The sequence below is a fragment of the Zingiber officinale genome, chromosome 5A, assembly GCF_018446385.1.
Source record: "Zingiber officinale cultivar Zhangliang chromosome 5A, Zo_v1.1, whole genome shotgun sequence".
In the NCBI taxonomy this organism is placed as follows: domain Eukaryota; kingdom Viridiplantae; phylum Streptophyta; class Magnoliopsida; order Zingiberales; family Zingiberaceae; genus Zingiber; species Zingiber officinale.
Genome location: NC_055994.1, coordinates 151,185,903 through 151,256,719, shown reverse-complemented (window position 1 = coordinate 151,256,719; position 70,817 = coordinate 151,185,903). Strand labels below are relative to the sequence as shown.

The window sequence follows — 70,817 nt, the reverse complement described above, 5'->3', positions numbered from 1 at the left end:
CAGGAATTTGTGGCGCTTGTGATTGCACGCCGCAAATGTCACTCCTTCCTTCTGCTAGTTCATGTCCATCGGACTTCGGTTCTGTTGAGACGAACAATTGATTAGTTATTCATGATTTATTTTTTTAATTGTTAAAAAAATACATGATTAAACTAATGATAATATCTTAAATTTATCTATATTTTAATTGTTAATTTTGAAAGTTTACTAAAAACTGTTTAAAAAATTTAAAATACATTAAAAAAAGTTAATAAAAATTAAAACATCTCTATTTTTTATTTATTATTTAATATTTAACTACAAACAAATAAGTAAAAAATTAAATTAAATTAAAAATTATGAGTTTTAAAATTAAAAATATAAATAAATTTAGAAGATTCTCATAAATTTAATGATCCTTTTTTTAAAAAAAATAAATAAATTTACTAACATTAATATTTTATATAAATTATTTAATAAAATAATTATTATTTTTATTTAGTTTGATTCTCGATTTGGTTTGACTTAAATATGAAAATTTATTTTATTTGTATTTTAATTTAAGGTTGAAATAGATTGCTGGGAAGATATTAGGGGAATAAGTGTGGGACGTTAAAAACGAAAATCAAAATGTATACGAAAAATACAAAATGACATCTTTCGGAGGAACAGCGCCGGCTTAAAGTTCTACAGGGTTCTAGGCGAAGAAAGAAAAAAAAGTCTTTAATAATATTTTTTTATCCTATTTTTATTTAGACTTGGATTGACAATGAGGTATTTAAATTTTTTAAATAATTAGATTTAAAAATTCATACCATGTAATTATAATTTGATAATATTTCAAACTCTGACACAAATATATAAAAAATTCTCATACAATTATTAATAATCTAAATTTAGGTTCATAGATCATTCATTCCATAATTTATTTATGTAGAATAATAAAGAACATTTTGAGGAAAAGAAAGTGAAAAAAATATTATCGAGTGAGATAGGAACTAATGATAAGAGAGGAAAAAATATATGGACATTAATGAGATAATGAATAGATGATGAACTAATTATAAAATGAGATGAAAGAAAAAGAAATTAGATGTAAGGTTTTAAATAGTTATATTGTAGCTTTAGATATAATTTTTGTATCAGAATATAATAATTATAATTAATATGTAATTAAATGTAGTTGTCATTGGAATTAATTGAAGTGTAATATAAAAATAGAAATAACAAAATCTGAAATAAAATTGATTGCATTGGAAGTTAGCAAAATCTAAAAAATACTAGAACGGAATTCGAAGCAAGCCAATCTAGAACAAAATCTCCATGCATGCATAATGCAACCTTTGAACTAGACAATATAACTATTAAATGTAAATATTAAATAATAAATCTATTCTTTAATTAATAATGGGCCCCAATAAAATTAAGGCCCTAGATATAGACTTTAATGACTTATGCCTTGAACCGGGCCTGCGAAGAAAAATCAGAAGCTCAAATTTATGAGTGAAAACCTGTATTAAACAAAGTCACATAGAGTTGATCCATCGGTTTGGATTTTGGATAATTTGACAATAATAAACTGTTTTTAGGTGTGGGTATTAGATTAAATTCAATCAAATTGAATTAACTAAATCAAATCAAATTATTTTTTTTTCAGAACTAACTTAAACATCGATTTTTTTTAATAAAACCAAACAAATGAACTCCATAAAATATAGTTAATTTACTTAAAAATTTAATTAACTGAATTAACCTAACTTTTCTAATTAAGTCTAAAAATTCAATTCGATTTAATAAAATTCAGTTTTAATTTAAAAATTAAAATCTAAAAATTCAATTTAGTCCAAAAGTTTAATTTATTCGGTGTCTTTGATTTAATCGAATAAAAATTTTAAAATCAAATCTGAAAAAAATTGAATTAATCAAATAAAAAAAATTAAAATTTCAAATAAATCAAACTAAATTTTAAATTTAGTTGATTCGATTAATTTATTTAGTTTAACGACTTTTGCTTGTTATCAAGATTGGCAAACAAAAAGAAAAGGTAAAAGAGAATCGTCTTGTTTTGTGATCTGTGAAAGGGAGAGACTACTAATATTGTAAATATAGATATTGATGAACTAGCCACGGAATCTATTTTATTTGAGTTTTCTCAAATTTTAAAAGGGCTTATTTGATTTTTTACACTTAGTTTTTAAAATATCTTTATTAAAAAATTCAATTAAAAAAATATTTTATTAAACTATGATAATATCTTAAATTTATCTATAATTTTATTTTTAATTTTGAAACTTTATTAAAAACTGTTTAAAATTTTTTTAAAAAAAAATATATAAATACAATAAAAAATTAAAAGATCTCTAAATTTGTTATTTTTGTTTATTATTTAATATCTAACTACAAACAAATAAGTAAACATAGAATAAAATTAAAAAATCATGAATTTTAAAAATAAAAATATAAATAAATTTAGAAGATGTTCATGAATGGAATGACGTTTTTGTTTTTATAAAATTTAAAAAATTATGGCGGTGATATCAAAAACATTTATACAATATATATATTTTTAAAATAGTAGTATTAAATTTAATTAAACAAAATTGTGTGAAAGCCCTAAATGTCAACTTAGCGTTAAATTGATTTATGTAGATTTAATGCATACCATATCAATTAAATAATTGACTATTTTAAGATGATCCATAAATATATTATAGTTGGAGTTCACGAATATTTAAATGATAGTCTAGATATTCTAGAATGACATTATAATCTCGAAATAATAATAATAATAATAATAACAATAACAATAACGACATTTCATTAATAATTTTTTTATCAATATGTTATTAGAAAAGATTTTCAAAATGAACATACTAATTTATATTATCAAATTTAATACTAACCAAATAAATTTAAAATATAAAAATTTAAACAATAATATATTATTTGAATTTAGAAGTAAATAATACTAACTAAATTCTAGCCTTGCAAATTTATAAAAATAAATAAATAAAATAAAACTTAAATAATCATTTCAAAGAATTAATTAATTTAAAAATCAATTCGACTTGACCGGATCACCTATCAAAATAACACAAAAACCCTAATTTACAACTAGCCCTACCAATTGCATGATTGAGGCTTGTTTCATGCTCGCTCAGATGCTATGATTTAGCACCTATGATTTAGCACCTTTGTGATGACCTTGGGTCGAGTACGACGAGAACGCGGGACAAATGTTTCACCTTTCTTTTTTGCCACAATGATTGAGGCTTGTTCTCTGATGCTCCGTGACTTGAGGCCGGTCATGGAGTCGTCGTGGAGGTGCTCATGATCATCTGCTTCAACTCTTCTTCCTCCATGGTGTCGCACATGCTCCTCCCTCTCGTCTCCGGCAGGCACGCCGTGAACAGCCCGCAGCAACCCACCACCGTGCCGAACACGCCGAACGACAGGAAGCTCCTCTTCCTCCCCTCCGCCACCAGCACAGGGGCGAACACGCCGCCCAGCACGATCGTCTGCCTCACCATCGTGATCGCCGAGTTCCTCACGCACGTCGGGAACAGCTCGATGCAGTAGATGAGCAGGAGGTCGAAGGCCGTGCAGGCGGCGAAGAAGGACGACACCTCGGCCGCTGTCCGCCACGGCTCCGTCGTCACCGCCACGCACAGGAGGCTGAGCGCCCCGCTTGCGGTGGTGAACGCAACCGTGGAGCTCCGCCGGTTCACCCTGCCGACGAGGAAGAGGGTGGCCAGCGACGAGGGCAGCTCGGCCAGCGCGTTAAGCGTCACGCTGAGGTAGAGATCGGAGCCGAGGTTGCCCAAGTTGAGCGGCATCCCGTAGTAGACCAGCCCGAGGCCGAAGCCGACGGTCATGGCGGCGAGTAGCCGGCGAAGTGCCCATCTTTTAACCCATAGCACTTTCAAGGCGGAGAAGACGTTGTCGAAGTCGCCGGCGTCCTCTGCGACGATCAATTTCGAGAAGCTGGAGGTGATGGCGTTGCGATTGTTCGCCGTCATGCTCTTAATCGTTTGAATGGCCTCGTCGCGGCGGCCGCGCACCAGAAGCCACCGCGGCGATTCTTTGATCCAGAAATATATCAGAACAGAGTAGAAGAAACAGGGGACGGAGGTCCAGAGATAGAGCCTTCTCCACGACGCCCCGCGGTTGAGGTAAGCCATGGCCGGCAAAGATAGGAAGCCGAGAGTGAAGAAGAAGAAGCCGGCGATGCTGACCTTCTCCCGCCACCGCTTCCCAACCATCTCCGTCGAGAGCACCAGCGCGGAGGTGCCGACGGTGGCGCGCGCGCACCCGCAGAGGAGCCTCATCGCCGCGTAGGCCCAGAGATTGGGCGACACCAACGTGAGAGCGGCGGAGAGGGACATGGTGAAGCAGGAGAGGAAGAGCATGTTCTTCCGGCCGAGAACAGAGTCCGCCAGCGTCGATAGGAGGAAGCCGCCGAATAGGCAGCCTAAGAAGTAGGCGGAGGCTGGGAGACCGACGAGGGCGGAGCCCGCGCACTGGAGGCTCCACTCCGACACCACCGAAGCGTGGGCGGGGGAGTCCCAGACCCAGGAGCCTGGAGGAAGGCCACAAGGGGTGGAGGCGGAGCAGGCGGCGGAGTCGGAGTCGCCAGCTGAAGTGCAGTGCCACGTAGGCTCGGCGTCGGTGAAGACGTTGATGAAGGTCTGCTGGGCGTCGAAAGCCCACGCGAAGGCGACGAAAATGGCTTGGAGGAGTTGGCAGACGCCCATATAGCTCTCGAGAGTCTCATCTACGGTTGACATCGACGGCGGCGGCGGCCTCTTTCCGCCGAGTTCATTTTGGTTCTCGGCGGAGTCGTAGCGAAGAAGAAGAGGAGCTTCGTCGGCCATTGCAGAGAACTGAGAAGTGCGACGCGCTCTGGAATGATAAAGTTTTACAATAATTTCATTTCACACCTTGTAGTTTATTTTATTTTCAAATCTAACAAAGCTTACTGTATGGAACAAAATGAAATATTTATTCAAATCTATAGAGGTAAAGTGAAAAAAAGCAAAAAAAATCCTCTAGCTATAATATGAACAGTGATATCCTGCGCGACGCGCACAGTGCGCGACTGTGCGCGTCGCGCAGGATATCAACAGTTTTGTTTCTTTTGTTTTGTTTTTTTTTTTCATTTTTTTTATTTTTTTAATATTTAAAATTAAAAAAATCAATTAAAAAAATTAACATTTCTTTATATAAATTTTTAATACATTAATATATCCCCTCAACATATTATAATACTCAATAAATACTTAAATTAATTTTATTTTATATTTTTAAAATCAAATATTATAACTTAATTGAGAAGTCAGAACCCAGAGATAAAATTTAAAAAAAAATAACTTTGATACTATAATCTAAAGCCTGAACTCTAAAGATAAAATCTAAAAAAAATATAGTTTTGATATTATAACCCAAAATCTGAATCCTAGAAGTAAAATCTAAAAAAAATAGTTTTGATACTATAACCGAAAGCCTGAATCCTAAATAACTTTGATACTATAACCCAAAATCTAAATTTTAGAGGTAAAATCTAAAAAAAAAAACTTATACTATAATTCAAAACAGGAATCCTAAAAATAAAATTAAAAAAAAATAATTTAATTATTTATTTTAATTCAAAAATTTAAAAAAAAAAAAAAAAAACTAAAACCTGATATCCTTCGCGCGCACAGTGCGGGCGCGCAGGATATCAGAATCGGCTATAATATACCTGTGATAATTATAAATCTACTATGTACTATATACTTATAAATGGATAAAAAATTAAAATGACACGAATCCTTCCTAGTTCCTACAGATGCTATTTATATTTTAAAAAATATCTTTATCTTTGACATTATTATAACAACTTAACAATTACAATATAAATATTTTTATCCCTAATCAACATTGATTAATATTGTATTATAAAAATTATAAATCTTAATTACTACAATATAAATATTTCATTTCTATTACTTACTATATCTATCTATAATTATAACAGCTGTAAACAGTTTAGTTGCTCTAACTATATGTACATCAATATTTATATTATAATTACGTCCAAATTAAAAATATTAAAAGAAACAAAATAAGACTTGATAAAATACCATTTTGACGATAAATAAATAAAAATATTGACGATTCAAAAATTAAAAAAAAAAACCCTACTTTTATATAAATTTATGTTAAATTATCCGTCTTATATAATCAAGTGATATATTAGGAGTCTGTTACTCGCTTTAGATAGACGATGTGCAAATGGATTTGCAGTACGCCACTTCAATATAACACATCAAAAAAAAACTTATCAATAATTAATTTGATCCAGTAATAAAAATTGATCCGGTTTAAAATTCGGAAAGGTAGTATGCTGGACAGATGGTTTTGAGTTTGATCATGAGAAGACTCTGAGCAGAAGAAGCCTGGCGTTGCAAATAAGCCTGGGTATCGAAGAAGAATGACGATGGAAAAAAACATCAAAGACCGAGCTAGGGAGGGCTCTTCGGTGTAAACATTCCGACGCTCATCATATAGGAAACCGAGGAAATGAGTGAAGAATAGTGGAGGTGAACAATGAATTTTGATAGCCTAACATACCTGTGCTCATAGGTAGAGACCTTTTATATAGTTATATTTTCTTTCTGCAAAAATATCAATACATTTTTAAAATATGTCCAACCAATCTTACACCACGGTCTTTCTTGAATTATGTTCCCTACCTTTGCATCTGAAAGGTGGAAACTTCCATTGTATGAAGAAAGATAAAAGAGAATATCAGGTCTATGAGCTAAGGGGCTATTAATTGTAACACTTCAATGATAAGTTGGATGAGTCATATTTGCTGTTCAATCGGACATCGCTCTTGAACGCGTCAGCTCGGCTACCGAGGGTTAGATATCTTGAGGACTCGATCTTCAGTCAAATAAAGAATCTGGTCAAGTAGTATGTCTCGAAGATTTGATCGGACCAAGAGAACTCAAGTTCCAATTAAGCCTGAAGGAATTGGGAGTCGCTCAGACAAAAGATCTGATAGGCAAAAAGACTCGACTTTCGATAGGACAAGGAATCCGGCCGGGATCCAATCTAATAGGTCTAGAGGGTCCGATCAAATAAGGGAGACTCGGGCTCCCATCAAACCAAGAGGACTCGGGATCCGATTGAATGAGGTGTACGATCGGATAAAAATGTTCATCCACTTGGAGTCAATTGGTCGGCTTGTCCCGCTTTCTTGACTTCGACGCCAACTCCCAAGGCCCTACATTATTCGCCATATCAAAAATCATAACAAGGTATCATAAAATTTATATTATTTTATTTATCGAAACAAATTTAACACACAACTTGCAAATGAAATTGCCATGTGCAATTTCAACACACATTGAATTCTTTCTAATTTTAAAATAAACGCTCGGAATCCCTGAAGGAAAGTGCTACTAGCTCATTGTGGCGAAGGAAAAAAGTAATGAGGTGGGGTAGGCAAATTAATTACGTCGATCAAACAAGAAAAAATTTTGACAGAAAAATCAAATGCGGTGATGATAATTTCAAAAGATGAAAAGAACAAATCAGATGCAGTAGCATACGCGAATAACCATCTTTCGAAAAGGACGATTCACTTGTGGCCAATATATCTTTGTATATATGCTGAGATGGTCGAAAGGCAATTAAATCTATGTGCCAATGAGTCTACGATTGGCATCGCTCGACTAAGAGATGACAGATGGGATCGATAAAGAAATCAATTCAGAGGCGAACAATGACAATATGGAAATCAAGAAGATAAGCATATGCTTGCCTGTAAATTTAAATATAATGAAGACCGGAGACGTATCTACAGTAAACTACTAAATTCCAAGCTACATGTGAATTTTGCATGATATTGGAGCAGGTATCAGTGTCAGTATATTTATAATTATACCGATCGATCTCAAACAAAAAGCTTTGCTGGATCCAAATCCAAGAACACGACTGAAGAGAGCAAAAAATATTGAGAGTTCAGTGTAAATTATGAACACTAATTCAGCACGCCACGCAGGCGGCTTCACTTTGTAAGTTTTTATGGATGTCACACTCCATAAAACTAGCTATTCGTGGCGTCAACCAGTGCGCCCACCGATGCTATAAAATTATACAAATTAAACGACAACAACAATAAACAAATAAACTTTTTATTTATGCCACCAACTAAAATTGACTAGATAACTGCTCCCATGTTATTAAACTCGATCCTAGCTAATGTATCATTATTTGGCTAATTATTAAGTTTTTTTTTATCAATTAATGTTTGTCTTTACCACAGTCTACAAAAGTATTGATTGTCTAAGCACATATCTATATCATCTTAAATATGTTTCAAAATTTTCTCTCAATAAGTATAATCTTAACTTTTTTTTTATGCCAGCAAACTATAGTTGAGCATCATTAAAATTTTGATATTTTGATGTAGCAATGGATTTCATCATGATAGAATTAAATACTTGGTTCAATAAATCATCAATGGAATTTTCTCTTAGTACAACTTTAGATCCTAAAAATTCATTTGACTCAATTAATAGTGATTATATTTACAAACTTATATTGAAATTTTATCTTGAAGATTTCACAAGTTAAGACATCATTGATATGGAGTATGAATTGGTACATTATAAACTTAATGTGATATAAAATCTGAAGATTCCAACACTTGTTGAGTTGTGTCAATAATTGACTGAGAATAGGCACTCAAAGGTTTATATCATGACTAGATTAATTTATCTTGTCTTGACATTACCTGTTTCTATCACCACTATTGAACGAGCATTTTTAACAATAAAACATGTGAAGACGACACTTCCCAATAAAATAAAAAATAATTTTCTTAAAGATTATTTGACATTCTATATTAAAAGCGTATATATATACACACACAACAATTTTAAACAATATAATGTAATAATTTATTTTTTTTATATACCTATATTATTTATTATATTAAATTCAAGTCACTTCCAATTCGAATTTCTGGAGTCATCCCTCTTAACAACTATCATCCTACTCCTTTTCTTATTTTATTATTATTGCAAGTTTGATCTGTGTAATAAAATTGCAAGGGAATTAAATAGAACAAGGATGGAAAAGGTATATATATATAATCTTTGGATGGTCAAGAATGGTTAAATCCCGGTAGCCCACTCGCTAAACCCAAAGCCCTAAAACCCCCTTGGTGCACCAACCCACATTGATAGTTGGTCTCACAACCTGCCTAGACGAGTCTTATCAACTCAGCTCACTCAACATGCCCAACTCACCTCATTTGGCTCACTCCACTCAGAGCCAATCTACTTAAATATATCAAATTATCAACCCACTCAATTTGACTCGCTAAGCATGTTAAATCCTATAAAACCTTTTTGAAGTATATATTCCTTAGAGGTTGTCGTTGCAATGCTGTTAAAAAAGAACACTGAAGGATAACAATTTCATATAAATTGGCATTTCTAAATTCAATTTCATAATCAAATGCTTTTCCACCTTGCCTTTGTGCCTTACAACCCTGAAATCAAATAATAATAATAATAATAATTTTAATCATACTGAGTACCGACTCCAAATGATGGTACATTGTTAATGCCTATCCACTGCACAACCAATGGTTGACTATACCAATCTAGTCTTGTTGAATAGGGTCAAAACTTAGCCATGACAGCATTAAAAAGAAGAATATGAAATAATGTTTATCCAAATGCAAGTTGTGTACAGATGAAATGTTGTCTTAGCACAAAACTTCATATGATGTTGTTTGGCTTGTGATTGACTGCATGAGCGTAACATGATGGTCAGCAGAACATCCACCATATACAGCTATTACATATTTGACCACATGATGCACAATCAATTGATTCCTTTCAGGAACATGCCGACAAAGTTAGTGCAACATGCAGAAGCGGAGACAACAGGAAAAATTAACAATCTAACATACTAGACGATAGGTGTACATTCAATGGTTAAGTTTCTGAGCTCATTTGTGAAGAACACCTTTCTTTGGCAGCTTTGGTTTCTTTTGAATGTGATTCTAGATATGACAAATGAAAGTTGGTTAAAATGAGGAAAGGCTGAAAGATAAATAACATACAATACCTTTTGCCTTCCAAGAGCTCCAACATCTGTCCTCTCCTTCCATGTACTCTTACGCAGCTTGATAGGGCGGTTTCCGACATATTTACCTGTGAGAGGAAGAGAAGACACTACAGATGAACCAAACTTGATTTCGCACAAAATGCCAATTGAAGTAGTAGAGAGAATACATACCATTCATTTCCTTGAGTGCTGCCGCAAGGTCTGATGGGTTGGAAAAGCTCACAAATCCATAGCCCTTGGTTTTACCAGTCCTCTTGTCCCTGATTACCTGAAGAAAACTTCCAATCAATCTCGGCCATACAATATGAATCCATATTAATTTGAATCAGGCTACTGTGGTTCATTAATTGAATCTATTTTTTGATTAAGCGTTGACTACGTTTTGAAGTAAAATTGAAATGGGTACTAAAACCTACAACTAAAAAAAATATATTGGACGTCTAGGAAACAGCAAACAGAACAGTTTCAAAAAGGAAAAAAAAATATGGAAAAAAGAGATAGTACTAGTATAAGCAAAAAAAAAAAAACACTAATTATTAGAAGTTAATATAACTATTCCAACTTAATAGTGTCATTTTGTCTTTTATAAAATTATACATATTATTTAGCTAAGTATTTTATACAATCAATGCACTAAACAAGCACATAATATACTTCACTGAGTAAAAACTCACTCTCGCCATGTTGAAGGTGGGAAATCGTGAAAATGCTTTTGAAAGAACATCATCGTTGACTTCGTTACCAAGATCTCCACAAAATAAACGAAAATCATCTGCATGCAATAAGCATTAGAGAAGTTCAGTTCTTTCATAAAATGGGTGATAGAGGCCACAGTATTTCTAATGAATATGAGGATATATGATAGCAATATTTTAAAGAACAGCATCAATTGCAAAAGTGGTAATGATGACCCCATCAATTTTTTTTTTTCTGACAAGTCTATGGGGTGTATAACATTGCTGTAGCTTTTAAAGATTTGCATACGGTAACTTGTAAATGTTACATCTACGTAAACAAACTACAAATGCACAACAGTTAACTTAAGTTCACCTACTTTCAAACATATTCAGTAAATTATCTTCCAGTAAGCTTACCATCAAATGAATTTGATAGAGTGATCAAGATAATGCACTTCTGTGAATTTGTAAGAGATGCTATAACCCAAAAAAATGTACTCCTCCGAAATTTGAATATATCTTTGTAATTAACCTTAAAGTACAACACAGAAAAAAAATCATGTCTCTCAACCTCATTGTCTTCTAATTAAATCTGTTTGTCAAAACAAAAAACTTAATGCATTTTGAAAATTAGATGGTTCAAATACTTCCCATTTCAAGGAATTAGAGACATTATTTCATGGCACAGCAGCACTCTAACGTCAAAAATAAAGTACACCAAAATCTGTATAGCCATGAATTAGGTGCAGACAGCCAATAACCAAAAAGTTGAATTTAACGACACCTATTTATTACTTGTTCTAGTCCCTTTGCAGTTTATGAGTTTCTGTGATATTTTTTTCCTCAGATGATTATCTACCTCACACGCGCGCGCGCGCGCACACAGACACACAGACAGAGAGAGACAACACATGCATGTGCATGCGCGCGCACGCACGCACACACACACAACATATCTACATTCACGCACATGCAAACACAACACATACCCACATCATACACGCACGCATAGAAACACTCGACTAATGACACTAAAATTTTTGGTTCAAGATAATTAGAGGGTCAGGTAGTTAAAATGGTGAAGGAGAATAAATATGATGTTAATATGTCCAGTAAATAACCTATGAAAATTCGATCAAGTCAATGTAAATTGAGGGCACATGTAAAAAAGCAAGTATCAGGACTAAAAAGATTTGGTTCGCAAACATACTTTCAGGCCAATCTGTTAAAGTTGGATCCTCCCATCTCTGACCAGCCGCTTTTCGTGGTATTGCTTTCTTTTTTGTCTCTGATTTATGCTCAACCTCACTACTCGCTAATGCTGCTTTCACACTCTCTAGTGCCTCTGGTGTAATGGTTTGTGCATCTCGCTGGAAAAGTTGTTGTGCCTGTATTAATGAAGAGGTTAGTTTTATAAAAATTGAAGAACAATGAGAGTAAAAGATCTATGATAATCATTCTACATTCACCATAATTACCAGAAGCAACAAATCTAAACAATCAAAGCAGAACACCAAAAAAATTTCACTCGTACTGTCGTACATGACCATCATTGCCCCTATGATCATGATAAGCAAACTTATATTATGCTTTGAGATCATAACAAGCATGGGTGAAAAAAAGTGTTGGGTTAGACCTGGACAACCAACATTAAAATTGTCTAAACCTGTGAGCATGAATCTTAATTTAATGCTCAATGAAGGAATAAAATTCATGTAGCCAACCTTAAATAATTGGGAGAATGACAATGATGATATCATCCAAGACATAGATGGATCATCAAAATGGTAAAAGATTTACAAAGCCATTTGTGAACATTTTATGCTCGTTGAGGCTTGAGCTAAACGGAAGTTTATATAAACCGTCATGGCTCATCATCAGTGGGTATCTAGGAAATAAAACATAAGGAGTTCATGAAATTTATCATCAGGGCCCTGTATATTTTTAGAGCTTCAAATCAACACCCTTGTTCATACTTGTGAAAGGCGTGCCCTTAGGCGCAAGGCATAGCCAGGCACGCCATTTGCGCCTTGGCAATGACCCTGGCGCACTGCTTGAAAGAAGCACGCTTAAGCGTGCGCCTTTGAGAGGTGACAGTCACACGTAAGGCACAATTTTTCTTATTGAAGCCTGATTTTTTTTTAAAGCCCAACCCTCGCGATAGCCACGAAGGCGTCGCATGAGCCCTGCGGCCGTGGCAGATGCATTGTACAAGCCCCACGACTACAATGGACAAGCCGCGTGAGCCCCGCGGTCGCAGACGCACGTAATAGGAAGTAAATTATGGTTTAAATAAATAAAATTCAATCAACTCCTAGCTATAGTAGGAATAATTTAAATAGGCTGAATGAAACCCTAATAAAATTATTCCAATAATTTAATATATATTTTTTAATTTGAATTATGCGTATAACATATCTATTTTTTAGTAAATTTTATATTTACATTATTGTTTAATATTTTATGGACTATAATTTGTTAGTGAAATATTTTGGTAGAAATTCTCTATATATGTTTAAATTGTAAAAATTTATACCCAAACCCTTACTTCGGTATGGCGTGCGCCTCACCTTGCACATAGCGCCTTAGGCCCCACAACACCTATGCGCTTTTGGATGCCTCACGCCTTAAATAACTATGCCCTTGTTTGTGTTTTACCAAAAGAACCCTTTTGTTTTTTTTCTACTTTTATGGCTTCAACAAAATTGAATGGTTTTAAAACAATTCAACTAACACTGGTCTAGTAAAGGCAGCCACTTAAGAATCCTAAGCTGTAAGCCGTAATGGAGTTCACAGCTTCTGCCTTAGCTTCTACATCATATCATAGCATATTGGAGGCTGATCGCCTCCTCAAGCGGATTTCAGAAAGAATCTCCCAAACTCATATTGCTCCACGAAAAGGAATCGAATTTAAACCTAAAAAAGAAAAGGCAACCAAGATAGTCGAACCTGCTGATATTGAGGAAGCGAATACATCCCGGTAACAACCGGGGTCGGAACAGGGAACGCAGGTGCCACGGTGGGAATCTGGGGCGAGGGCGCGTAAGGCTGCTGAGCCGCAGGGCCGGCGTTCTGGAGATGGAACGGGAGTGGGAAATAGGTGGTTCCTGGATAGGAGAATTGGGACGACGACGCAGGGTTGGAGCTCGAAGTCGAAGACGATTCCGTCGCCATCAAAATCCTCTCGACAGAAATGTGATCTGCGAGAACGCGAGATCACGGAGAAAAAAAAGGGAGCAGAATTGGGGCGAGCGATGGGAAAAGGATTAGGGCTCCTACTGCTTCGAAGAAAAGCACGAGAAAAATTCATTTTGGTCTTAAATATTCTGTAAACTATTCTTTGGTCCAAAAAGTCCGGTTCAATTGAAATTCCCAGGCCGGTTCACTTAAAAGCCCTAATAATCCCCTCCCTCCCTCTCTCTCTCTCCGATCCTTCTCATTCGCATCCGCACCCACCACCGCGGCGCCGCCGGACCTCGACGCTGCCGCGCTAGCTGCTTTGCCCCCTTTCTCCCGTCATCGCCGCTGCGCCTCCTGGCCTCAAGACTGTCTCCTATTTCCCAACGCCGAAGCCGCCCCTTAGCCATCCGCTCTTCCGACGGAGTTTGTTGTTTGAACTGTCCTCAGGTAAATCATCTTTCTAAACGTCCACTTTCCTCCAGGCCTCAATTTTATCTAGTGTTGTGGATGCACCTTAATGCTGCAATGTTCCTCGGGCAAACCATTTTGCATTGCTGTTTAGGTGACGTAATGGAATTAGGGTTAGAGTGTGACATAGTGTCAGATTTGATCTATGGGTTTGTCACCCAATGCTACCAAACTCAAATTTCGAGGGAACGACTTTTTCAAGCTTGTCTTCATGTTGAGGTTATTAACACTTTCAAGCAAAAGTTTGAAATTTTGTATGTTAAACAGTCACTCAATCTTTTAGCATTTTTCACTTTCCGTGCTGTTCTATATTCATTCTGATGCCAACCATATTCTTGATTCCCCTCTGAACTTTCAGAATTTCGTCCACTTTACTGAATTTTTAGTATGTTGGATCAAATTTTTAGCAAATTCGCTTTTTTCCTGAATTAGTTTGTATACACTATTATGCAGCTGTTGTTCAACCAGCTGGGTCGGTCCAGTTGAACCTTGATAGACAACCTTTACTAAGCTGTTCTTCCAATATCAAGACTTTCTAGTAAATTATCTAGTATCTATCTGAAGCCCTATTTGCATTATGATCATGATCCTCTCACGCCATTAGTTCACAAGCGTACAGATTGTCAGCAGCTACCTTATGTGCCATCCTACAACATTTGATCTAAAATTACTAAATCCTTCCTGTATCACTTTTGCCTCCTCTTTCTCTTCCAGGGCCATCATGGCCTTCAGATCAAGAGAGATATATAACAAGGTTGCACGCAAGGTAGGAGACAAAATGGCTCCTGAAGTGCTGGAGTCTATGAAGAAGCTCATCCCCAACAGCAAGGTCGTAATGGAACGCGCCAAGCGTGGGATCTTTGCTGGCCGTCACATCCAGTTTGGCAACAAGGTCAGCGAGGACGGAGGCAACAAGTAACTTCCTAAACTCGATCACTTTTTTGTTGTTCATGATTTGTTTGTTTCAAATAATTGAGTAGGTTAAATTATGTTATCTTCTTCTTGTCTATAAGGATTGATGATTCAGTAGCCATTCAAGGTTAGCATTGCAATTGCAACAGCAGTCCTATAAATGACTTTCAATAAGAGGTCACAGTATTTTTATGTTTGTTTATGGTATGAAAACTATCAATCAATATTCTAATGATACCTGGCATCATATTGCAATTTTCTTTGCCAATTATCTTCTCATCAATTAATAGCACAAGCACAAATTTATTGATGCACCACAATTTTTTCTATAATGCGTAAACTTGTTTTTTTGGATTTTGGATGTCATATGGAAGCTGTTTTATTGCAGATCTAGAAGGACATGGAAGCCAAATGTGCAAGAGAAACGCCTTTTCAGTTATATCCATGATCGACACATTCGAGTTAAAGTCACCACTCATGCTCTTCGGTGCATCGATAAAGCTGGAGGAATAGATGAGTATCTTTTGAACACTCCCTACCGTAAGATGGACACGGAGTTAGGCTTAGCATGGAAAGCCAAAATTGAGAAAATGTATGCAGAGCTTGGGCAAATGGAAGTGGGCTTCTTCCCACCTGAAGAGGAAGCCAAAATCAAGAAGGGATTTGCAGAGGAAGATGCCGCCAAGAAGGAGGCTCGAATGGAGGCCAGAAAAGCAAGGGCAAAGCAAAGGCAGATTAACAGCGGTATCGATGGAGATCAGACAACAAACGTACAAGAACTCGGTGATGGAGCAAGTGAAGATACGGCACATGTGGAGGATGGAATTTCCCAGCAAACCGAATCAGTTAAATAATTCGGTTGATTTTGTGTTTCTCAACTCTGTTCTATTAAGCCTTTGAATAAAAATAGGAGTTACAAGAAACATTTAGGTTGGCCGCGACAAGGTCCCAACAATGCCTTTGTATTCTGTTTGCCACTCTGATGCTTGTTCAGGTTTGGTCGAGTTGTGATAGGGCTGGGTTCTGATCCCGACCGAGATTATATTCGATCGTATCGTTCGATGTAATTCTTCATGTCATTACAGTTCAATAAGTTGTCTTACATTAACAGGATAGACATATGGCAGTGATCCTTCCACAGCAGCGGTTGTCAGCATCCCAACAGTGGCCTCTGTTGGGTCGTAGACGTCCCAGAAGATGTGATCGCTGCTCTTGGAGCAATAACTGGAGATTGGAGTGCGAGCAATCTTGCCTCGCAGCTCTCCCAACCCTCAGCATGCAGCTTTGACCTCCACGAACCCTTCACAGGTAAGCTCACATCGAGCTCATGATCGTTAAGTAACTGCAGTTGATATTCGTGAGATTGACCACGCACTGTAATTGCTGGATTTGTTGATGAACTCCATGAGTGCAGAGTAGGTGTCGAAAAAGGAGTAGCTGAAGCCACTCAGCTCTGCTTCGAGTTGCTGCAGCATCGAACTGGTGGCATTGTTGAACTCCGACGAGAGGAAATTGGCTTCCCAGTCACAGTCGAAGGTCTTGTTGCATACTCTGCTAGAAAGTCACTACTTAAACACGCGTTAGTTTTATTTTTGCCAAGAATAAACTGTACCTGTAGTTGATCTCGCAGGGAGGAAACCGTGGATTCAATGAATTGCTGCGGAGGGTTCTTGAGCTTGTCGCCGGAGCTGGAACGCACATAATGGAAGATGTCGACGAGGAAAATGGAATTGGACAGGTGAGTGAGGGTTTCATCAGTTCCCAGTTGCTGAACCAGGACTCCGTACACTTTGGAATACTACTCTATTTGTTTCTTCAGCGAGATGCATCGATGATCCTGATGCCACTCACAAACACAGTAAAAAAAACAAATAAGTGAATTTTGGTGAGTCGTTGATTACTGGATCGATTAATTACTCTGTTCGTTGAATCTAGGGTTCTGGCACCGCCCGAGGCAAAGTTGACGCTGGCGAGGAAGGCGGTGGCGTCAGTCGGAGTTGGAGCGTAAAGATAGATAAGCTGGGAGACGGCTAATCCAAGCTTCTCCGCTGCCACATTAAGGTAACAATTAGAATTAGTTATGGTTTTCAAGTTGAGCAACGTGTGACTTGTACCGAAAAAGTAGGCGGCGTTCTTGCCGTTGCTGAACGGCCAGTGGCCTTGCGCCCAGCGAAGTCGACGCCATTGTGGGGGAAGTCGGCCCTGAGCAGCGAGAGCCTCAGGTGGTTGTTGTTCCCCATGTCCGCCAGTGGGTCGCTGAACATGTACATCACCGGTGGCGGAGCGCCACCTCGGCAACCTCCGCACAACAAAACCACCAACGGCAGCAGCACCGCAACGCCGGCCACCGGCTCCGCTGGAGGAGGTGAAGTGGCCATCAACTAAGTTGAATTGGTACAAATCTCAGGGTGGCAGCGATGCTACTTGGAGTGGGGGCCGCGGTCTGTCCACCAGTCGTTGCTAGTGCGGTGGTTTGCCTTCTCTTCTTCCTCCGCAGAGCATGCGAATGGCGTGAGTGAGATTAAGGTATTTGGAAGAAGCTAAATTAAACGTGATCAGTCGCTTTCTCCACTCAAGTAAACTACACGTTAAAGTTAATGGAAGAACTAAAATATAATTTTACATTCCTTTTTTCTTCTTCTAGAATAATATTTAGTTAGACAAAGAATAAATGTTCTTATCAAGTAATATAAGTTTATAACAAATATATATGCATCATATTTAAAAAAGAGAAATTTAAAAAATATATTCGAGATAAAAGATTGATGATTATTATTATTGTTAATCTGCCAACTACAGCATAGACATTGGGATGATTATTATTATTATTATTGTACATTTAAACTTAAGGAGAAAATCTAATTCTGTCTGTTCCCCATCGACAATATTTGTATGAAGGGCAACTCAACGACCCTCTAATTGTGTTATTGTTAGCTCATTAATAGAACTCCAATCCCTTTCATTTGTACTCATTGGGCTCATTGTGTGGACAACGATATCACTAGGTTTTGGTAGTGTGCTCGCAACATCAGTGGGATTCGGTAGTGTAACGTCTTCGCTTCTTAACATTACAACCACATTCTCCATTGTCGGTCTGTCATCACTTCTTTCTTGTACACACAAAAGACCTACTTGAATGAATCTCTTAACTTTTGATTTTGAGCACGAGTCTCCCATTGCTTTGTCAATGAGTTCTAGGCATCTTCCTTCCTTCCAAAGGCTCCATGCCTACATACAAACGTTCCAAGTATGTAAGCACATTTAATGGAATGATTTTAGATAGAAATGAAGAGGTTGGTTCTTACATGAAGTATAAGGAGGTTTTTATGAGGTTGCAATTTGTCAAATGTTCTACTCTTCTTTCCGCTTAAAATTTCCAAAAGTATGACACCGAAGCTGAAGACATCGGACTTCTCCGAAAATAAACCTTGCATGGCATACTCAGGCGGCATATATCCACTGCATAATATTATTCACAGTTCAATGTTATTCATCTTAACTAACTTGGTGAACAAATATCTATAATTTTGATCGAAACACACTTACTATGTCCCGGCTATTATTTCGGTGCTTTCTTCAATTTGATCTACTTTGAAATGCTTTGCTATTCCAAAATCTGATATCTTCGGATTCATATCATAGTCGAGAAGGATATTGCTCGTCTTCAAATCTCTATGTATTATCTTCAATCTTGAATCGTGATGAAGGTAAAGAAGCCCTCGAGCAACTCCAACAATGATCGCAAACCGCTTTTCCCAATCCAACAGTTCACTCCTGGCTTTATCTGAGACATCGGAATCGATTTACCCAACTACTCGAAAGGTCGAGAGACATGGATCGATAGAGAATGTTAAACTGCCATACCGAAAATAAAAGTATCCAAACTCTTGTTTGGCATGTATTCATAGACCAAGATCCTTTCTCCTTCCTCAATGCAACATCCAAGCAAACGAACAAGATTCTTGTGCTGCAGTTGCACTATCAGAAGAGCTTCATTTCTGAACTCCTCTAGGCCTTGCGCCGAGCCTGTAGATAATCTCTTGACGGCAACCTCCAGTCCATCTTCCATTCGACCCTGCACAAAATTTTCACAATATAATTCAGATTGATTTTTAGAATCCCTAGCTAGCTCCATTTAATTCGATCATCATACACAATCAATCGATCACCTTGTACACAGGGCCAAATCCACCTTCACCGAGAAGGTTTTCCATGGAGAAATCACTTGTGGCTGCTCTTATTGTGGACATTTCATACAGTTTCAGCTCTAGTTTTTGCTCTTCATTTACTGTAAATTGAAGCTTCTTCTTCTTTATTATGCCTAATAAGCAAGGTCGAAGTCGATCTTACCTTGTGTTCTTCTTCTGCACCTCAGCCACAGAGCTAGAAGCAAGCAAGCCGACGCCAGTGCGAAGATCGCCACAGAGATGAACACTGCCTTGGTCGCTTTTCTCTTCCCTGCGCCGCCGCCTCTTCGAGATTCTACAAAAAGAGGAATGGGTAAGACGATTAAGATTCTGCAACAAGAGCTGGATTCTGATGAGGAAGGACGTTACCCAACTCGGAAGCCGCGAGCCGAATGTAGACTTCGTCTCCTCCGTCGGAGAAGGATCTGACGTCGAGAAGATCGCCGGACCAAGCTATGCACTCGGTGCCTCTGATCAGAGCGTACGCGGTGCAGGAGCAGTTGCGCAGGCACCAGCTCATGCACTCGTCGGCGGTCTTGTTTGCGGCAGTGGCGTTGACGGCGTCGGGGAGCTTGACGTTCTGCACGGGAAGGAAGCCGTCGGTGGAGCAATTCAGGCCGGTCCTCCTCGCGCAGCCGTCGGTGTTGTTCCTCAGGCTCCAGGACTCGTGGGACGCGGGGACGAAGCCCTGCAGGCACTGGCACCGAGGCGAGTAGGCGGTGGTGCAGACGCCGTTGCGGCCGCAGGTCCCGTACAGGTCGCACTGGTCCTCCGGCACGTCCCAGAACAGGTTCCACCGGTCGCTCCCTTTCGTCCACGTCACGCGCCGGAAAACTCCGGCCTCGTCCAGATACGCCCGCGTGAGAATCTCAGGGTCGGAAACATGAAACGTGTAGTACAACCCGTCCCGGTCGTCGGCGTAAGCGAACTGGAACAGAGGTTCAGTCCCCATCTTTGGCCGGCCGGTGAAGCCTCTTCCAGTCCACGGCCCGCTGCGGTAGACGACGTCTCCGGCTCCTCTCCGCAAGAACAACTGCGGAACTCCCTCGCTCTCCATCACGTAAGAGAACTCCCCCGTCGACGGATCGGAAGCCGTCTTCCACGAGGTCAGATACCTGTCGACGTTCCTCCGGCGGTCCAATCCGATCCTCATGCCGGCGAGGAAAGTATCCGTCGGGTGGTCGAAGCTTTGCCAGACGACAGCGGCGCCATCGCCGGCGCCTCCTGTGAGCACAAGGTTGCCGGTGTCCAGGAGCTGCAGAGCAGCGTTTACGGCGCCCGACGTGCCGGCCGACCAGACGACGAAGCCGGTGCCGTTGAAAAGGACAAGATTCCCGTCGGCGGTCAGGTTGAGCGAGCCCCGGGCGCTCTGCAAAGGGCTGTCCCTGTTGGCCACCCACACCGCAGTCATCACCGAGATGCTCTTGAACCAGATGGCCAAGTAGTGCTTGCCGCCGTCGCCGGGACTGAAGAAACCCAATTCAAAGATTCCTTCGGCAGAGGATAAAGATTCACCGTACACGATCGAACTGCTCGGAGCCATTCTATCACCTAAAAAATAAATAAATAAATAAAAATCAATGGAGAAGCAGAGGAAGATCAAATAGAAGAAATTAAAGCTGTAATGCAAGTACCCGACTGGCCATGAACTAGAACTAGAAGAAGAAGAAGAAAAAGAAGAAGAATTGTTTTCATTCTTCAGGGTTGGAATGATCTCTGATAGAAGATCAAAGCAAGGATTTTGATGGATTTATGTATATGTTTAGGCGGCGGTCAACTGTGTCCTGTTTTGACTAAGCGGAAATTTCTAGTGCGAAGTGTTTAGAGATTCTACTCTCCCAACGCCTTTGAGTTGTGCGGACGAGCGAAGGTTGATGGGAAAGCCGGTTTGGAGTTTTCATGGGTCATTTTTTATGTATTTGACTTGGAAAATATCCCATGCATGCCCTTGATTATTCTTCCCAATATATACATATATTTATAAAATCATAATTTAGTATTTATAAAAAAAGCACTTTTTTAAAAAAATATTTTTATTAAAATATATATTAATAAAATTTGTCAAAAATTCATTATCTAGTGAGGGGAGATGGACTGGTTAATTAAAAATAAAAATAAAAAAATCCTCAGTCCAGTTCCATCCAAAATGGATAGTGAGTTGGTAGGACTAGTCCATCAAACAAAAAAATATAATTAATTGAATTTGTTTCTTTTATAAACAATTATTTAATTTCCAAAACCTAAGCCTGGTGACTTGACTTTAACAATCCAACGTGTTTGACATCTTTAATAAAATATGACTGAGAGGAATAAGAATATTTTTTTAAGGAAAGCATAGACAAATAAATATTATTTATTTAGGCGAGGATTAGTTTTCAAAGCAGGGAGCTTTCATGGTTTACATAACTTAACGAGTTTGACATTTTTAATAAAATATGAATATTAAAAATAACTATCGAGTAAAGATTAATTTTATATGATTTTATATTTTACATTTTAAAACTGATAGTTTACTTTCTTTAGAAATTTCATGGAATAAATTGACTGTTGTTGGGCCAATTTGTATGTAAAATATACAAAATATATATTGTGTAAAAGACTTGGAAGCTACATCCATGGAAGTCAACTGCCCACTTGAGGTTTGGAGTCAACAGTTTGACCCTCAATTTAGTTAATTATTTTTAATTAAACAAGGGAACGAAGGTGAGTATCACTATTAGGATTGTCCCCATGCCAATGAATTATTACATAAATCTTTTTTTTAAGTCAAACCTTCCCGCCAGATGGCATAAGATTGGACCTCAAATTTGTATTAAAATAAAAATATTTTTAAAATATAAAAATAGAATATTATTTTGATTTTTTAAAAAAATTGGTTTTCTTTCGTCGATTTTAATAAATTAGGATGCTCTTTTAGTGTACCCTCATGCAGTTGATATATCTCGCAGGGAGGAAACCATGGATTCAATGAATTACTGGATCGATTAATTACTTTGTTCGTTGAATCAAGGGTTCCGGTACCGGCCGAGGCAAAGTTTTCTGAAGTCAAAACTACCCTCTAATTGTGTTATTGTTAGCTCGTTGCTAGAACTCCAATCTTTTCCATTTGCACTCATTATGCTTGTTGCATGTACAACAACATCACTAGGATTCAATAGTGTAACGTCTTCACTACTTAACGCTACAACCACATTCTTCATCGTCGGTCTGTCATTGCTTTATTCTTGCACACACAAAAGCCCTACTTAGATGAATCTCTTAACTATCGATCTTGGGTATGAATTTCCCATTGCTTCGTCAATTAGTTCTAGGCATCTTTCTTCCTTCCAAAGGCTCCATGCCTACAAACAAAAGTTCCAAGTATATATGTAAGTACAATTACACTTAGTCGAATAATTTTACTTAAAAATTAATGAGTTCTTACATTAAATATAAGGAAGTTTTTATGAGGTTGCAATTTGCCTAATGTTCTACTCTTCTTTCCGCTTAGATTTCCAAAAGTATGACACCGAAGTTGAAGACATTAGACATCTCCGAAAATAAACCTTCAATTATGTACTCATGCGACATATATCCACTGCATGATATTCACAATTCAACCGTATTCAACTTAAGTTAGTAAACAAATATCGATAAATTCGATTGAAATAAACACATGCACTTACTATGTCCCGGCTAGTCTTTCAGTTCTTTCTTCAGTTTGATCTGCTTTTATCGAACTGTTAATGGTTTGATCTGCTTTGATACATATATCAATAACTGTTGGATCCAAGATTATTTTTATGTGATCAATTAAGTTAGATTAGGTCTCGTTTATTATTTGATCTTAGTGTCTAAATATGCAGGAGCTTAGATGTACAGGAAATCGAGCGGAAGACGCAGCTAACAAGAAGGACGGCACGGGAAGGGAGCCGACAGGCTCGGTGCGTCCGAATGACGAGAGAGCTGCGGAAGAGTACACCGGTGGATAAGAAAAACGTGCGCGACGTTCGAGGGATGAGAAGCCAAGACAGAAGTCTGCCCGAGGAGAAGGTCGAAAATTGGGTTCAGATGAACCCTATTTCGATTGACTGCAATCACCCATGCAATCGGAGCCTCTGAAGAAGAAAACAAATCAAAAGGAGCTGAAAAAGCTGAAGAAGCCATTGGAGGCGCCCTCGTTGAAGGCGCCTTCAACACTGATGGAGGCGCCCTCAACATTGAAGGCACCTTCAATAGTATTGAAGGCGCTTTCAGTCTGGTCAACTCGATCGTTTGTGCGCGGATAAAGTTTTATTCGCTCACCTCGACTAGAGGCACCCTCAAGGCTCGAGATAAGTTTTCCAGGAGCTATATAAAAATCTCTAGAGCTAGGAAATTATTCATTCAACTCTGTAACAACTTCCTAGCAATTTTTTAGCATTCTTAGTGTGTAAAAAAGACTTCTCCGCCTACAGGGAATGAGACATTTTAGTAGAGTTGTTCGACTGTCTTAGATTAACAACCCCTTGGATTGTAACCAAGTTAAATTTCCTGTCTCTCTTTTATTACTGCTATTTTAGATTTTATTGTTGTTATTATTTTTTGAGTTGAAAAGTCTTGAGGAGGGTATTCTTTATTTGCATACTATTCACCCCTCCCCTCTTGCTGGCTCCGCTGCACCTACAAGTGATATCAGAGTCAGACCGCCTCAGAAGGACTGACCGCTGACTGAAGCATCAAGATCAAGACGATGCCCGGAACAAACATTCATCCCCCAAAATTCGACGGAGACTTAGCTACATGGAGACGAAGAATGGAGGTATTTTTTAAAACGGATTTTGACATTCTTCTAACTATGAAATTTGGTTTTACAACTCCAAAAGACAAAGAGGAGTATCAATGGACGAAGAAGGAGCAAGCTGATTTCGTGGCCAACGGAAAGGCGGAATTTCACCTGCTCAATGTTCTACCACCCCAAGAGGTAAGTCGGATCGGAAGCTACGACTCCGCCAAAGACCTTTGGGAAAAATTCCTGGAGCTCCACGAAGGCACTTCAAAAGCGAAGTTAGCAAGGCGGGGTATCCTCCGGACTCAACTGACGAATCTCCGGATGAACAACGACGAGAAGGTAGCGCAACTCAAGCGAGAATCAAAGAGCTGATAACTCAGCTAAATAACCTCGGAGAATCGGTAACAAACCGAACTCGATCTGGTACGCGCTCAACGCCTTCCCAAAATCTCAGAATGGGCGTCCTCAGTAGATGCATACTACATCTCTAAGGACCTTGAGGTAAGTACTTTAGAAAACTCATTCTCTACCTTCGAACTTCACGAGTCTTGCATTGCAGAGCCTAAACAAGTAGAGAAGTCAAATCTCAATATTGCCCTACAAGCCGAAAAGGACGATCCTGACTCTAAAGCGTCGATCAATGAAACTGAAGCGGCGCTATTGATAAGGAAGTTAAATAAGTTTATTAAAACTAATAAATTTAGATCGCGGTCAAGAAAGCATCAACGCAACAGAAGGACGGTCCGATGCTACAACTGTAACGAGGAAAGACACATCAAGGATGACTGCCCAAAACTAAAGAAAATGAATAAGGAGAAGTCTCAAAGGCTTACGTCCTCGAAGCGCAAGAATCTGAAGGCTACATGGGATGAATCATCATCCTCGGAATCAGAAGTTGAAGCCTTCTCGGGATTAGCACTGATGGCCAACCATCTTTTCGAAGAAACCAGCTTGTGTTGGTGCAATATCCCTCAGGTCAAGGTTGACCTGGGTAACCAAGCTGAGTCTTGGTTTGGGTTTAGATGTTTGACAATAAGATATTGATTGAAGAAGAGTCAAGTAGGTCAAGGTTGACTGGATACTTGACTGGGAAGTCCTAACTGGGATGTTAGGCAAAATGAAAGTCCTGGTGAGTGAAGCCAGGCAGAAGAAAAGTCCTGGTGAGTGAAGCCAGGCAGAAGGAAGTCCTGGTGAGTGAAGCCAGGCAGAAGGAAGTCCTAGTGAGTGAAGCTAGGCAGATGGAAATCCTAGTGAGTGAAGCCAGGTGAAAGTCCTAGTGAGTGAAGCTAGGCAGATGGAAATCCTGGTGAGTGAAGCCAGGTGAAAGCCCTAGTGAGTGAAGCTAGGCAGATGGAAAACCCTAGTGAGTGAAGCTAGGTGAAAGCCCTGGTGAGTGAAGCCAGGCAAGGGAAAATCCAGATGGATCAAGGATGATCGGACATCTGGTGCTGGGAAGTCCAAGTAAGTCAAAGGATTGACTGGATACTTGGCATGAAAGAAAAGTCCAAGTAGGTCAAAGGGATTGACCGGATACTTGGCACAGAGAAAAGTCCAAGTGGGTCAAAGGGATTGACCAGACACTTGGTAAGGGAGTCCTAGCAGGTCAAGGGAGTGACTAGATGCTAGGCATGACATACCAACAGGTCAAGGTTGACCGGATGTTGGTTTGGGAGGTTTAGGACTTGGTTTTGGACAAAACCAAGTGCTGGATCGATCAGTGGATCGATCCAGGCTCTGGATCGATCAGTGGATCGATCCAGACCTGTCCCAGCGAACGATCGATCCGTGGATCGATCCAGAGGTCCCAATCGATCAGTGGATCGATTGGGACGCGGCTGCTTCGCGCGATAAGCGCTGGATCGATCCGTGGATCGATCCAGGCGCGTTTCCAGAGCACAGAGGCGCTCTGGATCGATCCGTGGATCGATCCAAAGCCTCCCCGATCGATTGGGAACATTCGAATCGATCGGGATCCGACCGTTGGCGTCGTTTATAGCTGCAGGCGTTCGATGGCTGCAAAATCGCTTCTCCGATTCACTCCAGAGCTCTCGCCAACTCCTCCACAACGCTCACAAAGCTCAGATCGCCAGTTCTTGAAGGATCTTGGAAGCTCTCCAAGTCAAGAGGCGGATCAAAGCCAAGAAGAGAAGCTAGGGTTAGGGTTTTGTACTCATTGTAAGCTTGTAAGCTTGTATTTCTTGTATCCTTTCCCTCTCTTCTTGTATTGAGTATTGTAGGGCTTCTCCGCCCTTGGTAGTTACCACAAAGGAGAGTTTTATTTAGTGGAGGGTGTGTGTGTTGGTGTGGATCCTTGGATTAGTCACCTCTTGTGAGGTGGATACCAAGTAAAACCAACCGTGTTAGCGTTGTGTGTTTGTTTCTGTATTTTCCGCTGCACATCTTTGAAGGAACAAGCAACGCCGAGCACCGAGCAAGCGCGACGAGCTATTCACCCCCCCCCCCCTCTAGCTACTTTTGGTCCTAACAAGTGGTATCAGAGCAAGGTTGCTCTTCACCGGAATCACCGCCGGAAGGGGCAAACATATCAAGAAAAGCTAGAGGGTGAAGAAGTTGGAGCAAATTCTTCAAGTTCAAGATTCTATCAAGCTCAACTTCAAGATGCAATTCCAAGATGGACTTGGATTTGACACAAGGGTGGCTCCACCATACACATCGGCAAGCTTCGATTCTTGGAGATCAAGAATCGAAAACTTTCTTATGATGGAGATAGAGCAATGGTTTGCTCTAATGGAAGGCTTCAAAGCTCCAACGAACTCCAAGGGCAAGCTTCTAAAGAAAAGCAGATGGAGCTCAGAGCAAATTCAAAGGGGCGAGGCAAATGACAAAGTGACCAAGCTTCTGGTCAACTTATTGCCTAGCCACATCTTGGCTCTAGTTGGAGAATTCGAAGATGCCAAGGAGTTTTGGAGCAAATTGGCCAAGCTTCATGAAGAGATCCCCTCCACTGTACAAGATCATGAAGAATCCAAAGAGGGTGACTCTTTGGAGCAAGACCAAAAGGAGGATTCCGAGGTTGATAGATGCTCAACCTCCGAAGAAGAGGAAATCCAAGAAGCTTCATCCTCAAGGGAATGCAACGAAGGGAACAAGGAGGGAGCATACTCCTTGTTTCATATTCAAGATGATGAAGCCTCCACCTCTAGGATTGAGGGGGAGCAATCCTTGGTGACGCCGGATCAAGAGGAAGGAGAAGCTTCTACATCCGGGTCAAGAGACGAAGAGGAGGAAGTAGATTCTACCTCCACAAGTCAAGAAAAATCAAATGGAGGAGAATCAAGGTCCGATCAAGAGGAAGCTTCTACCTCCGGATCCAAAGAAAAAGATGCCACCCCTACAAGCAAAGGTATAAATATTTCAATTAATAATAAAAATCATATAATATGTTTTGAGTGTAGGGAACATGGGCACTATAAGAACAAGTGTCCCAACTTGGCCAAGAAGAAGGGCCAAATGGCACAAAAGGGCAAGGAGAAGCCCAAGGAGACCACCCCCGGGACAAAGAAGAGCAAGGAGCACATTGTGTGCTTCTTGTGTCAACAAAAAGGGCATTACCGAAGTCAATGCCCCAAGGGGAAGAAGATGGTCAAGGCTCAAGGAGGCACTAGTCAAGGGGGAGCCTCCAAGGTAAAAAGGAAGGTAACTTTCATTGAGCCTATTCCCTTGCAAAATGGTAAAAAGCATGCTAGGTCAAATTTTTATCATTTTAATGCGATTTACCATAAGAATAGGAAGCATGAGGGCTTTAAGGAAAAGCATGTGGCCCTACATGCCAAAACTACTATCCTTAAGGCTAGGAATGTAGATAAAAACCTAGGCAATAACCCTAAGGATGTAAGATACAAGCCTAGAAACAAAAATGCTCATGGATCAAATGAAAAACCTAAAACTAAGGACTTAGTGATAGAAAATCAAGTCTTGAGGTCAAGACTTGATAAAATGGAAAAGACCCTAAAAAGGATGGAAAATATCCTATTAGAGCAAAATGAGCATAACCTAGGTTTAGGGGTACAAAAGTCATCCAATGGCCATAGAGGTTTGGGATACAAACCAAAGGCTAAGAAGGATGTGTCCTCTTACCATAGAGTTCCATATAGTTATGGAACAAACCCTAGGTCTAGTGGTCAAGCCAAAAATACTAGGGAAGTCATCCCTAAGAGTACTTTTGCAACAAATGTGACTAAGACTTCTAAGAACTCTAAGAAAGTCACAGACAAGGTCACAAGGGAGGCTATCCCTAGAGTTGACCTAGAAAATGTGACCAAGGCTTCTAAGAAGCCCAACAAGGTCACTAGGAAAGTATCTAGGGAAGTTATCCCTAGTGAGTACCTAGAGCATCCAAGGAGCACCAATAGGTGTTGGGTTCCTAGGAGCATCTTCTCTACCCCATAGATGGGTTAGAGAGTGTCAACTCCGATTAGAAGGGTAGTTAACCCAACTTTGAGGAAATTGACACTCAAGGAGCATTTTCAGGGTTTTTGTTGACCTTTGAAAATGAAATGGAATTATTACTTACTCTTTGAAAGAGTAAAATGTGCCTAATGGTGGAAGAATTGATTTTAATCTTAAATGGCACATATTGGGAAATTCATAAGAACTATCAAGTTGGGATTTTGGTATGTTCTTAGGCAATTTAAGGCAATCCGAGCCTTAATTTAAAAGTGCTACTCTTGTGGAAAAATGGAATATGCCAACATTTGAGGAATATGCTTAATTTTAATTGGCATAAATTAATCAAGGGAATAAGAAATGCAAACTTAGGTTTTGGCATTTTCTTGAAGCACTTTAGGGCAATCTAGGTTTAAGTTGTAAGTTTAGCTAAGACTTTAAGGATACTTAGATAGTTAATCTAGGTATATTTTATTTATGCTAAACCTTGCCATGATTGTTTGCCCATCATATGCCATGACATCATGTCTATTTTTGCATTCATGTTTTATTATGAAAAATCCAAAAATACCATGTCATGACATTCATACATCATGTAGTAATAGGATATTTTCTTTTGAAAATTATTTTCTTTTGATGTATGCCATAACATAATCATGCATTAAGTTTAATTTCTTGTAATTAAGGACGAATGGCATTTAACGACACTTATTGACAAGTGACATCCTAGGTGGATGTCTAACATTTCTAAAATGCCTAGACAAATATGCATGATCCCTAGATTAGGGCAAAAACCAAATTTTACATCTCACAAAGACCTCTAAGGTGACTTGTATGTGTTTTAGTGCATATTATATACAAGTGAGATGTTAGGATGATGAACAAAACTCAAGATGTTAATTTAGTGCATTCTTTTGAGTTTTAGGTTCATCAAAACACATAGTTATGTGTTTCCCATCATTGGGAAAGCTAATGTACAAGTCATGTGCATTATGCCCAAGGAACATGATGGGATATTGGTTTTGAAAATGTTTTTAAAATGTTTTTGGAAAACATTGGTGAAGGCTATCTTTTGATAGTAATCACCATTGAATAGTTAGACACAAACTTGAAGAAAAACACTAAAGTTTTTGCAAGTTTTCAAGTTTGTGTCAATCTTTGAAAATATGATGTATTTTCATAGAAATCTATTTTTCCATGATTAAGTATGCCCTAAATAATGTCTACACGAAATTTCATAATTTTTAGATTTTTGTAGAATTTTCTAGGGGTTTCTGAAGTTGACTGAAATAGAATTTCAGCAACTATCAGAGCTCCGATCGATCCATGGATCGATTGGAGTTCCTGAATCGATCCATGGATCGATTCAAACGGCAATTCCCGCGAGCAGAAGCTCGCTGGATCGATCAGCCGATCGATCCAGGGAGTCTGAATCGATCAGTGGATCGATTCAGAAAGGTTCAATCGATTGGAACCCAACTCCAATCGATCCAAGTTGCTGATTTTGGCTGGGAAGGCCTGATTTCAGCATCTTTGAACCTCTTTGAGTCTAGGTAACCATTCCAAACCCCTTAAATACATTTGTATACATACAAAGGGTGTTTTCATGTTGAAAACAAGGATGGATTGGTTAACGAAGACTAAGTAGAAGTTTAGGTTGAGGTTGTTTCAAATTTTGAATATTTGAACCTCAAAACTTCTTTCATGCCCTGGTGAGTGAAGCCAGGCAAGGGAAAATCCAGATGGATCAAGGATGATCGGACATCTGGTGCTGGGAAGTCCAAGTAGGTCAAAGGATTGACTGGATACTTGGCATGAAAGAAAAGTCCAAGTAGGTCAAAGGGATTGACCGGATACTTGGCACAGAGAAAAGTCCAAGTGGGTCAAAGGGATTGACCGGACACTTGGTAAGGGAGTCCTAGCAGGTCAAGGGAGTGACTAGATGCTAGGCATGACATACCAACAGGTCAAGGTTGACCGGATGTTGGTTTGGGAGGTTTAGGACTTGGTTTTGGACAAAAACCAAGTGCTGGATCGATCAGTGGATCGATCCAGGCTCTGGATCGATCAGTGGATCGATCCAGGCTCTGATCGATCGATGGATCGATCCGGACCTTCCAATCGAGCCTCGGATCGATCCGTGGATCGATCAGAGGTCCCAATCGATCGATGGATCGATTGGGACGCTGCCGCGCGATAAGCGCCGGATCGATCCGTGGATCGATCCAGCGCTTCAGAAACTCGGATCGATCCGTGGATCGATCCAAAGCCTCCCCGATCGATTGGGAACATTCGAATCGATCGGGATCCGACCGTTGGCGTCGTTTATAGCTGCAGGCGTTCGATGGCTGCGGCATCACTTCTCTGATTCACTCCAGAGCTCTCGTCAACTCCTCCACAACGCTCACAAAGCTCAGATCGCCAGTTCTTGAAGAATCTTGGAAGCTCTCCAAGTCAAGAGGCGGATCAAAGCCAAGAAGAGAAGCTAGGGTTAGGGTTTTGTACTCATTGTAAGCTTGTAAGCTTGTATTTCTTTTATCCTTTCCCTCTCTTCTTGTATTGAGTATTGTAGGGCTTCTCCGCCCTTGGTAGTTACCACAAAGGAGAGTTTTATTTAGTGGAGGGTGTGTGTGTTGGTGTGGATCCTTGGATTAGTCACCTCTTGTGAGGTGGATACCAAGTAAAACCAACCGTGTTAGCGTTGTGTGTTTGTTTCTGTATTTTCCGCTGCATATCTTTGAAGGAACAAGCAACGCCGAGCACCGAGCAAGCGCGACGAGCTATTCACCCCCCCCCCCTCTAGCTACTTTTGGTCCTAACAGCTTGGAGATGAGCATAGATGAAGGGGAGGATCATCAAAAGGAGAAAGCTGCAATGAAGGGGGAGCATAAGAAATAGAGGTAAGTGAGATACGTAATCTGACTCTCAAGCAGTCCTTTCAATTCATAAAAGTTCTCACTAAAGACTTAGTTAAATTAGAAAAAGAGAATAATGAGTTGAAGTTAAACTTAGTAAAAGTATGCCCACTAGAAATGTAAGATAATTTAAAATCAGAGAATGAGAAATTGTAAAATTGAAAATTGATTATGTATGCTTAAATAAATTTTCAAAATCAAAACTCAAGTGATATGAAAAATTAAACTGGACATTAGAAATCATCAGGGACAACTTAGGAAAGTTTCCAAAAGTTATGTACCCCTTATGTTCTTGATTAATCCAGTAGAAAGGAACCTTTACTGGATTTCAAAATCTTTTCTAGACTAAATTTTTTTTGTTAAAGCTTTCAGCGAGAAAATTAAACGTTAAAATTTCTTTATGAGGCTTTGTCTAAGGAAGTGGTTGTTGCTCCAATAACCAAGAAGGCCTAGTGCCTCACCACGACCTAAAAGTCAAAATATTGAAATAAAATATTTAATTAACTTGCTGGTAAAACATTAAAATTAGAATTAAATAATGCTTTAAAAAAATTAAAATATTTTTTTAATTCTTCAAAAATATTTTTATACATGCATAAAATTTTTACTTAAAAAAATTCTCAAAAGTGTTTAAAAATTACCTAGGTTAGAATTTTCTCTTACTTAGAAAAATTTTAAAAATAGTTATGTTTACAAAATCTTTAAAAAAAATTTAGCAATTATTTTGAAACTAATTTATTTTAAATCTTATTTAAAAAATTTTTTAACTTAGAAATTGTTTTGAAAATGATTTCTTTTAAAACTTGAATTTTTCCTTAGAAAACTTCTACTTGAAATTATGGCCCCATTTTTTTGCTGTGATCAAAAGGAGAGAGATAGAAACAAGTTTAGGGAGAGTTATGAATTAAAAATTTCTTTTTCTTAGTATTGTAAATTCTATTATTGCAATCTTTATGCTCAAAACTGTTAGTTTAGTAATTTCTATAAATTATTATTTGTCTGTTTTTCTCTCTAACTTGAACTTGGGTTGATGCACATCAAAAAGGGGGGATTGTTGGACCCCATGATTGTTTTGATGTGATCAACCAAGTTGGGTTAGGTCCGGCTTGTTATTTGATCATTGTGTCTAAGTGTGCAGGAACTTAGGTGCGCAGAAAGTCAAGCGGAAGACGCAGCTAGCGAGAAAGACGGCATGGGAAGAGAGTCGACGGGCTCGGTGTGTCCGAAGGACGAGAGAGCTACGGAAGAGTACACCGATGGACGAGAAGAACATGCACGACGTTCGAGAGACGAGAAGCCAGGACGGAAGCCTGATCGAGGAGAAAGTCGAAAATTGGGTTCGAGTGAGTCTTATTTCGGTTGACCACAATCACTCATGCAATCGGAGCCTCGGAAGAAGAAAACAAGTCAAAAGGAGCTAGAAAAGCTGAAGAAGCCATTGGAGGCGCCCTAAACATTGAAGACGCTTTCAACACTGATGGAGGCGCCCTCAACATTGAAGGCGCCTTCAATAGTGTTGAAGGCGCATTTAGTCTGGTCAACTCAACCGTTTGCGCACGGATAAAGTTTTATCCGCTCACCTCGGCTGGAGGCGCACTCAAGGCTCGAGATAAGTTTTCCAGAAGCTATATAAAGGCCCCTGAAGCTAGGAAATTATTCATTCAACTCTGTAACAACTTCCTAGCAATTTCTGAGCTTTCTTATTGTGTAAAAAAGGCTTCTCTGCCTACAGTGAAGGAGACATTCTAGTAGAACTGTTCAATTGCCTTGGATTAACAATCCCTGGGTTGTAACTAAGTTAAATTTCTTGTCTCTCGTTTATTACTGCTATTTTAGATTTTATTATTGCTATTATTTTTTTAGTTGAAAAGTCTTGAGAAAGGTATTCTTTATTTACAAGTAATTCATTCATCCTTTATTTACAAGTAATTCATTCATCCCCTCTTGCCGACCTCACTGCACCTACAATAACTGCAACTTTCTGACTCATTCAAAAACAATTCTATTCTTCCTTTGAAGTTTCAACTCGGTTTATATTAACTTATAAAAAAGAATTACTTTCTTCCTTGAAATTTAAACTGAATTTATATTACATATTTCAAAATAAGACGGCTTACAGTAGATTTTTCCTTGAGACAGGGCTTTGTCTTTTTCTTTTTAATTAATAATTTGATAGAAATCTACTTTGGATTGAAAATATGATTATATTTTAATACAGGCAATATTACAGGTGTTTTGCCCAATGTCTTAGGGTGGTCAATACCTTTGATTGTCCTTGGTTAGGCTACTCTAAGAAGAAATCTAATTAGACTAGAACGATTGTCATATACAATCTAATCTATCAAATCGGTTTCAGATTAACCTCCTATTTTGCGTTTAACGTCCATTTTGAAGACACTAGTCTAGATGTGTTTGGGGTTCTAAGGAGCACTTACGATGGTCCTAACTGGCACAAGGAGCCATTTAAGGGTATTTTAGCAAAGATGAAGAAAATAAAATTCTACTCCGGCCATCAAAAACAAGGGACTAAACTATAATCTGTCAATACAGAGCATATTGCAAGTTAAAATGACTCATGTTATGTACAATTATTAGCCATGAATCCTAATTATTCCCATGTTTCATAAATAAGAGTTGATAACCTCAAAAACTTTATTCGACTTTCAATAAATTCAAAGCTACCATAAACTGTTTTCAGTGACCAACCTAGTTTTTATCCTCGGCCAAACTTTTCCAGGAGGCTTTTCTCAATCTGCATTCTCTTGTTCACCAGCAAAGTGTACTTGGAAAGAAGATTTTCATCGCCGGCCGGGGACGCAAGCTTCGCGCTCAAAGAGGTTTTATCGAGCTTGTCACCATACAAGCTTGAGATCGGCACAAAGTGGCCTTCTTTGTTGCACAACCATCCATGAGCAGCCCTCAGAGCTGCCCCCAAGGAAGCAGAATCTGTAGCACAGAGCATACGAATTACTTGTGAAAATGAAGTAGACATTCGAGGGGCTTGTACAATCAGCATTTCAGCACTACAACTAGAACAAGTAATTTGGTTATCAAGAAGAAATTAGACTAAAGTGTAGACTTACCGGGTCGTTGTACTGTATAGACTGGACAACCAAAAATGTTGGCTATGGATTTAAGAATATACTCATTTGATGATGCTCCACCAGTTGCAATTATCCGGTTTGGAGGAGTTGGCATACCGAACCTCTCAGCATGACCTCGCATTGAGAGGAACTGGCCTTCGATTATTGCACGCACCTACAGCAGGAATTAACTCCAATGAAAATTTGAGAGTTGTGTTGATGGATTATGAAAACTGTGTTATTATATTAACCAACCTCTGCAGGAGGATCAAACTCCCCAACTTGTGAAACCTCTGCTTCATCTAATGAGTCAATGCTTCCAAGAACATAATGGTGGAATCCAACTGACATAAATTGAAGTGTGTCACAGAAGAATGAATAATCATCCCTGAAGAAATAAAGAACTTGGAGCTAACTAATTGGAGAAAACAGATAGGATTTATCAACTACCGGGGAGTGGAGGCAAGATCTCATGCTCTTTGTAGTAGAATCCTAATCTTCCACCTATGAGGATACAAGATAATGACAACAATGATGAAAAGAATACACAGGAACACGTTCCAAATATAAGGATGCTTTGTTTCTATCCAAACATATTAGATGAACCATATGAAATATAATAATACATCAAAGTATATTACACACGTATTAAACACAGTTACATTATGTTTCCATTAGCTTTGTTGCTTCCCACAATAGCAACAAGTTCATTGAAAATGTGAAATATTGAAAACCAGAAGAAATCCAACCAAATCTTATGTGATGTTCTGCTATGTAGAAATTGGGAAGTGTGTAATTATTTGCTAATTATATGTTTGTAAACCTTGCAGATAAAAAAATTACATGATCTGATTCAATTTCGATCAAAGATAATAGCACTAAGCACGACATCAGTGTGATTACTAAATAATAAGAAAATACCATTTAGAGGAGGTGTTTTCTCCAAATAGCTGTTGAAAACATCCCAAGAGCGTTCTGCATAACGGTTTCGTACATCTGTAATCATTTATTGAAGGTCAACTATGATTGAAGTTGGAAGGGGTTATCCGAATATATAATAATATGCATTTATAATTATAAAAGGAATACCTTCGCGAGTAAGTGAACCATTTTTATAAACCAACATAACCATGTAACAGTTCGGGTCAACAGGGTTTGGAAAAACATGTCCTTCTAAACTTGGTTTGGGTTCACTAGTAATTCCAAATACCTGATCAACAATGAGCGGGAAGAGATTGAATATAATAATAAGTGACATTTACATTGATGATTGGTTTCCAGTGGAGATATTTATTCACAAATGGAAAAAATTAGGGAACAAAACTAACTGTATCACTTGTTCCAAGACTAATAGCTAGATCACCAGGAGTATTGAGGGTCAAACCTGCATAGCACTCCAAAAAAGTTAAACTGTTTACAAAAGATTACCGAGCTCATACACGACATGATGTGCCACTGCCAATCTTCATCAATTTGGAGGTGAGTATAATTTCCAAGACAAACCCTTTAACAGTGGATATTAGACACAAGTGTAACATCAATAAGAAAGAGGACAAACAGAAAGATGTGCAGGCAAAATAGAGGTGACACACCTGCAAGACTATTAGGATTGTCCCCAGACCATTGAATTATTACACAATCTTTTCTGAAGTCAAACCTGCCAAATAAGATGACACAAGGTTGGGTCTCAAATTTCTTTTGTTTGTTTCTGCAATGGTTGAGTGAACACGTTCTTCCACCATATAATTGAGTAGAAATTTGAAAGCTAATTAACCATGCAAATTGTTGTAAATAGATTCTCTATAAATATTTATTCTGAATATAAATACAGAAACTCCTTGACTGGAGTTAGTGGACCATGTAAATGACTAAATTATCAATAGAAATTAAAAGAGGAACCTAGACTAAAAATTTAAGATACTACCTCCAACAAAGCGAAAAGGCAATGTATTAAGTTTCTGACCACGTAGTTGAATTTTTCTTCCATTCAAATAGATGTAGGAAGGAGGCTGTTGGTCAGTCCAAGATGTGTGTTTTATTTAGTAGGAATTAGCTCTGCTTATTTGCATGTATAAACTATATAGTGAAGTGCTACTGTAATATAATATTCAGTGATAAATCTGAAACATAATAAAAATATGAATAACACTAGCATTTTGTTATTAAGTCGTCCATGTGCTTGAAGAGAAAGAATCATTCCAAATCATATATATTTTTTTATAAAATTAATCTATGCAATATCAAATACTTTTAGTTAAATAAAACATACTACCTAATTGTTAATAAAGCTTGAATGGAAAATTCTATGTAGTAGATCTCATGACCTAAGGTCAATTCACACAAAGGAAAGAGTTATGAGAAACTGAATATAATATGTCAGTCCTAGTGTGAAGTGAATCACCAAAAGCTTCAATGTGGAACAGCGTATGCAGTAGGAAACAAATTGCCTATCAACATAAAAGGTAAATTACAGAGAGAATAACATTGCACAGTTGGAATATTTTACCTTCCATATTCAATAAAGAGAGTAAAAGTAAACATTAATGAACAAATGAAAAAGGTTAGTGTAAGCTAGATGTAACTCAATAGCCTCAACATATTTATGAAAAGCTCATTAGGGAAATAAGGTCACCTATCAACAAAATAGGAAGATATCAGACCCGCAACTGCATGAGCAGGAACAAGCTGTCCAAGTTTTTCTTCCAAGCCTGGTGCTGTAGCCTAACACAATAGCAGACTTATTTGTTATAGCTGCGGTTACCCATTTTGACCATACTGCTTAATGTTAACAAAAGAGACCTCCAAAACTATCTTTGACCAGCTACGCTGTCTAATGTCCATTAAGTTCATCCCTGCTCCATCAGTTTCATCAATTCTAGCATAATCACCGATTAGAAGAGAAGCCATGAAAGAACTAACAAGGGAGATTCTCTCAGTGTTGTTATAGACATCTGGCTTTGTTTGATAAATCTTTCGTATTTGAGGCCCAGTATATCTCTCATAGGCACGCGATCCTGTAAGTTTTGAGAGCTCTAAAGCACCCCCAACAGCCGCCTCTATTTCTTTACACTGCAATGTAGTGCTACTATCCATCCATATAGGTGAATCCTTTACTGAAAAAGCATCCTCCAATTGAATCCGTAATGATTTTAATGGATCCAAAGAGGCTAATATAGCCTTTCCATTCTTACTCCAGTACACGCTACCATGCTGTTGTCCACTACCCGAAATAGCTATTATCTTTTTATAGTCCACTTTCGATTTCAATTTCTCAAGCAATAAGTCCAAAGCCTCCACCCAAATCAGGGTTGGCGATACAATCCTTCCATTTTCAGAAGGATCCCTGTAGACCCCATCTTTGGTTTTATAGTGTGGCAATTCAGAATCAAAATGAATGCTTTCTGAAGCAACAATCACAAGGTTACCATCTAGGACAGTAGCCTTCAGTGACCTGCATGTTTCAAGAATATGATAAACTATAAAAAAAACCATGTATGGTAGTGAACAGACTATGAGTAACAATAAGTGGAGAATGATAACACAGCAATTATTTATCACTCGAACTAAATGGCATCTGCCTCCAGCATCCATAACTCTCCAAAATCACAAGTTTTATGTGAAAAAACATTGAACAATAAACCGTGGCATATGCATTATGAACCTGAGAAATTAAATTTAATGAACTTCACCGATTCCATGACTAGCGCAACTTGACTACAAATTTAATCAGCAAATGAACGAAAAAAACACAATCCCATTATCAGCACCTAATGGCTAGGCAAGCAAACAACACAAGAATCGCAGCATGTTTTTCCTCAAATCTGTGTGTTTGGTTACAACATCCCATCGTAGATTAAAAAAAAAAAAAACTAAGACACGAACAAAGTTGCATCCCACCCTAAGAAGATCTAAAGCGGAAGCCATAATTGCCAAGGAAACAAAACCGCGATCCCCGATCGCTACCTAAGAGTAAACATTATGATTAAATCTGTACAACACTTCACTCAACGTCCGGAAATCAGCATAGAAAAAATAGGAAAGCTTCAGCTTTCCCAGAATTCGAGCACAGAGGCAAAGTTTTTATCTTTGAAATGAATGAGGAAGAATTAGATAGGTGGGAAGGCTTACTGTGTAGAGCTGTCGAATCCGAGGAAGAGAGCATCTTCCGGCAAGGAGGTAGCCATGGCGCCGATCTCTTCTTGACGTAGGTAGAGGGGCAGCGGATCAGACGGGTTTTGGTGGAGATCACTAACCCTATTATTTATAGTTGGAATTAGATAAGATTTATATTTGTTTGGGCTGTCGAGTTTATCTTGACTCAGAATGGAAATAAAGTTGACGCAGAGGTATTCACCCCGCGTGTACCTCGATTGAGGATCTAAGTGGGTCCCATACTTTTACCCAGTTAAACTTCTCGGTAGTGTCGAGGTAGGATTAAAAACCAAAAAACAAAAAGTTCAAAGCCACAAGTAAAATTTTCGTTTGAATCCGAAACAATTAACCCGCTCGAGACAATAATTAACTCACGATGACCTAAGATGACCTTACACTATGTAAAAATTAAATCGTCTTTATTAAAAAATGTGTTCGTCCATTTACCGTCCACCCAGCTTTAAGAGACAATAATTAACTCCCTCCCGCCTTAGTTGAGTCATTGCCTTGGTAATTAATAATTAATAATAAGTTGCTTAATTTTTTTATTAAATAAATAAAAACAATAATTTATAAAATTTCACAATTTTTTAAAATATAATAATATATATGTTATATATTAAATAAATATTTTAAAAACTCAAGTGGTAAAAGATTACTCAATCATCTCAAACGTCTCTCATCATCAATTCCACAACGAGATGAAAGGAGTAAAATCACGATGATTGAGTTGTCTCTATGTAAGAAGGATTGTATTTTCCAAAGGATTATTCTCCTATAATTCAATTTCTATTCTCATATATGATAAATTATCATCCAAGTACCAACTTGACTATGTCTCATTCAAGTGTGGCAAAAGGTGCCACTGCAATCCCTTCCAACTTCGAGAGAAAAGCTCTCCCTTCTCTCTATGATTCCTAGAAAAAAAATGTGAAATCGTCATATCAGTGGCCCCTATAGAGCTGGTCCCACGAATATGGAGGGAGGTAAATGCAGGTACACAGTTGAAAACGCATGACCGGGATGATAACCCTAGGTAATGATACCCTGAGAATCAAACCCTGGACCTCTCGGTCATGAAACCATCCGCCCCTAGCTGTGCTATACTCTGGGGGACCTCTATGATTCCTAAAGATAAGGTGGTTGGAGGTTGGTTAGGAGAAACTGAATTGCTCTACACTTGGCTATGTAGGCGCTCATGCTCCTCGCTAGCGGTTAGGAGTCTGCTCAGGGTAGTGGTGGTGCCTCCCCTTGAGGTGGTGGTGGTTTTATGTGGTGGCGGTTGAAAATTTAGGGGAAGGTGTAGCGAAGGTGCAAGTTAGTCCCTTCCCTAATCCTTCATTGCTCCCTTGTATCTCAACCGACTTCTCTTTTCCACACCATGATTCATTGTCCTAGTTTTCTGGATTTGGGATCATTTATGTTGTTCGTGTGCATCCAACAACACCTTTGTGAGGTGGAACATGTGATGTGGAGTTTCTAGTGCAAGCTCGCCTCTAGCTTGCAATTTTTTGCTAAGAGTTTAATTCGGTGATCATCAGAGACTTTCCCTCACTAAGGAGGAGGTTGATCCACAAAAGACAAAGGAGTAGGTAAGAGAGTGAAACTTGTGCAGAAAGTTGTAGGGGAGCAAACATCGGGGAGCAAACATACTGTATTTCTATTTTTGGTGGCTACAATTGGGGAGTAGGGTTGTGTAGGCTGTGATCATTTGTCCCTTACACTGAAATGGAATGATGGAGGTAGACCCCTGCTATAGGCAGAGCCCAAAGCCATTCAACACCTTTTATTGGTCTCCAAGAAGTTGTCCCTGGCCAAATAGAAGTTGTTGATATGCTAAGAAAAGGGATTGTTGAGGTGTCACATAGGGCTGAGATGGCAAGGAATTCTGTTGTGGTGGTTGCTGAGCTGGATAAAGGAGTTGATGTGGTAGGTCTCGCTGCCATGGGTGTGTGGAATGTTGATAGGGCACAATCAGTTGGTCCAACTAGACCAAGGGACTTCAAACATTTTGGTCAAGACAATATTGTATCTGTGCATAATGGCAAGGACCCAACGACAACACCGATAGTGGCAAGGAACACTGTCAACTGTGATAAGGGACTAGCAAAACCTTCAGATCATGGTAAATCCTGGGTAAATATATTCAAAGATAATCGGAAGACGAGCATGACAACCCCTCTACATCAGTTTGAGCATATGTGCAAGCGAATGCATATCGAGGCGGATGATATTGACTCCATGGAGCATTACTTGGTAGGTTGTTTCATAGGGAAGCACTCAAAACGAGGTAGGGTAGAGTTCATTGACAACCGTTGGAGTGTTTCTAGTAACTTCTTCCTACATAAGAGTAGGTGAGTTGTTTATAAATTTGACAAGGCAGATAATAGGGATCGTCTCCTACTCGCAGATTCATACTTTGCTTTTGAATTCTATTATTTTTGAAACATATGCTGAGTTATTTTCTCTTTGATGAAAATGATCAGTATATCCCAGCTTAGGTTCAAATTCATGGTCTTCCTTCGAATTGTTGGACTCCAAGGGTGCTTAGTTTGATTGATTCGGAAATTAGTAGACCCTTGTATACGAACAAGCTTACATGAACTAAGGAGTGTCTTATGTACGTCCGACATTTTGTTGAAATAGATGTGCAAGTGAAAAGGTTACATGAGGTGTCAATTATCTTATCTACCGGAGCACAAGTCAAGTTATAGATTAGCTATGAAGTTATGCTAGAATTTTGTGTGGATTATAAACGCATTGGACATAAGTAATGTGCTTGTAAGCAAACAACTATTCCTAAAGATACACATACTAGGGAGAGGACAGGACGCTCCCAATCGGTTCGATGTTGATACCACTCTAGACAAAGACGGATGACTAGAGCTCCAAGTAGGCTGACAAACGTCAATGGAGAAAGGAATATAACGACAACAATCGTTGGTGGGGGCGAAGCTTTGGTTCTAATTGAGACTCCCACACCCATCTCTTTAGAACCAATCATTTGACACTAAAGGCAGTGGCGAAGGTGTGCACACGGCTTCGACAATGGTGGATGTGGGAGTAGAGACAAATGTTGCACAGTGTCAAGTGTTGACAAAGGCAGTGGCTTGTCCACAACAATAACTTTCAGCAGCCAGTGCAGTGATGAAGGGCGATACACTAATGATGGTATAGAGGTCGTACAACAACTATTCTTGCAAGAGTTGTTGCAGGAAAACAGCATATCAATAGCCCACAACATGGCCTGGCGTCACCCATGCTCACTACAAAAAAAATAAGGCTTCAAAAACGGATTTTTAAAACAAAAATAAAATCTGTTTCAGATTTATATAAATAAGAGACAGATTTAATACAGAATTATTAATCCGTTTCATTTTAGTAAATAATATATATTTTTAAAAAATTTAAGACATAATTTAAAACAAATTTGAAACAAAATTACATATAAATTTTTATAAACAAAAATAAATATGAATTATAAATAGAATTTGAGACAGTATAATTTCTGTGACAAATTTTGTTTATAAATTAATTAAAAATTAAAACGGAAATAAAATCTGTTTCAGATTTATATAAATCAGAGACATATTTAATACGGAATTATTAATTCATTTCATTTTAGTAAATTATATATATATTTTTAAAAATAAAACAGAATCTAAAACAAATTTAAAACAAAATTACATATAAATTTTTATAAACAAAAATAAATATGAATTATAAAATTTGAGACGGTATAATTTACAAATTTGGTTTATAAATTAATTAAAAGTTAAAACGAAAATAAAATCTATTTCGAATTTATATAAATCAGATATAGATTTATTACATAATAATTAATTTGTTTAACTTTAATGAAATATAATATTTGAAAAAAAATTTAAAACAAATTTTGATACGAAGCTATGTATAAATTTTATTTAAAAAATAAATATGGATTATAAACAGAATTTGTGACCGTTTAAACATTTAATGAAAATTTTAAATGAAAATAAAATCTGTTTTATATTTATATAAATCACATGAACTTGTAAATATGTTCACTTTGACAAAATATAATATATGAAAAAACTTTAAGAAAGAATTTAAACCAAATTTAATATGAAATTACATATAACTTTTTATAAACAAAAATAGATATGAATTAAATTTTCTAAACCTTTCTCCTCGTCCTAATTTGGCTTTGGCTTTGTCTTTGGCTTTATCAGAGCAGGTATGAATTCTTTTTCCCCCTCCTTTGATTTTTTTTTTCTCGTGCTTGGTGGCCATCTCATATGGCTGCAAGGTCGTTCGCAACTGCGAGGTCGGCCGTAGTTGTGAGGTCGGTCGCAACCACTTGAGGTTGTCTACAGTTGCTTCTCAAGGTCGCAAGATTCGTGACCTTTTCAATTAGCCCCCTCATGCGACCGTGAGGTCATCCATCCTACAGTCCCTGAATTCTTGTTATTTTTATTGATTTTTATTAATAATTGTGCACTTTTATTGTAAATTATGGTAATAAAATAATAATAATAATAATTAAATAATAAGATTTAATTAGGGAATAATCTTAACAGAATTTTTAGAAATTTTTAAGATTTTTTTTTCGGAACTCGTAAGACATAATTAGAAGGGATGTATTTGCGGGCTTGAGAAATGCATATTTGGAATATCCAATTTAGTAGGAGTTGATAAAAGAAATTATTTAGGCTTTAATTAAAATAAACCTAATTTTCTAATTTAATTAATCAATTTTGGTTATAATTCCTCACCGTGCCCTACTCCTCCCTAATCGCCGAACCCTTGCTAACCTTATCTCGTCGTCGCCCCGATTATTCCTCCTCTCTCTCGCCGTTTACTCTCTGCTCTTCTTCTTCTCCTCATCTTCTCCAACCGGCACCCCTTTCTCTTCTTCCGCGTCATCTTCCCTCCTCTGCCATCGTCTCCTCGTCGCGGAGGTCCTCACCACGCCGATTGTCACGAGAGCACCGCCGACAGCAGTCCTTCTCTCCGCGACCCTCACCAACACCAAGCTCTCTGCGCTATCAGGCGGCCCGATCCTCTTATACATTTTCCCCTTGCATCTCTGCCCTAGATGCAGCCGGCGTCATCGCATCCGACCACAATACCTGCAATTTGGGTGGCTAGCGTCGCCACCATCTCTTTCACCGGCTGCCACTTCTTCCTCTTCCATCTGCCACCGTCGGAGAACTGAGTACACAGGAGAGTAGGGTTGTTCTTCTGCGTATCAGCAGTTGCAAGGGGTTACCACGCGTTGCCCCCTTCAATTGTGTCGTGGCCATCTGGTCAGCCACAAGGAGGTATGAGATGTTGTCATCTCTATTCCTATTCCCTGTTTGACAGCCGTCACAGCTTATCAACAGATTGACATCTTCTGGATTGCAGATCCATTGTTGCGGTGACCCCATTTGTGCTTGGATTTGTGCCAATGTTGTGTATCAGTGAATTCTGAGGCAGTGAGGGTTGTTGGACAGATTTACCATCGTCGGAAGAGCCACAAACTGCTAATAAGGGTAATAATTTGAACCTAATCAGATTTATTGGGTTGTTTCTTTTATCATGTTGGATGTGTGTTATGTTTCTTATTGAATGCTTATATCAAACTTGATCTCCCTTAATTAGATTGCACGCACTTGACTTTAATTGTTTCATGCACCCAACTTGTTTGATAAAATGTTCCGTAGTTAGGTTCTAACTCCTGCATGTCGTGTGTTCGGTGAAATGTCTCTTTCAATAGTTAGGTTCAATCTGATACATCTTAGTTTACTGAACTCTTGCTTTGTATTGCTCTTTCAATTGTTAAGTTTTATGTCTTCCTTTAAATTCAATTAGGTTAAGTTAGATTAGGTTTCTTTAATGCTCTAGGTTTTATTCCATGCTTAGTTTCGTTAATTACTTTATGTTGACTTTTATTTTCTGCAATTGTAGTTAGATTAGACTTAGCTCTCAATTCTTACATTATATTTTATTCATTAGGTTTGATTTTATACTTGCTTTGCTATTTCAAATCTTAGTCTTAGAATCCAAAATCCAAACTCCCTTGTTAATTCTTAGCATTGACAACTATGGACTAATTAGTGGGTGATCATTGATATTGATTATGACTTTTGTACAATTTTAATTTATTTTGTATTAAAAATTTTGATATTGTAAGACTTACTCGTTTCATATTTTGATTTGTTAGATTTTCTCAACAAAATTGGTTGGTTCATTAATTTGTACAAGAGAAGCAATTTATCTCATGAAATTCAAAGACAGGGAGAGCAATGAAGGCATGGATGCTATTAGCTCGAGGATGGAGGAACAAAATATTGAAAAGGAAAAAAAACTTGTTATTACAGAAAGTAGGCAAAGGGAAGAAAATCTCAAGGAGATGATTCGAAAATGATTCAAGAAATGGAATGTACAAATCATTTATATCTAGGAAAATTTAGTCTTTATAGTTTGATTATTGGTCAAATTTGTTTGGATAATGTAAATATTTATTTATTTTAATGTTAATTGTATAATACATTTGGAATTAGAAGTTATTTCTATTTAATAATTTTTAATTTATTTGAAATGAAGAATTATTAAATATATTGATGAAAAATATAAAAATATAATATAATAATATTTAATGATAAATTTAAAAATAAAATTATATACAGATTTATAAATAGAATTGTAAATTGATTTATATACAAGATTAATAACAGATTTAAAACAAAATTAGAGACAGAATTTACATTTGAAATTAATTTTATTTTGTTAATTTGAAAACAGATTTATAAACAGTTTTTTCATTCGTTTCTAAAATTAGAGACGAAATATTTTCGTTTCAAAATTAGCTACGGGGCTTTCACTAACGAATTTCTAAGACGGAATATTCCGTCTCAAACTTTCTTTAGAGATGGAAAAATGATTTTCAAAGATAGATTTTTTCGTCTCTAAAGCCCTGTTTTCTTGTAGTGGCTCCAACGACTCATGTTGAAAAGTGGTCAGGTTGTGGCTTCTGGTGTGCATATAGTGACAGACGGTTTGTAAGTATGTGTATGACTAATAACTTTAATTTTTTCCAACCATGGTTGGATTTTATTTCTTTGGGATATGCAGCGAGTAGAATTAGATGTTACATTGGTAACAGATCAATTCATGTATTGTTGTATACAATGTTGCATCATAAGCCGAGATTGTTAGACCTCGTGGTAGTTTTGATGTGATCAACCAAGTTGGTTAGGTCCTGCTTTGTGTTTGATCCCTGTGTCTGAGTGTGCAGGAGCTTAGGAGCGCAGGAAGTCGAGCGGAAGACGAAGCTAGCGAGAAGGACTGCACAGGAAGAGAGCCGACGGGCTCGGTGCGTCCGAAGGACGAGAGAGCTGCGGAAGAGTACTCCGGTGGGCGTGAAGAGCGTGCACGGCGTTCGAGGGACGTTAAGCCGGGACGGAAGGCTGCTCGAGGAGAAGGCCGGAAATTGGGTTCGGGTGAGCCCTATTTCGGTTGGTCGAAATCACCCAAAAGAACGGAACATCGGAAGCTGAAGAAAGTCAACGCAAAAGAAGCTGAGCTGGATAAAACAGCTCAAGGCGCCTTCAAGCTGCCTTGAAGGCGCCTTCAGATTGAAGGCGCCTTCAGATTGAAGGCACCTTCAAGGCTGATGAAGGCGCCTTAAGCCTGGTCATACAGACCGTTTGCGCAGCGGATAAAGTTTTATCCGCTGAACCCTTGGAGGCGCCTTGGACCTTTGAGATCAGATTTCCAGAGGTTATTTAAAGGCTCCTGGAGCTAGGAATTCATAACAACTCAAGCAATCAATTGTGTAAGCAATTCCTAAGCAACTAGTGAGCTTCCAAAGTGTAAAAGGCTTCTCCGCCTTCAGAGAAGGAGATTTTTCTTAGTGCACATTTCATCGTCCTGGATTAACAACCCTCTTGGTTGTAACTAGGTTAAATTCCTGTCTTCTGTTTATTTTCTGTCTCCTTAATTTAGTTGCTATTATTTTACTACTGCATTTATTCTGAGTTGAAATCCGAGGAGGGTATAGTTTATTTTTGTTTTCAGTAATTCACCCCCCTCTTGCCGGCCTCCGCTGCACCTACAATTGGTATCAGAGTCTGATCGCCTCAGAAGGACTAACCGCCAACTGAAGCACTACGATCAAGATGATGGCCGGAGCGAACATCCATCCCCCGAAGTTCGACGGAGACTTCACCACATTGAAGCGCAAAATGGAGGTATTTTTTAAAATCGAATTTGACATTCTTTTAATAATGAAATATGGCTATGTAGTTCCGAAAGATAAGGAGGAAAATACCTGGACGAAAAAGGAACAAGCAGATTTCGTCACCAACGGAAAGGCTGAGTTCCACCTACTAAGCGTTCTGCCGCCTCAGGAGGTAAATCGGATCGGAAGCTACGACTCCGCGAAAGATCTCTGGGAAAAATTCCTGGAGCTTCACGAAGGTACCTCCGAAGCAAAGCTAGCGAGGCGCGACATCCTCCGGACCCAGTTGACGAACCTCCGGATGAACCAAGGCGAGAAGGTAGCGCAACTCCAAGCGAGGATCAAAGAGCTGATTACTCAACTCAACAACCTTGGAGAAGAAGTAACGAACCGGGACTCAATCCGGTACACGCTCAACGCCTTCCCGAGAACTCCCGAATGGGCCTCCTTAGTAGATGCGTATTACATCTCTAAGGACTTCGAGGTAAGTACTTTAGAGCAATTGTTTTCCACTTTTGAACTTCATGAATCTCGAGTTTCAGAGCCCAAAGGAGTAGAAAAGACCAGTCAGAACATTGCCTTAAAGGCAAAAATGAACAGTTCTGACTCCGAAGCCTCGGGCGACGAATCAGAAGCGGCACTACTGGTAAGACGCTTCAATAAATTTTTTAAATCTAACAAATTTAGATCGCAGAGGCATGAGAGAAAAAGAAGAACGATTCGTTGCTACAACTGCAACGAAGAAGGGCACATCAAGGATGACTGCCCGAAATTGAAGAGCAAGCAAAAGAAGAAGGCAAAGACCAAGTACAAGAAACCAGAATCCTCCAAGCACAAGAACCTGAAAGCCACTTGGTCAGACTCATCCTCCGAATCAGAAGTCGAAGAATTCTCGGGAATAGCACTGATAGTTAACCATCAGCTAGAAGAAACGTCTAGCTCAGAGATGAGCATCGATAAAGGGGGAGGAACATTAGAAAAAGAAAGCAGCAATGAAGGGGGAGCGTCACCAGATCAGGTAAGTAAGGTACGCAATCTAACCCCGACTCAGTATTTTAAATTTATCAAGTCTCTGTCCAAAGAATTAGATCAATTAGAAAAAGAAAATGCTAAATTAAATAATATCTTAGATAAATTTAAATCAGAAAATGAAAGTTTAAAATCAGAAATTGAAAAATTGAAATCTGCTGCATGCTTAAATCATTTTCCAAAATCAAAACTAAGGATTTATGGTAGATTAAATTGGTACATTAGAAATCATCAGGGTCAACTTAGAAAAGTGCCCAAGTATTATGTACCCCCTAAATTTTTGACTAATCCTGTAGGAAGGAACCTTTATTGGGTTCCAAAATCTTTGCTGGTTTAAATTTTTATTTTAAATTAAAAGCTTTAAAGTGAGAAAATTAAACATTGAAATTCTTTATGGAAGCTTTGTCTAAGAAAGTGGTTGTTGCTCCAATAACCAAGAAGGCCTAGTGTCTCGCCACGACCTGGAAGCTAAAATATTAAAAGAAAATGTTTAATTAATTTTCTGAAAAAGCATTAAAAACAAGAATTAAATAATGCTTTGAAAGTTTATCAAATATTTTTTCTTAGAACTTTTTCTTGAAAATTCTAACTTAGAATTTTTTTTGTTAGAAATTTTTTCCTGGAGAAATTCTAAATAAATTCATTTTTGCTTAGAAAATTTTTCTGAAAATTCAATTTAACTTAGAAATTTTTTCTAAAAATTCATTTTTGCTCAGAATTTTTTCTACCTTAATAATTTGCTTAATATTCTCTTATTGGCACCCCATTTTTTGTTGTGATCAAAGGGGGAGAGAAAGGTACAAGTTTAGGGGGAGTTAGAAAATTAGAAAATTAATTTTTTTTTAAATATTTTTTCTAAACTGAGTTGCAATTTTATTTATTGCAAATTTATACTTAAATATGTTAGTTTAGTAATTTCCTTTAAAATTACTATTTATGTCTATTTTAACCCTAACTTGAACTTGGGTTGATGCACATCAAAAATGAGGAGATTGTTAGATCCCGTGGTAGTTTTGATGTGATCAACCAAGTTGGTTAGGTCATGCTTTGTGTTTGATCCTGTGTCTGAGTGTGCAGGAGCTTAGGAGCGCAAGAAGTCGAGCGGAAGACGCAACTAGCGAGAAGGATGGCACGGGAAAGGAGCTGACGGGCTCGGTGCGTCCGAAGGACGAGAAAGCTGCGGAAGAGTACTTCGATGGGTGTGAAGAGCGTGCGCAGCGTTCGAGGGATGTTAAGCCAGGACGGAAGGCTGCTCGAGGAGAAGGTCGGAAATTGGGTTCGGGTGAGCCCTATTTCGGTTGACCGAAATCACCCAAAAGAACGGAGCGTCGGAAGCTGAAAAAAGACAACGCAAAAGAATCTGAGCTGAATAAAACAGCTCAAGGCGCCTTCAAGGCTGATGAAGGCGCCTTAAGCCTGGTCATACAGACCGTTTGCGCAGCGGATAAAGTTTTATCCGCTGAACCCTTGGAGGCGCCTTGGACCCCTATTGGAGGCGCCTTGGACCCCTATTGGAGGCGCCTTGGACCTTCGAGATCAGATTTCCAGAGGCTATTTAAAGGCCCCTGGAGCTAGGAATTCATAACAACTCAAGCAATCAATTGTGTAAGCAATCAATTGTGTAAGCAATTCTTAAGCAACTAGTGAGCTTCCAAAGTGTAAAAGGTTTCTCCGCCTTTAGAGAAGGAGATTTTTCTTAATGCGCATTTCATCGCCCTGGATTAACAACCCTCTTGGTTGTAACCAGGTTAAATTCCTGTCTTCTGTTTATTTTCTGTCTCCTTAATTTAGTTGTTATTATTTTACTACTGCATTTATTCTGAGTTGAAATCCGAGGAGGGTATAGTTTATTTTTGTTTTCAGCAATTCACCCTCCTCTTGCCGGCCTCCGCTGCACCTACAGAGATTTCTTGACAACATTCATATATGACCTTCACTCTATGGTTACTCACTGGCCCCCATGGAATGCTCTCATTATGCTAGGAGAGAGCATATTAAAATCATGACTTCTTATGGGGTATTTCAACGTTTTATTGACAATACATGACAGTGAGGGTGGACAACCAGTCACAAACCATGAGTTACGTGACTTGGAGATTTTATATGTGTGCTTGTGGCTTAGTGGACCTTCATTCGACTGGATGTCGATTGACATAGACAATTCGTATGGTCTCTTGTAAATTAGATCGTGCATTGGTTAATTCACATTGGCTATTCGAAGACTATGATAGTTATGCGGAGTTTATAACCCCCGAGTGTTTGTTCAATCATTCTTGTATCATTGTCACCACTAGCACACAAGAATGTGGCTTTCAACGTCCTTCCAAATTCTAAACATGTAGACTTTGCACAGTAACTTCGAAAGCCTAGTGGTGGATTCATGGGGGGAATCGATTAGTAGCAACGCCCAGTTTACACTCAAGACTAAGCTCACACGTTTGAAAAGTGGGCTGCGATATCTCGACAAACTGTACTTCCATCACATATTAAAGTAGACATTGAGGAACAAATAGGCCTTGGAAGATGGGCAACACAGTGTGTTAGTTGGTGGTCAGACGTCAATTGAATTGGACTGTTACAGAAGCATGTCATGATGTTTGTAGAGGCAAAAAAGATGTTCACCAACAACGGGCCATTACCTCAAGAATTATGACCGGTGTACTAATTTCTTCCATGACTTAATGAAGCACAACAACAAGTGGAATGCCATTGTTACTATCACTGAACAGTATGGGGGCAACCCACCAGCCCGAGAGAGGTTATTGTGGAGTTTGTTGGCCATTTTAGTGCACTGTTAGGTCAAACGAGCATTGCCGACAGATGGACAGCGGGTCACTGCCTAGACAAACACTGACCAGCGAGCAGGCATCAGGTTTGACAACACCATTGATTGCTGAAGAGATACGGGCTGCGTTGTTTGGGATTGGGAAGGATAAAGCCCCAAGGTCGGATGGACACAACACCAAATTCTACACTTCCACTTGGGAAACGATCGGTCCAGATTTCCTTGCTGCAGTGCAGAAGTTTCCCAAAGTAATAAGTTGTAGGCGAGAGGGGAGTGAATCTCGAACGTTTTAAAACCTTTTCTTTTTTTGTCTTGTTTCTTAAAACCAAATCAAAATAAATAGAAGTGGAAATAAAGTAAAGTAGATTAAGTCACAGTACGATTTTACTTGGTTCGTAATCCAACGACTACTCCAAGATCTGAGTCGTTGATCACTTTTGATCGACAATCTGATATAATTCTTTCGAAGAAACAGAATCGTACAAGTTAAATAAGAGGATAGTTATAACACTACTATCTCCTTTGACTGAATGCAAGTAAATGAAAGTTTATACCGACAATATTATTGTAGAATAAATAACTTCGATTGTAAGAGAGTTTCTCAGCATCGTAGAAGTGGTACTTGCGCATTGGGAGTAGCAATGATGAGATGAAGCACATAAGAAAGTAATGATTGGCTCGGACTTCATGGCTTTCTTTTATAAGTATTGTTCGGTAGACTAAAAACTTCTTTTGTCAACTGAACCTTTCCGACGACTCATATATGTACCCTTCCTCTTTTGCTCCGATTCAATCTGTTCGAACTCTAAATCACGTTGTTCGATCGACTAATCCTCTTTTTTCGTCGAAGGAACCATGAATATTCTTTTTCCGCACAATCCGATTTGATCATCTATCATTACCTTTTTATGGTTTAGTTGACTAATCACATTGATCCATCGATGAAATAGACTGTTTACCATATTTGCTAAACTTGATCTGATCTCTGGCACATTGGCCAGATCAGTCAATTGAACCCCTTGTTCAGTCGACTGAACCTACGATCAAACTGAAAACTATGTTTATCTATAAAACAAAGTTAGCACATGCAAAATAATAGTAGTCATGCAAAACAAAATTAAACAGTAAATAATAAATGCATGAATATGGTAGTTAGGATTGTCTTGATCTTAACTTGAAAACCTTGGTTGATTTTTTCAGTTGGATCAACGCCTAAGGTTTATCTCGATTGGGACATGACCTCAACACTCCACTCTAGGAGTTTACCTCAACTTATCCGCCAAATATATGGTCCTCCGGATCTGTTTAGACTTATGTAGTCCTGGTTAGTGTCTTATCAACTTGATCTATTAAAACTTTCTTATAATACTAAGTTAATACATAGTGTCTCTTGTTAGTTTAGGTTTTCCTCAACAATTATGTGGTTGGATCCATGAGTGTGTCACCATGATTTCTTACTTTGTTGCCCTTAATGGGGGTTACATGGTTTCTTTCATGGACGATGAGGTCAGAGGCAAGGAGACCCCCTTTCCCCATTAGTCGTTGGCTTATGTTTAGAGGTTTTTTCATGGTAAATAAAGGAGACATCACTACAACCTTCTTTTCACTTTCATCCTATGTGTGAGGAGGTTCAAGTCACACATTTAGTATATGTCAATAATCTTTATTTGTTTGTAAGGGCAAATTCATCCATCGTCACAACGATAGCAAATTATTTGAAAGATTTTGGGATAAAGTTGGACTTCAGGCTAACGCCTTAAAGTCCAACATATACATAGCGGGTGTGGATAAACATATGAAGGCAAAGCTCTTACAAATTACTATATTTCAAGAAGGTACCTTCTCCTTTTGGTACCTTGGTATACCTTTGGCCACGAAAGACTTCAGATTACAAACTATGGATCCCTTCTTGAAATAGTAACAAAAAAAATTATCTCGAGGCCAAATCACACCCTATTATATGCAGGGCGGTTGGAATTGGTTTGATCGGTAATACAAGGAGTTGTATGTTATTGGTTATCTATCTTATCCATGTCTTGTGAGTGTTGGTACCCCAAGGTTGTTTTGATGTGATCAAACAAGTTAAGTTATGTTTTGTTGTGTTTAATCATGTGTCTAAGTGTGCAGGAACTTAGGAGTACAGGATATCGAGCAAAAGATGCAGCTAGCGAGAAAGACGGCACGGGAGAGAACCGACGGGCTCGATGCGTCTAAGGGACGAGGTGATGTGGAAGAGTACGTGGGTGAACGAGAAGGAGGCGCGTGGCGTTTCCAAGGGACGAGAAGCAAGGAGCGGAAGCTTGCTCGAGAATGCCGAAAGTTGGGTTCGAATGAGCCCTATTCTGGATGAACGGGATCACCCAAACAAGAGGAATCGGAGCGGAAGACCCAGACCGAGGTGAGCAAAATCGGAGGGAAAGGCCCGGACTGAAAAAGTCAACTTGGTTGACTTTCCTGGTCCGGGCACCCGGAACCCTTCCGGACGCCCGGAATTAAATTTTATCGGGATCTCATTTGACCGTGATTCGTTGCGAAGAGATACAATTTTATCCCTCTCCATATACCTGGAACTTTTCCAGACTCTCCGAGCAAGGCTATATAAGCAGCTTTGCTCCCAAATCTAAACAACAACGTGAGATACAAAGAAATAACACTTGTGCGCTTTAGTTTTTGTTTAGCTTCTTTTCTGTGCGTTCATTGTTATAAAAGGCTTCTCCGCTTGAAGGAGATTCTTAGTGCGCTTCAATTTCCTTGCATTACCAACCTCCCCGGTTATAACCAAGTAAATATGCTAAGTTTCGTCTTTTTAGTTTTTTTATTATCTTATGAAAGTGTTATTTTAAATTACAAGTCCGAGGAAAATCTTTTTGTTTTGTTTTATTTTATACAGGGGCTATACCCCCCCCCCCCCCCCCCCCCCCTCCCCTTTAACCGACATCCGAAGGTCCTAACAATGAGTTGATTGATAAGCATTATACTATTTGTCCGTCCTTCATGTAGTCTACCAAATATCCACCGATTACTTAACCGACATTATATTAATCAAGGGATGAGGGTGGTTATGGCATAAAGGATTTGTTTGTTTGAAATATTGCTCTACCTTGTAAGAAATTGTGGAAAACATAGAGTAAGGTTGACATGCTATGGGTACGGTGGGTTCATCATCATTACCTCAAGTAGATTTTTGACAATGGGTGATTAGGCCACCATATTCCCTTTGATAAAAAAGCTAGTTATCATTCGTGACGAGCAAGAGGTACAGGTGGAGCCAACATGAGGTTACTTGAGTGGTTGCAACGGAGCGAAATGGCATGGCCAAGGCCTACGAATTCTTCAAGCCGTGCAAAGTCACTATCCATTGGGCAGCGACATTTTAGCGGCCCAAAATTTTGTCTAACATCACTTGACTTATTAATTGTTTGTGCTACGGACAAGATGCTCTATGAATCTTACATGCTATGTTCACAATGCCAGTAGCAAGATGAAGATAATGCACATATCTTCTTATGTTGCCCCATCATAAGGCAACTATGAAACATAGTGAGATGTTGGATTGACATCCAATAAGAAATATATACAGTAGCAAAAATTGTCCGTGTGTTTTGAATATAATAATGAGGCTAAGGAAGGATGACAAAAGCAATCGATTCTAATGATGAGAGAACATTTTTTAAAGTTTAAATTTAGTAGACATCTAGTGTATAAAGTTTCCTTAATCTATATATACTTACCATTCAATAAAAAAAAGTGACTCTCTCATCCTAAGATAGTTAACCTCACAATCATTAACCTCACAATGAAATAAAGAAGTAAATCATAATAACCGAGTAACATATTTAGATGGGAAGAATTTTATTCCCAAAAAATTATTCTCCCAAAGATTTAAACTCTATCCTCATATGATGATCTAACATCTTCCTCCCACTTGTTAGTTATTTGATGATTAGAATTAAACTCTACTTTATTATAATAAATTTATCATTCTATAATCAACTTAGCACCCAGATAAACGTTAAACCCCAATCAAACTACTTAAAAAGGTAAATATGATATCAACCTCTTTCCTTGGTGTCTATGCAATGATTTATTTTGAAAAATAAAATTAAGAAAAAAAAAAAACAATGAATATATCACTTAGGGATGAATTTTTAAGTCAAGTCAAGTCAATTCAATTGATTCATAAATTTAATTGCGGTAAAAAATTTCATCAAAATAAGTTCTTTCAATTAAAAAAATGCGATGAGTTTAAAATTATTATAAACTTTAATTTTTACACAGAATGCCCACAAGTTAATCCAAAAGACATCTACAATTTAAGCTAAAAAACCAAAAGCTTTAAATTTTGGCTTGTAAAATGCCACATATTTCAAACAAATTAATTAATAAACTTTTCTATCAAAAATAACTGAAATAACATTATTAAAAAAAATGCGGTTAGTCTAGTGATCCAAAATTATAATTTAAACTAATTAGGTGATGCAAAATTAACAAGTTCAATAATATTATAATTTTTTATTTTTACACAAGCCCGAAATGTTAATCCAAAAATAAATCTACAATTTAGGATAAATAATCTTAATTTATAAAGCTAATGAGGTGAACAATTTAAATTAAATAACCAAAGCCTGTAAACTTTGACTTGTAAATTGAATTTTAAAATAGTTAATCTAATCTAAATTACCGCATATAACCAATAAATTTATTTATATCAAAATAAGAATGTTTAAAAATAAAAATACAGAATAGTGTCATTTATAATAGAAAAAGGTGCCTTTGCCTTGTAGGCTCGATTTATTTGATTGTGTTGGATAATCACAATATGACCAGAGAATTTGCACAATTTTTTTTTATGTTATACAAGTTTTAGGAGAATATTTACAAGTTTTTTATGTCATTTGATACAAATGTAGAAATTGTTATTTTTTTACCTATCAGAACTCTTCACTGTGTCCTTGTTAGTATTTACAGGTATTTTTGATTTATTTCAATGAATACTTTAAAAGATTATCAAGTGATAAAATGGAAGACACATGCTACACCATTTGAAACTGCTAAATAAGTTAAAAATGATCCCACAGGTCATCCGAATTGATATGTGATGGGATGTTTGCCACATAAAATCGTGAGGTCAAAACTCAGGATAATCGGGACATAAATCCCCGATCCCTGTGCAACTCACCCCACCTGTCACATGCTCGCTCAAGATGCTGTGATTTACCTCTCTCATGATGACCTTGGGTCGAGTGCAGCAGGAGCTAGGGGCGAGCGATTTCGCCTTTTTACCACATAAATAAGCAAAATATATCAAAAAAACAAAATATCATTTGAAACCACTAGAAAACATTATCATTTACAATAGCAAATTGACAAAAAAACAACAGATTAAAAATGACAAACAAACAACAAACAAATGTTGAAACAACTAAAGAGAGAATGATAAAGATGGAAAAGGATTAAACCCCTAAAAATAATTGGGGGAAAAAACTTTTTTGAAGAATGAAAAAGATTAGAAAAACAGAAAATAAGGGGTGCTCATATTCTATGGGTGTAAATTGGTCTGTCATGCTAATTCCATAGCATTCAGAACGAGGAATTTTGTACAATCACGGCACCAAATGCACAGAATCAATTATCAATCACATATAAGAAAAATAATCCACTAAAACATCTACGGATTTGTAAGGAACAAAACAGGCGAGATTTAAAAAATTATGATTGCAAATGACAAGCGCGCAACAAAAGATTGTAGAAACGACTAAAGAGAGAGGATGAAGATAGAAAAGGATTAGAACCCTAAAAATAATTGAAAATTTAAGAAAAGAAAGATTGAAAAAAACCAAAAAAGTGGTGCTCATATTCTATGGGTGTAAATTGGTCTGTCATGCCAATTCTACAGCATTCAGAACGAGGAATTTTGTATAATCACAGCATCAATTATCAATCACATAAGAAAATAATCCACTAAAACAGCCACGGATTTGCAAGGACCAAGATCGGAGAGATTGGCTCAGACACGCATAAATAGATCATCACAGAGGTCGACAAATCAAAGATTTATCAGAATCGAGAAATGTAATCTGTCGTCACAGCCAAGGATAAGGCAAAACAACGAATGACGAGGGAAAGGAGATAAAAATAGCGAATTTTAGAGGCGAGCATAACCCAAGAACTGACTTTGAGAAGAAGTTTAGGGCAAAAAAGCACCTCGAATCGATTTGGGGAGCAAAAAACCCCGGCCATCGATGGTATCAGCGATGAGCGAGCGAATGAGCTCCCGATCCATCAAACCAAGCATCAAAAACAACGAGAAAAAAACAAATAACACAAGAACATTAGAAGATTGCTGAATCAATGCTTCCATGGAGAAGGCAGCGGAAAGAAGGCGGATTGGCGGAGGTAGGCGAAGGACAATTTTTGCTTCAGAAGGATTTGTCCGTTTATAAAGAAGGAAAGGGCTAACCCTAGAATGTGGGTTCGATTAGTGGGCTGGGCTGGACTTTGGCCCACTTCTCTATTATTTTTTTAAAAATATTTTTAATAAGAAAAAAATAATGTAGATAATAATTTTAAAATAAAATAAATAATTTACTAAATTGATATTAAATGAACAGATGTTTTTTAAAAAAACAAGTTAGTTATTTGAGTTCTCTTAACTATAAAAAAAACTTAGTTAGAGATTAATATTGATTCTTCTTTTCTAAGAGAATCCAAGAAATTTCTAATGGAAAATGTGTATATTATTTTTAATTTTTTTTTAAATAAATGAACTTGAGACATCTATTATTTTTATGAAATTAAATTCCTAATTATTACATTCTTACTAAAATAGTTATTTCATATTCCATTCATCAAATAGCATAACAAATGTACCAAATTAAAGTTAGACGACGATATAGAGCTCAACGAGCTAGGTTGATCTAATTGAATGAGTTGATCGAGCTGAATAAGCTGATTAGTTTACTTGAGCTAGAGTTCGATCAAGTTACCCTCTCCAAGACCTTGATACATGGTATTTTGACAAGAAAGTGGAAATCGAGACAATTAAGCTAATTGTGTTGGATATTATTATAGTTTTGAAATGATCGACCATGTCAAATGTGCTAAGAGAGTCAACTGTCTCACTCGTGTCAACAAGCTAAGAGAGCCAATTGAGTCACTCAAGTTGAGCAAGTCCAAATTAAAGGCCAACTAAGCCAAGTGTGCCAACAAAATGGCACAAATCGAGCACATCAATGGAATCTTTTACATATTCATGTCAAACGCATGACATTTCTCAAGTCATTGAATCAGGTGCGGAGCCAGGAATTGACTAGAGGAGTGGCTAAATTTTTTAAAAAGTCAAATATACGAATAAAATTAATAGAATATATCAAAAGTAATAATTCAATCTCACCTATTTAAGTGGTGCACGATGATGTTTTATTACATAATATTCGTCTATAATAGAGTCTACATATATATTCATTACAAATCCTAATTATTACATTCTTACTAAAATAGCTATTCATATTCCATTCATCAAATAGCATAACAAATGTACCAAATTAAAGTTAGACGACGATATAGAGCTCAACGAGCTAGGTTGACCTAATTGAATGAGTTGATCGAGCTGAATAAGCTGATTAGTTTACTTGAGCTAGAGTTCGATCAAGTTACCCTCTCCAAGACCTTGATACATGGTATTTTGACAAGAAAGTGGAAACCGAGACAGTTAAGCTAATTGTGTTGGATATTATTATAGTTTTGGAATGATCGACCATGTCAAATGTGCTAAGAGAGTCAATTGTCTCACTCGTGTCAACAAGCTAAGAGAGCCAATTGAGTCACTCAAGTTGAGCAAGTCCAAATTAAAGGCCAACTAAGCCAAGTGTGCCAACAAAATGGCACAAATCGAGCACATCAATGGAAACTTTTACATATCCATTTCAAACGCATGACATTCCTCAAGTCATTGAATCAGGGGCGGAGCCAGGAATTGACTAGAGGAGTGGCTAAATTTTTTAAAAAGTCAAATATACGAATAAAATTAATAGAATATATCAAAAGCAATAATTCAATCTCACCTATTTAAGTGGTGCACGACGATGTTTTATAACATAATATTCGTCTATAATAGAGTCTACATCTATATTCATTACAAATTCTCGCTCAATATTGGTCATACAATCAGTAAGAAAATCATCCTCCATCTTATTACGAATTACAATTTTGACATGTTTCATGGATGAAAAAACTCTTTCAACTATAGCAGTAGATACGGGTAGTATCAACATTAGATAAATCAGTCGTGTTAGCATAACATAATTCTCTGACCTTCTACTTGCAACCAACTCCTTACATAATTCATAAGAGTGGATACTTGAAATCGAGGTTCAGAAATCACATCACTCTGGTAATGTTGCAACCGATTCTTAAGGAATAAATATCTTGTTTTGTAAAATCCTAAGGGTAAAACTTCTCTGCAAACTTCTCTGCAAACTTGCAAATGCCATCTATGTTGAATAATTCAAATGAATTTTTAGGGTCCAATGTTGAGCTAAGAGAAAGGAATTCTATTGATGTCTCATTAAAGCTTGTATTTAACTCCATCAGAAAAAAAATTTATTGTTTTGCTGAAAACATCAAAATGATAATGATGCTCAATTATAGGATACTCCCGTCCACAGGAATGACCAACCCTATATGAACGGTTGAAGTTAGGTATGTAAACATCATGTTTTGAGGAAAATGTAGTCACTTCTTGTATAAATTTTTCCCCCAAGGTGTAGCGCAAACAGTGGGCACATGACATCTTTGTCATAATGGCCAAGGGTCTATTCTTAGAAATTGACGACCTGAGATTTACCCCACCATGTGCTTATGGTCTGTGTACCTGCATTTACCTTTCTCCATAGCCATGGTGCCGATATTAGGAGGCCGCTAAGGTAGCGGATCTACCTTGAATTACAATATTTATACCTTAGACAAATCTCATTGTAGTCAAACTATCTTGAGTTTTCTTCTGAAGGGCTTGACACAAAAATATCAATGATGGCCAAAATCTTACACATGAAATTCAAGACAAATACAAATTCGAAGCTTGTTATGTTTTTATATATATCACCAACTTTAGCCTGAGAACTTATATTTGGACTATGTTCACTTAGATACTTAAGCACCTTACAAGTGGCACCATACATATCTATCAGACTCTTTAAGGAGTCATAATGAAAACTCCAACGAGTTGCCCCCGCTCGTTGCAAGTTACCAATCTGATTAGCCCCACGCCCTGAATTATGTTCTCCCAATTTCCATCAAATGCTCTATTTCTCTTCTTTGAATAATTTGCAATTCACATATACGCTTAGGAGAAAATGTCACCTTATTAACAACATTATCCAAATAAGAGAAGAAATCCCAAATATCTCAGACACCATTAGCTGCTGAAACCAATGTTAATTGTAATTTGTGTGCAAAACAATATATGCAATATGCATATGGACAATTTTTAAGAAACAAAACATGTAGTCAATTCCAAGCACCCAACATATTATTGGCCCCATTGTATCCTTGGTCTCTCATGTTCTGAGCTTGAGGATTGTAATGAACAAGAATATCACTTACAATGTTTTTAAGAGTCAATAGGGTAGTATTATTAACACTTTTGATTGCAAAAAATCATCCTATTAGAATCCCGTTGCTATTCACGAACCTCAAGATAAGAGTCATTTGCTCATGTTTAGATTCATCTTGTGCTTCATCAACAAGAATACAAAAGTTTACATCCCCAATTTCACTTCGAATTCTATGTCGTACTCTATTGGTCATAATATCCAAAACCTCTTTTTGTACTTCTGGAGAAGTGTATATATTATTTCTCACAACACTACTCAATACATCCCCAACTTCTTATTAAGCCATCCAAAAGCATCCAGCATTTCAAGAAAATTCCCTCGATTCAATGACTTAGATGATTCGTTATGCCTCCTGAAAGAACAACCTTGAAGTGCAAGCTATCGAACACTTGTAATTGTGGTTTTAAGATGCAAATGATTTTTTTGGACTTCCTCGCTTGATACAACAAGCATTACTTTGTCAATATGGTGAGATGGTTTCATTAAACCTTCGGACTTTTTCAAAGATGTATTATGTTGTGATGAAGATGAGGTACAAACATGAATGAGAAATGCACATTTATCTCCATTACACACCCTCTTCCAACTGTTAAATCCATTGATAGCCAATGATGAAAGATTTGGTTGAGTAGGATCAGTAAGAAAAAGAAAGCAATAAAAGCAATATGGCTTATCCATTAAAAAAGAGTATTCCAACCACCAAAACTTACTATACCAATGTTCTTGGAATCTACGTGTCTACTTACCAAATTGTGTTCATTGATGTGTCAAAAGTTTCGGTTGATATGGTCCAACATTTAAGTAAGCTCGTCAGACTTGGTCTCGTTCAAATATGGGATATTCACATATTTGTTTTCTCTTTCTCAGATCACGTTCAATAGAAATAGATAATTATGTGACAAGATTATAAGGTGAAGACTCTATGAATTCAGAAGATGTGGCTACTGAAGGGGGGACATTAAGAATTGAGGGATATTCAGATTTGTCTTCTTTTTGAAAAAAAAAAAGATAATAAAGTTTTTCCCCTTTTCATAGCAGGTTGATGATTTTTCATTTTCAATCTATAAAAATAACTCCTATTAAGCAAACCAATTATATTATTAATAGTTATTGATGTGGTGGAAAAGGGAGACTACCAAGTATGAGTCAAAGGTATGAACAACAGTCGACGTATAGGTCAAAGTCAAGGTGATCAGAGGCAAGAAATCGCTTGGTCACCAAAGTTGTCTAAGCAGGCGACAATGAGATGGGCGGGCCTAAAGGGTCCGTTCTGCTAAGAGGCTCGCTTGGGAAAATCGCTCATCCGACCAGATCGATTATAGAGAGGATATCAGAGGCTCAACTGACCTTACAAAGACTAGTCAGACCAGACCGCATGACCGGTCGCGCGAGGAACCACCTACTGAGCTGAGTGACCGTGGAGAAGAACAGTTGAGATTGACCAGGCAGGGAATCCTGGTCGAGTGGCTCCCCTGTTCAGCCAAACGGTGGGATCCCTTGCTTAGCTCATTATATCCTTCTGGGAGTTAGTAGTACTGACAACAGGGCATGGTCAACAGGCAAATCATACGACAAAATCTTCCACTATCGTATTAGGGATTTGCACGTCCTATTAAGAAATGATGTCAGAAACACTTTTCTAATGTACCTTTTCATATGGTAGTTAGGAAAATATGCACGTGCCTTGAGAAGCATGCACGTCTGCTACTAGAGCACTATATAAAGAGGGTCCATGCACTGACGGAGGTATACATTATCTGTGCTAGAGCTTTTATTGTTGCTACAGTTCTTTACTATCTTTCTATTATTCTGGTGACTGACTTGAGCATTAGACGGCCAACGTCAGTGACCCCTTCCCTGTCCTGGTACTGACATTCTTAGTTTTGCAAATTGGAGAGGAGTCTTCACAAGGTCAACTGCTGAACCACATTCTCAGTTAGTTGTCTCCACCGTTTTCAGATAGGATCAGTTACATAATCTCAAACAAAACTAGAATAACTAATACAATTTTAAGAAGAATGAGGCTTCAACCAAAAATTTTCATAATTTTGTAAATACTAAATACTAAATAGTCATACATCATTAATTTTAAATTCTACAAATATTCATCTAAATAAGAATAAATAATTAAATATAGTCTATAGTTTTGTATTACCCACATACAGAAACAATCTCTATCTCTAGAAACCAACAAAAGGTGGAACAAAAAAATATTTCTCTAAGTAACCAGTGAAACAAACAAATCGAGAATTATAACCAATTTCTAGTTATATTTGAATTAAACTCATATTTTATTATCTAAAAAAAAAGTTCTCTCAAGGCTCAAGCTCTACACCTCTGCCCCTACTTCAGGCTTGAAACAAAAAAATCGAGAATTATAAACCAATTTTCTAGTTCTATTTGAATTAAACTTATATTTTATTACCTCAAGAAAAAATTCTCTCAACTCTCAAGCTCTGCCCTTGCCTCCAGGCTCCAACTTCTCAAAACCCTAACCCTTCAGCTTATTGTGTATCTCTCGTGACTCATATGAAATGAAATAAATGATCAATGATTCAATTGCTTTTAACGTTTGACAAGAATGAGGAAAATAAGAATTAGATTTTGGGCTGAGCTAAATTAAATTTATACATTGGGCATAATAATTTTTTTTACTATGCTACTTGGTAGAGAATGGACCAAAGATGGCCTAGGCTACAGCCTAGGCCAGCCATCCCTTACATTCGCCCATGATTGAACTAATTGATTGAATCATGATATGTAGCTTATTCACCCTACCTTAAGATAGTATTCTTTCTGACTAATCACCTCATAAAATGCTAGATTCTATATATTGTGTCCACTCGTCTAAATTTGCAATTTCATGACCATATCAAAGAAAGAAAGTTGGTAGTGAATCATGTAATAAACATCGTGAGATGACCGGTAAGATCTCAACAAAATACTTTGGCTAGACCAGGAAGAAATTATAGATACAATGAAGAGAAGGGTACATGTATTCCTTGCACATTGTGATAAAGACTTGCATAATCACATGTTTCATCAGTTTGATCTATTCTTCTAAACTTATTAGATGCAGCAACTTGTAAAACTTTTCAATGAATCAAGCAAAAATCCAAAGAAAATATGAAGTGTTCTAGGTAATAGATACAAATCAGCATGTTTATTTAGTTTTAGAAAGGAGGTTGCTCCTATTTAAGATCGTTGACGGATGAGTCATCAGAGAGCAACTATCGTTGAGGGGCTTTTTGATGAGTTGGTGATGAGGAGACCTCCTGTGATCTATGCAACACTAGACATGAGGTTAGAATGGGGGTTGAGGGGGACATCGACACAAATATCTCTGACACTAAAGTTAGCATAGGCTCATGGCAAAAGAAGAACAAGTGGAGAAAATGAGTTTAGATGCCTTTGTATACGTGTCTGCACCTGCCAAAGTGGGCTTCCTTTTATACTTTCTTTCGGAAGGGAGGTATGAATCCCACGTCTGGGTCATGGGGCAGCCACATAATCTCCCCCATCCTTATCTATACCACCGGTCGCTCCACGTTCTCTGCTTATCTCGGCCTCCACGTTCCTCACCCACATTCGAATTTGTCTGGTATAGGGCCAAGCTGGGGGGTTAGGAGTGGCTGAGATGGACAATCGAGTGAAACTAAGCTGGGGAGTCGAGGCGACCGGGGTTTGAGGAATCGAGCTAGTCAAGTGAGCCCACACTGGGGGTGTCAGGTGAACCACACTAGAGGAGTCAGACAAGTCGAATGAGTGTGAATTGGGGAGTTGGAGAAATTGGGTGAGTTGGGGCAACTGAGTTGGGGAAATTGGGTGAGTTGGGTGAGCTCACACCGTGGGTGTTGGGTGAACCCGTGCTAGGGAGTCAGGGCGATCAAGTTGGGGAAATTGGGTGAGTTAGGTGAGCTGGCATCGGGGGGCATCGGGTGAACCCACATTGGAGGAGTCAGGGGAGTTAGGTGAGACTGAGTCGGGAGTCAGGGCGACTAGGTTGAGGGGAGTCGAGCCTCAACTTGGGTATGGCTTGCTCCAAGCGGATACTTACCCCTCAACTTGATTTTTGACCGAGCAATTTGACTTTGGACTAATTGTGTCATGTGTATGCCCTTATACCCGCCACATCAACAATAAAAAATGAATTAACACAAAAATCGAAGGTTTCTCTCTATTGGGTGTATCATAAGTTAATTTGGTGGTCAAGAATATTTCTCTATGTGATCATGAGCAAACTAGAGAGTACTACTACAACCATGTACAAAATTCTTATTCTTCAAAGGCGATGTTTGATATTAAGGAAGATAGATGTTGAAACTTGAAATATGAAAAAAAAAATATTTTCTTCGTTCAGCTGCACGTGAAGGAGTTAGCTGATTCCATCAACTTTGTGTGGACTAGAGCTGTTAATGAATTTAATATACATAAACAAGTTTGATATTTAATTTGGTAAGAGTTTATTTATGTTGGTTTAATATATATAATATTAATTAAATGAATAAACTTGAATAACTTATTAAACTAAAAAGAATAATCTTGAACCAACTCGTTAATGTTGGTAAGAGATGAGGTGTTTGTTAGTGTTAGTTAGAGCCCTAGAGCCAATCATATGATGTTTGTTGTATGAACTCATTGTATCATATTCCTATGTATATAAATGCATTTGTTTATGGTTATTATACTTACTTGTATTGGTGCCAAATAACTAAGTATAATAGCGTCCTTAAGTAGAAAGTTCTATCAATCGATTGGTTGAATCGATAGTGAGGTGATATAGGGAACACTACTCTTAATCATTCCTAGTCAAGTATTAACATTCAGGGACAATGTTAATACGACGAGACTAGCATGTAGATCAACTCGATGACTTGATCTCACAAATAATAGATATAGAGATATCAAGTTGACACATGGGTATGCATTGGATAATGTATACTGAATGACCCGCTATGAGAAAGTATCATGGATCGTTATATGAGTGTCATATACTTTCTCATGTGGCTATTAGTATGACTATTAGTCCTTAGACCTGAAGTCACCATGGTTCCCTACATAAGGAGTTACACACTTTGGCTTCGTCAAACGTCACCCATAAATGGGTGGATTATAAAGGCGATTACTGGGTATGTAACAAATTATGCGGAGGGATGTGAGTGATGTAGATGGGATCTATCCCTCCTATATAACGGGAGTGGCATCATTATTCTTGATAGAGTGAGACCACTAAGTGCATGATCATACACAAATGAGTCAATATGAGATGTTGAGCTCATTCGATTGAGTGAGTCTACTTGGAATTCAAGATTTAGATTGATTAGAGGATGACACAGTCTATGCCTCACATTGATCAATCTAGATGTCTAAGATAGAAGAACATTGTCACATATTGTGAAGAGTCACAATTAGTAGTCACAAGGTGATGTTGGATCTCAACATTCTTGTAACTTGGGTAGTAATGATGTGTTGCTAGATACCGCTCATTACTTATGCTTCTAAATGGGTTTAGGAGCATTGCCAACGTTACAAGAACCTATAGGGTCACATACAAAAGGCAATTAGATGGAGACTAGGTTCATTTGATGAACCAAGAGGATTAGGTTCATGTGATGAACCAAATTGGATTAAGAGTAATCCAAAGTAAACTAATTGAGTTGGACTCAATTTGGTTCATGTGTTAAATGAGTCTAATTTGGACTTAGACTCATTGAGCCAATTTAATTCAATGAATAGAGATTCATTAAATTAAAATTGACTTGAACCAATTGTTAGATTTGATCAACCATGGGGGAGAAGTGGTCAAGTTTGACTTGACTTGAGAGGAAGATGAAAGGTCAAGTTTGACTTGACCATTGCCACCCCATTTGTGAGTTAGCATTAAGTGGACTAATGATGATGTGTCACATCATCAAGGCTAGCACATATGTGTGTCACCTCATGAAGGAGATCAAGAGCCTTGACTCTTGATATCCCATGGAGGTTTAAAAGCTTTTTGAAGTGGTCGACCACTTTAACTCTTGTGTGAGTTTCATTTTGGTTTTGTAACCTCCTTCTTCTTCCTCCTCTCATCTTCTTCCTCCTCTCATCTTGTTCTCCCTCTCCTCCACCTTGGCCGAACCTTCAAAGGTGCTAGTACACCTTTTTGTTTCATTTTTCTCCACCTAATCATTCGTGTGGATACGTATAGAGGAGTGTCCACTTGAACACTCTCGAGATCTGGCAAACTTGGACGTGCGGGATAAGCGAAGGGCTTCGCATCAAGGGTAATCTCTCTACCATGTAGATCTAGAGTAGATCTAGGTTTAGAAAACATGTACACGAAAATTTTGTTTTATAACTTCGCACGGATCCGGTAGCATGGGATTTCGAGGTTTTCGCAACGCAAAAAGTGATTTTTGTGGCTCGAAAATTCCAACAGGCCACAATAAGGTATGAGGTTCGAATCTCGGCAAAGTTGAGATAAATACCTCCCTTATGTGCTAGTCACTATTCCAAATATTAGTAGCCGCCCGTGATTTACCTCCTCCGTGTTGGCCCTGGGACCGGTTGGCGGGGGCGCTGGGGGCGAGTGTATTCGCCTTTTGCCACAATGAATAATGTTCGTGAACATTATTCACAAATAATATTCATAAACAACGTTAATAAACAATATTCATGAACAACGTTTATGAACAATATTTGTGAATCCTATTCATTAATAAAACTTTTATCAACATTATAAATAAATAAACAAAATTTCAAAATAAACCAACAAATGTATATTATCAATCTCAATAACCAATCAAACAAGCTTAAAATATAAAAATTCAAAACAATTAAATAAATTTGAATTGAGAGCTCGATAACATCTAAATGAACCAAGCTCAGACTAAGCTCGAACCAAGCTCAGACTAACCTCGAACCAAGCTCAAAAATTATTTTAAAAAAATCAAGATAAATTTAAATAATCATTTTAACGATTTACTTTATTTTAATTGAGCTAAACTTGTCTTGATTACTTTATCAAATAAGTTGAAACATCACGAAAAGTAGACTTGGTTTGAAGTTTGAACTGGAGTCGATATCAAAACGGACGAAACAAATAAAATCCCAAGCTTCAGTAGGCATAAACAAATCAGGTAGTCCTTTTATACTTGATAAATTAACAAGCTAAAGAAAACTTGAGTAATTTCAAATAATACTGATCCTGTCCGAATCGCTGAATCAACGGACGTCGGGCACGTGACGCTCTCCTAGTCGATGACGTGTTAAAATGTACTTGGGGCACAAAAAACTTAAGACCAAGGCAAAAATCAAAAATTGGACGCTGGAAGAATGAGCAAATAACAAAAGGAGACAATTCATTCACACCGACCGGCGGATAGACAAAATTTATAGTGTTTGCCCCGAACAGCATGCATGCAGAAAATTACAAAATAACCTCACAAACACCCATTCTTAGTCATCAAAATTAAAAAGATGGTCAGGAATGGAGCCCATCATGGTCGCCAGGTCTTCGGCAGGGATGGACAGATCGGCAGGAACATGGCCCTTGTTTTTCATGTATTCCACCGCCACTTTGATGGCCTCCTCAAAAGTTAAGGAGAGCTTGTCACTAAATTTCTCACCAAACTCGTCCGAGCGGACGAAGGCTTTGCGCACCCCCGCCGATCGACCGGGCTCTCCATCTTGATACTCCTTGAGAGTAGCCTTGGAAGCGTCCAGAGCAGCTTGAAGATTTTGCAAGGCCCCTTCTGCTTTTGTCTGATCGGCGGAGCGACCCTCCCGTTCGGCAGTCAGTGAGTCGTCCAGCTCTTTCACCCGCTGCTCCAGCCCCCGATTTTCTACCTTCATCAGGTCCATGTCATCAATGGCCTTGAGCTTCCGAGCGGTCGCGGTCTTAATTTCTTTGTCCCGCTGCTTAACTAAGGCTTCGAGGCGGGCAACCTCGCTTGTCAAGCCAGAAGTCTTACCCCGCTCGGCTTCTAGCAACCTCTTGGCCTTCTCCAGGGCGGCCGTCGATTGTCTGCTGTCTCCCGCAGCTTTGAGTTTTTTCAACTCGTCCTCCAGCTCGGCTAATCGATTGCTGATGACAATCTGCTCCACCCAGTTCTGCGAACGGATATGAACAACTTAGAAATTCGATCCACAATAACCAACAAAGCGAGAGAACATACCCCGGTCGCCTGTTGTAAATTGCTGTCGCCGAACTGCCCAGGAGTTAGCATGGCAATTCTGAGACGAGCATCCTCCTAGGCCTTGGCGAGAGGACCCGTGAGTGTGATTTGCTGCTCGGGAACCACCGGCCGATCAGCGGCCGCCATGTATTCTTCTGAATGGAGGCGCAAGACGGTTTTTATCAACTTTGGGCCACTCGGATCGCCCAGAGAAGCGGCGGCCTTACCGGACGGCCCACCGGTGGAGGAAGAAGGACGTTCGCCCAACCGCTTAAGACGCCGTAGTGTTCGGGGAGGACTGGAGGGCGGCACCTCAGAGGTAGCCCTTGGAGAGCCGCGCGGTGTCGGGGTACTCTCTATAGAAACTGTCTCGGATAACATTGGAGCTTCATCGCCCCGCTCGGACTGTGGCTCATCAGATGGAGTTGGTGTAGATGCTGACTCTGGCCGTCTGCGCTTCCGAGTGGCCAGGGGAATGTCGTCGGCCAAGCGGCCCTCTACCTCGACTTGAGTAGAGGGTTCTATGTCGCCCGCGACCTCGTCGCGAGAGGCAGGAGCGTCTAAGGCTTCGGGGACATCCTAAGTCCCCTCACCTTCTTCGCCGGCCGGATCAACTGAAGCAAGGCCCCGCTCGGCGACCTCCTTATTCTTGGCCGCCTTGATCTCAGCGGCTCTCAGTTTCAGCCGCTCGGTAGCCTTGGCTCGCCACATGACTTCAGCTGCAGAAGCAAAGAATAAATCAGTTAGAACAAAAGAAATGGGAAGATAAGAGAATTTACTCATGCTGCAGGGCAGATCGGCTGGGATGGAAGACAGGCCGAATAGATACAATACTCTCGGAAGGAGCAGCTTGTCGATGCGATAACGCTGGCCGACCAGCCGGTCGGCTGCATGAAGGTAGGCCGGATCGCCCCTGAACTTGCCGAGCTCCGGTTGCGCTGGCATCGCCGTCTGCCATTTGATACGGAAGGCAGGTGGCTCGGGGAAACGCACGTAGAAAAAGTGCTCCTTCCAATGTTTGTTTGAGCTCGGCATGTTATCAAAAAGGACGAAACCTATCCTAGATTGAAAAACGAAGGTACCCCACGCGGCTTGCTTTGGGTAGTAGAAGTAGTGGAAATTTTTGGGGTCTAGGGGAATGCCGTTCAGTTTAAAGAGAATTATCACCCCTCTTAGCAACCTTATAGAATTCGGAACTAGCTGACCGAGCGGGATGCGGAAGTAATTGTAGACTTGCATGAAAAACTTATGGGGTGGAAAGCGTAGCCCGGCCAAAAATTGGTCTCGGGAGAAGAGAATGGTGCCGGGCGACGATTCATGAGGCCGATCGGCCGGTGTGGCTAATACTATGTGGTGGTCGGAAGGGATGTCGTAAGTCCGAGCGAGACGCAACGTGTCCTCCTCGTCAAAACGGCTCTCCATAGTCGTGTACCATAGACCAGGAGCGCCGCTGGTCGATTGCGAGGTGCTAGTCATGGTCGAAAGACAAGAATGCGGAACCAAAAGGGAAGGTTCGAGCAAGGAATGAAGGGAAACCGACTGAATGAAACGATTAACAGAAAGAAGAAAACGTAGGGAGCGAGGAAAAGAGTCTTAAGAGCAAAAGGGGATGGTCGACTGGGGCCTGGGGGTTGCCGAAGAGTGGAGGGGCAAGGTCGTCGGAGAAGAAAAAGAGCAGAGGGGCGCTGGAGGAGGATGAAGCGACAATGCGGCGAAAAAGGAGTCGCGGGCTTTATATCGCCGCCCGAGAGCAGCCTCCACCGTCCGATCCAGGTCGTGAAAAACGAGGTCATCATCCAGCCGTTCATTTCAAACGGCGGCCGTCCCATCAGAAGTGACGCCACCGCCATACACTGACAAAAGCATGATCGCCACGTGTCAGCAGAATATAGGTCGCATTTAATGATCGCCCCTTACCGTGCGCAGCACACGTGATGGGCAGTAGGGGAGAGGATGGGGCATGGATTCCAAGGGAATACAAGGCATGGGCAAAGTACCGCCGAACGGATGAGCATCCCTAAGCCTGGCCGAGCGGATTAATGTATCGGTCGTTACTCTGTCAGATCGGCAGTCTAGTCAGTCGGACTTCGCCTCCTTCGACTAGACTTGAGGGGAAGGCAAGTGATCCGGCGGTTAGAACACGGGACCCCATGGCGAGGGGTCAACGCCACGTGGAAGTCAAA

General features: G+C 38.6%; 5 protein-coding genes, 1 long non-coding RNA gene and 3 other non-coding genes across 11 annotated transcripts; 2 read left to right on the top strand and 7 right to left on the bottom strand.

The window, feature by feature from the left end:
- Positions 1-3,010: 3,010 nt before the first annotated feature.
- On the bottom strand, positions 3,011-4,881 carry LOC121982503 (organic cation/carnitine transporter 3-like). Its single transcript, XM_042535611.1, has one exon. The coding sequence runs from the start codon at positions 4,851-4,853 to the stop codon at positions 3,285-3,287; it is 1,569 nt and encodes a 522-aa protein (XP_042391545.1). The 5' UTR covers positions 4,854-4,881; the 3' UTR covers positions 3,011-3,284.
- A 4,800-nt stretch (positions 4,882-9,681) lies between these two features.
- Positions 9,682-14,078, bottom strand: LOC121982504 (RNA-binding protein 42-like). Its single transcript, XM_042535612.1, has 6 exons — positions 13,737-14,078; positions 11,998-12,175; positions 10,785-10,882; positions 10,282-10,378; positions 10,111-10,196; positions 9,682-10,045 (listed from the first exon to the last, which is right to left on the bottom strand). Exons 1-6 carry the CDS (start codon positions 13,959-13,961, stop codon positions 9,992-9,994), a joined length of 738 nt encoding a protein of 245 aa, XP_042391546.1. The 5' UTR covers positions 13,962-14,078; the 3' UTR covers positions 9,682-9,991.
- Positions 14,079-14,198: 120 nt separating this feature from the next.
- LOC121982505 (54S ribosomal protein L24, mitochondrial-like) lies at positions 14,199-17,971 on the top strand. Of its 3 annotated transcripts, XM_042535614.1 has the most exons (8): positions 14,199-14,414; positions 15,150-15,350; positions 15,736-16,655; positions 16,762-16,883; positions 16,978-17,085; positions 17,167-17,205; positions 17,283-17,408; positions 17,473-17,971. In XM_042535614.1, the coding sequence occupies exons 2-3, from the start codon at positions 15,157-15,159 to the stop codon at positions 16,199-16,201; spliced, it is 660 nt and encodes a 219-aa protein (XP_042391548.1). In that variant the 5' UTR covers positions 14,199-14,414; positions 15,150-15,156; the 3' UTR covers positions 16,202-16,655; positions 16,762-16,883; positions 16,978-17,085; positions 17,167-17,205; positions 17,283-17,408; positions 17,473-17,971. The 3 variants fall into 3 exon arrangements, with proteins under 3 accessions (XP_042391548.1, XP_042391550.1, XP_042391547.1); XM_042535616.1 differs by lacking the exon at positions 17,167-17,205 and having other exon boundaries at positions 16,767-16,883; XM_042535613.1 differs by lacking the exon at positions 17,167-17,205.
- Positions 17,972-18,090: 119 nt separating this feature from the next.
- LOC121980193 (G-type lectin S-receptor-like serine/threonine-protein kinase At4g27290) lies at positions 18,091-21,395 on the bottom strand. Its single transcript, XM_042532149.1, has 8 exons — positions 21,169-21,395; positions 19,904-21,085; positions 19,698-19,829; positions 19,517-19,635; positions 19,212-19,422; positions 18,894-19,131; positions 18,653-18,806; positions 18,091-18,575 (listed from the first exon to the last, which is right to left on the bottom strand). Exons 1-8 carry the CDS (start codon positions 21,227-21,229, stop codon positions 18,252-18,254), a joined length of 2,421 nt encoding a protein of 806 aa, XP_042388083.1. The 5' UTR covers positions 21,230-21,395; the 3' UTR covers positions 18,091-18,251.
- A 12,738-nt stretch (positions 21,396-34,133) lies between these two features.
- On the bottom strand, positions 34,134-38,962 carry LOC121982501 (xylulose kinase 2-like). The gene is made up of 11 exons (XM_042535610.1): positions 38,818-38,962; positions 37,489-38,140; positions 37,322-37,410; positions 36,282-36,346; positions 36,018-36,073; positions 35,779-35,899; positions 35,611-35,685; positions 35,140-35,193; positions 34,945-35,033; positions 34,690-34,864; positions 34,134-34,552 (listed from the first exon to the last, which is right to left on the bottom strand). The coding sequence occupies exons 1-11, from the start codon at positions 38,871-38,873 to the stop codon at positions 34,320-34,322; spliced, it is 1,665 nt and encodes a 554-aa protein (XP_042391544.1). The 5' UTR covers positions 38,874-38,962; the 3' UTR covers positions 34,134-34,319.
- A 4,645-nt stretch (positions 38,963-43,607) lies between these two features.
- LOC121983401 lies at positions 43,608-45,357 on the top strand. Its single transcript, XR_006112478.1, has 3 exons — positions 43,608-44,144; positions 44,230-44,357; positions 45,029-45,357. It is a non-coding gene; the product is annotated as an uncharacterized LOC121983401 (long non-coding RNA).
- Positions 45,358-56,388: 11,031 nt separating this feature from the next.
- Positions 56,389-56,477, bottom strand: LOC121983663. Its single transcript, XR_006112683.1, has one exon. It is a non-coding gene; the product is annotated as a small nucleolar RNA snoR8a (small nucleolar RNA).
- Positions 56,478-56,706: 229 nt separating this feature from the next.
- LOC121983662 lies at positions 56,707-56,796 on the bottom strand. Its single transcript, XR_006112682.1, has one exon. It is a non-coding gene; the product is annotated as a small nucleolar RNA snoR8a (small nucleolar RNA).
- A 67-nt stretch (positions 56,797-56,863) lies between these two features.
- LOC121983666 lies at positions 56,864-56,953 on the bottom strand. Its single transcript, XR_006112686.1, has one exon. It is a non-coding gene; the product is annotated as a small nucleolar RNA snoR126 (small nucleolar RNA).
- Between the last annotated feature and the right edge of the window lie 13,864 nt (positions 56,954-70,817).

Excerpts from the sequence above, each read along its gene's own strand:
- LOC121982505 (XM_042535616.1), top strand. The coding sequence starts at position 15,157 with ATGGCCTTCAGATCAAGAGAGATATATAACAAGGTTGCACGCAAGGTA. Across the intron at positions 15,351-15,735 it reads AGCGAGGACGGAGGCAACAA|ATCTAGAAGGACATGGAAGC; the intron begins GTAACTTCCTAA and ends GTTTTATTGCAG.
- LOC121982501 (XM_042535610.1), bottom strand. The coding sequence starts at position 38,873 with ATGGCTACCTCCTTGCCGGAAGATGCTCTCTTCCTCGGATTCGACAGC. Across the intron at positions 38,141-38,817 it reads GGATTCGACAGCTCTACACA|GTCACTGAAGGCTACTGTCC; the intron begins GTAAGCCTTCCC and ends TGAAACATGCAG. Across the intron at positions 35,034-35,139 it reads GATCTTGCCTCCACTCCCCG|TTGGATTCCACCATTATGTT; the intron begins GTAGTTGATAAA and ends AATTTATGTCAG.
- LOC121982503 (XM_042535611.1), bottom strand. The coding sequence starts at position 4,853 with ATGGCCGACGAAGCTCCTCTTCTTCTTCGCTACGACTCCGCCGAGAAC.
- LOC121980193 (XM_042532149.1), bottom strand. The coding sequence starts at position 21,229 with ATGAAAACAATTCTTCTTCTTTTTCTTCTTCTTCTTCTAGTTCTAGTT. Across the intron at positions 21,086-21,168 it reads TCTAGTTCATGGCCAGTCGG|GTGATAGAATGGCTCCGAGC; the intron begins GTACTTGCATTA and ends TTTATTTTTTAG. Across the intron at positions 18,576-18,652 it reads AAAACCTCCTTATACTTCAT|GCATGGAGCCTTTGGAAGGA; the intron begins GTAAGAACCAAC and ends GTTTGTATGTAG.
- LOC121982504 (XM_042535612.1), bottom strand. The coding sequence starts at position 13,961 with ATGGCGACGGAATCGTCTTCGACTTCGAGCTCCAACCCTGCGTCGTCG. Across the intron at positions 10,379-10,784 it reads CCACCTTCAACATGGCGAGA|GTAATCAGGGACAAGAGGAC; the intron begins GTGAGTTTTTAC and ends AGTTTTCTTCAG. Across the intron at positions 10,046-10,110 it reads GAGCTCTTGGAAGGCAAAAG|AATCACATTCAAAAGAAACC; the intron begins GTATTGTATGTT and ends TGTCATATCTAG.